The 72,089-nt window shown below is 37.4% G+C and overlaps 2 protein-coding genes across 2 annotated transcripts; one reads left to right on the top strand and one right to left on the bottom strand.

The window, feature by feature from the left end:
- The first annotated feature begins 3,787 nt into the window (after positions 1-3,787).
- On the top strand, positions 3,788-4,702 carry LOC149837183 (protein VAPYRIN-LIKE-like). The gene has a single exon (XM_090007984.1). The coding sequence runs from the start codon at positions 3,788-3,790 to the stop codon at positions 4,700-4,702; it is 915 nt and encodes a 304-aa protein (XP_089864110.1).
- A 19,330-nt stretch (positions 4,703-24,032) lies between these two features.
- On the bottom strand, positions 24,033-62,512 carry LOC149837182 (squamosa promoter-binding-like protein 7). Its single transcript, XM_090005874.1, has 10 exons — positions 61,860-62,512; positions 60,045-60,235; positions 58,530-58,801; positions 57,539-57,613; positions 57,337-57,444; positions 53,555-53,672; positions 53,305-53,440; positions 26,197-26,377; positions 24,911-25,501; positions 24,033-24,573 (listed from the first exon to the last, which is right to left on the bottom strand). Exons 1-10 carry the CDS (start codon positions 62,351-62,353, stop codon positions 24,226-24,228), a joined length of 2,514 nt encoding a protein of 837 aa, XP_089862000.1. The 5' UTR covers positions 62,354-62,512; the 3' UTR covers positions 24,033-24,225.
- Positions 62,513-72,089: the final 9,577 nt, after the last annotated feature.

Below are 72,089 nucleotides of genomic sequence, written 5' to 3'. Positions count from 1 at the left end.
AGGGGGTCGGGTGCCCTTGTGGGCCACACCCTATTCAGACTATCCCTTGGGTCTTGCACCCAAGGAAGTTGGATTCGAAACAGGACTGGTTCGGGTGTGGTTTCCACCCAAATCGCATTAAACCAAAAACAACAAAATAAAACATTTAAAACCCAACATTAAATAAATATTAATTTAGTTTAGAAACACTAAAAAGACTTAAATTAAATATTTTTAATCTAAAGAAAACATTTATAATTATTAAATTGGGTCCAAACCCACGTGGAAAACAAGTTCTCATTAAAAAATTAATTTACTTTTTTTTTAAACTTTGAAATGTGTTTAGAACTTATAAAATCCTTGTTAAATATATATTTTATTAAGTATTATATTAAATAAAATAGCCATTCAATTAATATGTGACCAAAATGCCCCTATGATTACAAGCAAAGATATGACATCTAAATACGTCCAGTTAATTTCAAAACTCTATGAAATCACTCCAATAATTCCTAAACACCATAATATATATGTATGACTATAAATTAAATTAAATAAATGGTTAAATGCCAATTCTACCCTTATCGAGCATAAATGAGCAAATGAATATGCAATACATCAAATGAATGAAGTTTAAAAGCGAGAACAAATACGAGAAACCTTTCTGGAGATGTAGATCACTTAATAAGCCTACCTCCCTATGAAGTACACCCCGGGTAATCCACAAACCCCATGCCTTACTGGGACTGACCAGCAACAATACATAATGTCAAGCTGATTGATCTTGAAACAGATTGTTTTAGCTTCTGGTAGGAGCAGCTATGTGTTGGGACTAGAGGTGGCAATCGGGTCGGGTCGGCGGGTTGGCGGGTCAGAATACCTCAACACAAACATGACCCATTTATTAAACGGGTCGGATGTGGCAAACACGAACATGACCCATTTATTAAACGAGTAACCCGACACGACACGGTTAACTCGTTTAATAAACGGGTCGGGTCGACACGACACGGCTACCCGTTTATTAAATGGGTCAACCCGATAACATAGACACGATAATCGCACAAGCGCACACCACCACTGGAGAGGAGAGGTCTCGGGCTCTCGGCTGCGGCTGGGTAGGAAGGAGTTAGGTGGGTGACTAAAGTGTAAAGTTAGGAGTTAGGGTTAGATAAGTTTATATATATATATATATATATATATATATATATATATATATATAAATGGGTTGCGGGTTGATGGGTTCGTGTAAACGGGTTGACCCACCCGCCTAACCCATTTATTAAACGAGTCAAACGGGTTGACAGGTTGGCATACTCCTAACACGAACACGACCTGTTTAATAAACGGGTTAGGCGGGTCAACCCGTTTATGACACGAACCTGTTTAAGCCAAACCCTAACCTGGCTAAGAAGCGGATTGGTGGGTCGGGTCAGATTTTGCCACCCCTAGTTGGGACGTTGTAGGTTCAAAACCCAATGGTATAGTTTTATAACTGATAGGGGTCTGCCTTACCCCAGCTTGCCTTAAAAAAAAGAGAGAGATTGTTTCCGCATACACAAGATGATCATCAACAGGGAACTGTAATGCAGAAGTAACTTTGTTTGAGAGCTGGTGTTGGAGATGGATGATGAGAGTGGAGAAGAAAATTGGGAGATGAAGCTCAGTTGTCAATTATATTATGAGAATGTGGTTGAAAATAACTCATCTCTACCCCCCACTCTCCACTGTCAAAACCATCATTCTCACCTCTCAAGAGGGTTTCCAAATACCTGTGAGGGTATGTGGTATTAATTAAGCTCTATTTGTTTTTTTAAACAGAGAAAGTTGGGGTTAGGCAGACCCTACCAGTTATACAACCATAAACCATTGGGATTTGAACTTGCAACGTCCCAAGAAGGTGAAGTGCACTAACTGCTCCTGCCAGATAACTCTCATTAAATACCATCCCCACTCCCACTCCCACTCCCACTCCCAATAAAGCCTAAGTTGCCGAATAAATCAAATACTGACTCTCAACTGGCAACTTTCTCCATTTTCTGCACCATGTTCCCACTTACAACCAGTTAGGCAGGAACGTGTGTAGAACGCATTAATTCAGCAAGACATAAGAACATGAGGAAGACTTTTTTTTTTTAATCAATAAAAAATATTTTTTATTTTTAATAAAAGAAATTGCATTTTACTGAATGATTTTTAAAAACTTTCAAATATTTTAAAATGCTAAAATTACAGTTGTACATGTCAGTGTCTGTGCCATCACGTCCGCTCATGTCACTAAGGACACGCATGACATATGAAGATGATGTGTTAACCACGGGAGAGCTCTTGTTTGGCAGGCACGTCACGTTGTGCTGGGACGTTGCAAGTTCGAACCTCAGAGGCCAGGCGCACGCTCAAGGTACTGCGGTGTTGCTGTGATGCGCAAATTGCCCCTCATCAACCTCTGGAATCCCCTCCTTCATCCCCAAGTCTTCCTCCTCCGCCCGATTCGTCGGTTGTGCCAACCCCAAGTCTTCCTCCTCCCTTCCGTACCAGCTGGGCGTGTGGTCCTTCTCCTACTGCCTCTCCTCCCACCGCTTCACTTCCATACCAGTTGTGATAGGCATACGCCTCAGTACCTGAGGCGTACTGAAGCGCAGGCTCAACCCCTCGCTTTTAACCACCTTGGTTACAAGGACATGTTAAAACAATACCAAGGTGTATAAAAAGCAAAAAGATAAACGCCCAGCCAAGAAATTCACCAAGTTAGTACATATTGGAATGCAGAATGTGTTTTCAGTTTGGTTTGATTATATGGACGGATTCAGATTGGCACTAGGGTCTGCGTTGGGATCCAGATCAAATTCTAACCATTTATACTTTCTATATGTAAAATACATGTTTTCAACCTAGTATTTCAGTCCATTTATCTTTCTGACTGTCTCAACTCTTCTAAAAAACATATTTGCATGTGTTTTCTACTTAATCAATTCATAAATACGATCTTTGTGCTATTTAAAAAAAAAAAACTTGTGTTTTTGTATGACGAGGAACCCTCACCACAGCGAAAGAAAACCCCCAACCAGGTGCCATGACCACCCTGCCTTAAGTGGCCCATCTTTGTAAGCTTAGCACGCATCGGTGTGCCAACTCAACGCCTTCACAACCACCTTGGCACTTAGAAGAAACATGTAGTTTAACCATTCTTCAATAAGTATTTTGCTCAACAAAAAAATCAATTGTTCTTATTACAACAAACATTTGATTAACTAAAAATCAAGAATTTTTGTTAAATTGATTCTATCTAAAGCATGATTCTTATTGAAAGTAATGATAAACACATTTATAGGTTTAGATTATGCAAAAAAAAAAATACATGCAAAGTATTGTTTTTTTAAAGGGATTTAGGTATAAATGGCCTCCAACCTTCACATTACTCAAAATCATTCTTCAATCTTTGTAAAACTCCTTCCTAGATCCCCTCTCAGCTGCCATAGAAAATCGCTCGTCAAGATACTCAACGACCATGATTCTTCCCAAGAGGAAAAATGTGGATAAATGGGAAGAAGGCCTTTGGATCATAAGAAAAGCAAGATTTTTTTTTTGCTTGGAGACTTATTTAGGTTGCTGATGATTTCTTTTGTCTTTTGACCGCTCCACACGTTGAGGCTTCTTCCGGGGGGGGGGGGTGTAGCGTAGAAAATTGTGCTCCATTTTTCTCACCCTCTTTTATTGCCCGTCGACCCACGGATGATCGTCCTCACCATTAAGTGAAGAAAAAGGAACAAAGATCAGTGAGAGAGGTGAGAGGGAGGCGAGGGTGAGGATGGATCGTCTGGTCTGCACGGACGTGAAGGAATTGGAGCTGCGGTTCAAGAGGGGGCAGCAGGGATGCTCCGCGAAATTCAGGGTGGAGAATCTGATGCACACCATGTCGGTAGCCATCAACATATCCACCACCAACCCTCCCGTCTTCACCATCAAGCCCTCCTCCCTCGCCATCATCCCTCCCCTCTCCTCCGCCTACTTCTCCATCTCCACCACCAACCACTCCGACGACAGCCCTCCCCTGAGCTTCCCGCAGGACAAGCTCTCCATAAGGAGCTTCATTCTCCCCACAGGCAAGGCCGAGGAGGAGCAGCTCCACTCCAACTTCTCAGAGCCCGGCACCTGCGTCTACAAAGATGCCACCCTCCCCATCTGCTTCACCGGCGAAGACACCGCCCGTGCCATCATCTCCGGCGGAACCGGAGGCGCCTCCATCCTACTCGCCAAGGCCGTCTCCGTCTGCACCCCTTCTCAGATGTCCGACCTCCTCCGCTCCGCCGCCCGAATCGGGAAGCCGGAATTCGTCTCCGCCCTCGTCGACGCCGGCGCCAACGTCAATTGCAGGGACGCCCGTGGATTCTCCCCTCTCTACGTAGCCGTGAAATCCGGCGACGCCGCGTCCGTCAGGGCTCTGCTCTCCGCCGGCGCGGCCGTCGATCCCGCCGTCGATCGTCTCCTCCACTCAGCGGGCTCGCTCACCCGGCTCGACGTGCTCGCCGCGTTCGTGGATTCCGGCCACGTTCGTGGATTCCGGCCTTATGGACTCCCTTTGCCTCGGGGACAAGCTGCTCATGGCGGCATGGCAGGAGGGGAACGTGCACGGGATGATGGAGTACGTGTTCCAGGGGGCGTCGGTGGACGGGATGGATCAGAACGGGTGGACACCCATGCACAGGGCGGCCTTCAAAGGTAGCGTGGACAACGTCGAGTTCTTGCTGGATCCGGGAGCTCGGATGCGGTTGAGAACAGCTCATCCCCACCCCCCTTCTCCACTGTCAAAACCACTATTCTCATCCCTCAAGACAGGGTTTCCAAATACCTGCTGGGTAGGAGGTATTAATTAAACTCTTTGTTTTTTTTAGACAAGAAAAGTTGGGTACCAGTTATACAACAACAACAAGGGTAAAGGAAGAGCAGCCGCTGTAACTGTAAACTCTATCCTTTTCCCTCAAAAACCAAAAAATAAATATAAAATAAACAATTTAATAAATTACATTCAGCTTAAAGCACTCCCCTTTGTTTGTTTGTCAGTACTAAAATGTCACATTTGAGTCTCTAATGCCCCCTCGTTGCTCTTTTATAAATAGTATAGATTCTCAAAATGTTAAGATGATACTAAGTTTTGGCTCCTTGTTATCAGTAGGATTTGTGGATAGCTGAAAAACAAAAATTGGCATTTACCTTCAAGAGCTCCGGCCTGGACCATCCATTTAAAAGACGGTTCTTACATAAATAGCAGTCAGTTTGCAGGTCCTTTAAATACTTACAGAGGGCCAGGAATATGGTGTTCAGCATGAAGTTAGCATGTTGATGTTGGTATACTCTAATCAATTGTACCACCCTCTTCAATGAATGCTTAAATTTAATGGACTTTTGAAGATTTAACACCCCTGGTGAACATGATCAATCACCCAACTTGACAGAGCGGGCTTTCGTAGCAGTTTCGTTTGATTGTTCCTATCATGTGAAGCTGCAAACGTCTCCATGCCATCGACCGCTTCCTCAAGCTTTAGGTTTGTTTGTCATTCCTGGCAGTGATTTCAACATGAACATGCCTTTGGCTTTTTTATCCTCTTTGCTGCAATCAGTTTGGTTTCTCTCAACGGAACAACCTCCTTTACTTTTCAACGTGAAATGCTGGGGTTGTGTTCCCTTCCTTAATTAAACAAATGTGTACAAAAAAAAATTTGTCCATAACATATTAAAGAGATTTTTGTCCTACTGCTCAATCTTAAGGCGATTGCGGTTATTACTTTATAGAAATTTATTTATATTAATTGTGAAGGCAGAATTTATTTTAAGAGTTAAAAGACATTTGAATAGTTGCATACAAGTTGAGATTTGTAATCATATTACAAAATATTTAAGTCCTTAACAACTAATGATCCATAATAGCAAGGTTTAATGTTTCTCTAAAAGAAATGAGGTTTGGATCCCCTAGGATCGTAATAGGCAAGAATGCTCATTCAAGTGTGCAGCAACCCGTTCTTCGCTTTAATCCTTCAAAATGATATTTATAATGTTGTAGAGCATTAACAACGTACTCGTAAGCAATCGAAAATCAAACTTGAAGAATAGAAATCAAGTTTAAAATAGTACAATCATAAATGATTCTCATCATTTATAAAATGAGGGTTAAAATAATTGAAATTCATAACATTCAATCACATTGCATTCATTTTTAAGACAATTTTTACATTCATTCATTTTCATGACAATCATTCACATAAATGAATAAGTAATCAAGCAATTTCATATTTAATTACATAAGATAAATTTGTCAAATCTCTTTGGTTGTAGCCATCGTGAAACACACATGTTTTTCAAATAAGTCAAGACATATGAGTCTTTCACAAATATAATATATGCATTCACATATTGTATATTATAAATAGGTTAAATCTCATTTTATCATTCCAGCATATAATATACGCGCATATTTTTCAATTCAAATAAGACATACAATTAAAGCATTCACGTTCATTTTTTTAGAGAAAGCATAATCATGTCCATATCATGACTATGATATGCATTATTATATTTTTTATAAGTAACTGGTCAATTCTCATAACCAATATGTATTTTTGTATTTTTATCAAATAAAAATAGATCATTTCTTTCGGCCTTTCTTATGTCTCACAAGTGGATGCACTACACGTGCATTTCAATCATGTCAAACACATGACTCAATACATGTATTTTTTCATTCACATGTACGCTCATATGCAATGATATTTTTAAACATTAGAAGTTCTACTTGTCTACATCTATATGTTTATGCACATAATAAAGGTGATTTTACGAATCTAAAGCATTATTTCTCTTGATTATTTTAAACTCATCTGGTAGAACAATGAATATAGCAGTCCAAAAATAATCATAAGGGTATTTATTATGCTATGTATTTTCAATTTTTCCCATATGGCATAACTGGGTCAATCCTACAATGCAATGACTAAGAGATGGACACAGAGTCCTTGTATCAGCCTATGCTCGCATACGTCAACTGAGCTAAAAACAAAGGGTATGTATTCCTTTACTCTACAAAATTTCTGGCTCTACCATGTAAATCTCTTGGTATACATGTCTCTGTAACCTCAGTGGAGCGAGGATGAGGCACACATAGTCCTCCAACATCATAATATCGCACGAGGTTTGTATCATATTTTTCCCTCCAAACAAAACATGAGATGGGGACGGACTTAGTCATCTCATTGAGATTGAGAAAAACCCAGTCACCTCTAAGGGCTTGGTTTTATCGGCACCTCATTTGGACTTTTAGTCCCAAGGTTATCTTTTATTAAAGTCATATGTCACATTCTAGTGTCATTATCTCACAAGATAACACTCTCATGCCCTTATACATGATTTATTCACACATGTTTTCATGCATAATTTATTTAAAACATACTTTTATACTTTATACATGTCGTGTTTCATTCATGCTCACATGCATGATTTGTTTCGCAATCTTATGCATAATACATTCATAGCATACATAACATGCTTCACATATATTCATGATGCACAAACATTTATTTCAGTAATGTATTTACACCATTCATACATATATTCATTTCAATCATGTGCGTGCAAACATGTACCTATAAAAGTACTGCATATTTTGTATTCTAAAGTCATGTCTACCACAAGAAGAAAAACATTTCTATTCTCATACATTCAAATCATGCTTTGCATGATCTCCAAACTGCATTTCAATATTTACGCGGTGTTTTCAATCATCCATACTCACCATGGGTAGTTTACCTCATTTCATAAGCATTGCATTCGTTTTCTTTTTTAATGTGCATTGGCTCAATAGTTGTTTTGCGGTACGTAGCATTGAGTATTGTATTATTTAAAGTACCTACATGACAATTCAATTTTTGCATGCTACAAGCATTTAAGCATTTAATACATGTCTAAACTGAATTGACATGTGTATTTATGCACCTTTAATTATGAATATTAAAATGCATAAACACTAACACAAAACTATAATTACAATATGTGTGTTAACATAATCAGCTACGCACATTCGTGCTTGCTCGCATGCATTTTTATGACACATTTGATACATAATCGCATATTTGGCATCAAAAAATGAAGAAGCCTATGTATGCATTAGAAAAGTGTCAAAGAAGTTACTTGAAACTGTGCAGTTAATTCTCCATCAGTCTGTTGCAGCTCATGAAGACCAGTCTAAGAAAATGGGAGTGAACAACGAAGGTGAAAATCATACTTCCCCTAACCCGCATGAGAACTTTCGTCGAAGCGTAAACATCATCTTCAACAAGTGAGAACTCAACAGTGTAGATTATGATGAAAAAAATCTCCTAGCAAAGGATATTAAAAGAAAACTTGCATCTGATCGCAATCGTCGGAGGACAAAAAATGCACTAGAATTGGTTGGCAAGAAAAGGTCTAAGAAACAACCAACCCCAAATCAAAAGCAACCAAGCCCTTCGCTTGAATAGGTATATAATACATTATATTGCTTCCCATGTAAATTGCATTACGTGTAGCTTATCAATATCTAACTTATGTAATTTTTAACATACAACAATACCCTACAGACGTACACTACAATGTTAGAACCTTCAATCCTACCGACCGGTTTGAATGAAACGATGACATTAGTTTTACAAGTCTTTTGGTATGTAATCAATGTTGGGAGGATGTTTGCATTTCTTGTTAAACTTAATATAGTGTTTTATATTGTTCTGTTTCATGATAGGCTTAGTTTAATTCAAAAGTGAGCAATGAAACACAGAAATCACGTGTGAATTCTTCAGCTACATAATTCTGTAAATAAATTGTATTAAAAGTAAAAATTGTTGTTTCATCTAGCCTTCACTTATACAAATCAATGTACTTATATTGTATTTGAATCGTTGTGTAAAAAGTTATTTTGTGAATAAACTGTATTAAAAGTAAAAATTGTTGTCTCTTCTAGCCTTCACATATACAAACTGTTATACATGTACTATAGTTGAATCGTTGCTTAAAAAAGTATTCTGTGAATAAACTATATTAAAAGTAAAAATTGTTGTCTCATCTAGCCTTCACATATAAAAATCGTTACACATATATTGTAGTTGAATCGTTACGCAAAAATTTGTTCTGTAAATAAACTGTAGTAAAAGTAAAAATCGTTATTTCATCTAGTCTTCACATATACAAATCGTTATACATATATTGTAGTTGAATTATTGCGCAAAAAGTTATTCTATAAATAAACTGTATTAAAAGTAAAAATTGTCGTCTCATCTAGCCTTCACATATACAAATTGTTATACATATACTGTAGTTGAATCATTGTGCAAAAAGTTGTTCTAAGAATAAACTGTATTAAAAGTAAAAATCATTGTCTTATCTAGCCTTCACATATACAAATCATTGTACATATATTGTATTTGAATCGTTGCGCAAAAAGTTCTATAAAAAAATTGTATTAAAAATAAAAATTGTTCTCTCATCTAGCCTTCACATATAAAAATCATTGTACATATATTGTATTTCTTTATCGCCTTTTATTAATCAGTCATAGTGTAAATCCTGATAGGATATATTGTTCACATAGACAAAGCTCGTAAAAGCAAATCGCGATATGACAAATCGTCTTCGCTTTATGTCTGAGACTGTACAAATCGTGATAGAATACTTCTTCTATAAAAAACAAATCGTGATATGTTATAGAAAAAATTATATAATTATAGAATGTTACGTTGCAACAAAGAATTATAACCGGTTGCAAGCCAATCGGTATCAAGCAAATCATGATATCACGTAGCCTTCATACGTACAAATCGTTTTAGCATTTTATCAATCATTATGTAAATCGTGATAGGAAGACAACTAGTAAAAGCAAATCATAATTTTCATAATACACAACGCTAAACGTTTTTTCGATTTTTATTTACGAAGGCCAAACATTACAACAATTTGTTCAGTGGCAATTGTGTGTTACATTTATTAAAAAAAAATATACACTTATAGAATGTCAAGTTACAAAATAGAATTATAGAATTACAATAAATAATTATCGGGACGTTGATTTATATTTATTAAGTTATCGTGACAACGATATGTCTTTGTTTGTCGTTGTGAATGATATCAATATGTAATATCGTGATTTACTCATATTGATTTGCAACTGTTACTAAAATATTGTGAACACAACTGTGATATCAATTTGTAATTGTTACTTAAGTACATATCAAGTTGTAAATCGATTTGTATTTATGAAGTTACCTCGATTTGTACTTTACTAAGTCAAAATATTGTGTCAATTTATTTGTTGTTTTTCTTTTCCGCCTTTTATGAATCAGTCATTGTATAAATCACTATAGGACATATCGTTCACATAGACAAAGCTCGTAAAGGCAAATCGCGATTGGATAAATTTTTTCTGCTTTATGTTTGTAGTTGTACAAATATTGCGATAGGTCAAACGGATTTGGTGGGATGAGATGTATTCGATTGAGAGGATGGGTTTAGGTGGGGGAGTGATTAGATTGGGTTAGTGGGGAGACCCATTTAGATATTATCAAATCTAAACTCAATCAAAAATATTATATATATAGATACATATTTACATATATATTTTAATTAAATTTATTTGGGTTTCAAATGAACCCAAATTCTATTTATTTAAGTAGGATCTATTTAGAGTTTAGATAGATCCAAAACTTATTATATTCTAGTGAAATTCACAGTACACTAAAAAGATTTATTTAGATCATAAGTGAATCCAAATCTTGTTTTCTTAAGTAGGATATATTTGGGTCTCAAATTGAATCCAGAACCTAACAAATTTATTTTACCTTCATGAGATCCATTTAGGTCTCAAGTAGATCCAAAAGCCTTATTTACTTATTGGAATCCAATTGGACTTAAACCCTAAACCTGGTCTCGTCCAAACCCTGATCAGAGTCGAAACTCTTTCCATATCGATTTGGGTCAACCCAAATACTCTGCAAAGATCACATAATTTTTTCAATTAAACTTTAAATAACTTGAACAAATGTTGAAATATTAGCAATAATGAATTTGCTAATTAGTCAACCGATAAGTTTTCAGAAAAAAAATTTTAATGAATTAACTATAATAATTCACAAAAATATCTTTTTAATTTATTTCGAAATTCTAAAAAATTTGTGGACTTCCTTTTCAAATATCTAAATATGTGAATTTGTATTGTTTAGGTACTTTACTAAGTCTAAACATCATGTCGATTTGTTTATTGTTTTTCTTTTTTGCCTTTTATGAATCAGTCATTATGTAAATCGCGATAGAACATATTGTTCACATAGGCAAAGCTCGTAAAAGCAAATCGCAATAGGACAAATCATTTCCACTTTATGTCCATGGCTAAACAAATCGTGATAGAACACTTGCTCTATAAAAAATAAATTGCCATCGGTTATAAAAAAATTATATATTTATAGAATGTTACATTACAACAAAGAATTATAACTGTTTGCAAGCCAATCGGTATCAAGCAAATCGCGATAGCACGTAGCCTTCATACGTATAAATCATTTCAGCCTTTTATCAATCATTGTGTAAATCACGGCAGGAAGACACCTCGTAAAAGCAAATCATAATTTTCATAGTACACAATGCTAACCGCTTCTTCAAATTTTATTTATGAAGGCCAAACATTACAACAATTTGTTTAGTGGCACTATGTGTTACACTTATTAAAAAAAGAATTATACAATTATAGAATGTCATGTTACAAAAAAGAATTATAGAATTACAATAAAGAATTATAGAATTACAATAAATAATTATTGGGATACAAAAATCATATAATGTTTATTCAGTGGCACTTGACGACTCAGATGGACTATGACCTACAAATCGTCTCTTTTTCCTTGGTGGACTCTCTTTCCTCTGTGGCATCTTGGTTCTCTCGATCTTATTAAAACCACTGGTAATCATCTCTACCAGTGTACCATATTGTGACCGCATTTGTCTCTCCAAATTTTGCACCTACTTCCAAAACTCTTTTTTCTCCCTTTCTAACATCTCTAACCTTGTGCCGGAGACTACCTTCTTCTTTGTGAGTTGTATTGGCTCATCATCATGTACTGCAACTGAGAGAATCATAGTTGTAGCCGAAGGGACACGATGGATGTTATTTCTATGCTGGGAGACGACATGCTGGGGGATATAAGAGACCTTACTTCCAGGTTGCTTCTTCTCAATCTTCAGATTTCGACGCATGGGTTCCCAATATTTTTTGAAATAGTTGGAGTCATATTGTTGTTCTTTGTAATCATATGCTATGGCACGAACACTACCTTTGTTCCAGTTATCCAATTGTTTTCTGAAGTGTTCATGCTAATTCACGTTTCTGGCCCCACCATTATTCATCTTCCTTGTCACTACCACAGGCTGCTTTGGGGTCCACTGTTCCAAGCCAACTTATAGGAGAACTCGACTACCATGCTGCAACTCGGCTTCAGATTTGTTAAATAGCCAAATATCGTAGTCAGAGTTTCGCAGTCTTGGCAACAATCTCTTAGTCCTCGTCCTCGTCCTCCCCATCTTCATACGGTCTCCACACAACCTGTACATTGGAGATTATGGTTTAGGTATAGACATAATTATTCATGCTAATGAATGCTAAATATTAAAACGATTTATAATAACGAGTGTTAAATCTATTACAATGATTGTTACTAATTAGTGATTTGTATTAAAATGATTTACACTAACGAATGCTAAATATTATAATAATGAATACTAAATGCTAAAGCGATAACGCTTTGTACTAATGAAGACAAAATCCTACAATGAACATTACTTAAGAATGCTAAACATTACAAAAATTTACACTAATAAAAGTTAAATGCTAAAGCGTTAACAATTTGTACTAAGGAATACAAAATCCTGCAACCATCATTACTTAAGAATGTTTAACATTAGAATGATTTATACTAATGAATGTTAAATGCTAATGCGATAACGATTTGTACTAACGAAGGCAAAATTTTGCAGCGATGGTTACTTAAGAATGCTAAACATTACAACGATTTACACTAATAAAAGTTAAAAGCTAAAGCAATTACGATTTGTACTAAGGAATACAAAATCCTGCAACAATCATTACTTAAGAATGTTAAACATTAGAACGATTTATACTAATGAATGCTAAATGCTAATGCGATAACGATTTGTACTAACGAAGACAAAATCCTGCAACGATGATTACTTAAGAATGCTAAATATTATAATGATTTACACTAATGAAAGTTAAATGCTAAAGCGATAACGATTTGTACTATGTAATACAAAATCCTACAACGATCATTACTTAAGAATGTTAAACATTAGAATAATTTATACTAATGAATGCTAAATACTAATGCAATTACGATTTGTACTAACGAAGACAAAATCCTACAACGATGATTACTTAAGAATGTTAAACATTTCAATGATTTATACTAATGAATGATAAATGCTAAAACGATTTTAAATCATTTACCTCATTTAATTGCAGACCATCTAAAATGAACTTAGCATTATCCTCCTTGACATTTATTGTTGCCCACCGGTCGATCTTAGGAAAACCACAAATCGCAGGGTCACACTGAGGTGCAAGGTGACAATATGCCCCCACATTCAGGCCTACAAAAATGATATATTAGTAAGATTATAACCTTCAACGATCTTAGTCTACAACTAGTAAATATATAATAAATAATTACCTGGACAAATGGCCAAAATGGTCCGACGATTTTTGTACTTTTACTCGCACGGTAAAGTTGATTGTACAAGTGTGCGAGCATAGCAACACCTTGTGCATAGTTGTTGACTTCATCTAAGTCTTTCAAGAACTGCAGCCACTGGTAACTTAACCTTAAACCAGACAAATTCAAAAATTAAGTAAGTCCAAAAAAATAAAGAAGGAATCCACGTAACTCTTGGTCAGTTGTTTCATATGCACATGTAGCGGATCGGCCTTCTCATTTATTATGAAAAGAAGAAACTTTCATCAATGTGGAATTGCTTCCACCAGAAATACATTGACCTCAGTCCTCCATCGACATTCCTAGAAGGGTCGTGCACTTTTTCCTTGCGTTATAGTTTGAATCATGTGGTAGCACAATACTTTTATGGCACTTAAGACCGTAATCCGCACCATATCTTCTAGGGTCATGGTGATCTCGAAACCATCAAACTGGAATGTGTTTGGCTTATAATTCCACTTATTGACCAGGTGGGTTATGGTGTTCCAGCATGTTTCAAAATAATGATGGCTCAGAAGGCCACTGAAGTGCATATTTCACAATCGATCTTTCTGATATTCACTCAATTGTTCATACCACAACAGAACTACAAGCCAATGACACCGCCCTCTAAGCTTTTTACCTGGTGCTCTACTTCTCTTGTGACCTCCCTGTAACACAAAATAGCATATTATTTATATCAAATCAAAATTAGTCTCATTTGTACTTATACATGTCGTTGTACACAGTAATCGCTATAAATAATAATTGTTGCACACTCGCTGTCACTGTAATAGTATACACAATAATCAATATCAAAGTAATCGTTATACATACTAATCGTTATTATGATAATCGCTATACATAGGTCACAGTAATTGTTATACATAATAATCGTTATCACAGTAATCGATATACATAATAATCGCTATCACAGTAATCGCTATACATAGTAATCGCTATCACAGTAATCGCTATACATAATAATACCTATCACACTAAATCATTATGTAATTGCTATATGTATTAATCGCTATTACGGTAATTGTTATACATAGGTCACAGTAATCGCTATACATAGTAATTGCTATCACATTATTCAATATACATAGCAATCGCTATCATAGTAATCGTTATACATAATAATACCTATCATAGTAAATCATGATAGACAGGAGTGATTTATGTACCTTGGTCAAACTTTTGTGATCTTCATTCCCTCCCTCCCTCCTCTGCCTTTCTTGTTGTTCCATCATTCGCTCCTCCTATGCCTTTCTTGTTCCTCATTCATTCTCTCCTCCTCCTCTCCTCCCCTGCCTTTCTTGTTGCTCCTTCTCTCTGCCGCCTCCTTTTTCTGCTTTTCTACTTCTTCCTTCATTCGATTCTTTGCTTCCTTCCTCTGCTTTTCTACTTCTTCCTTCCTTTCCCTTTTCTTCTCTTTTTCCTCCTGCTTCTTCCTTTTCTTATCTTCCTCATCCTCCTTCTCATTCTCCTTCATTTGCCTTGCCTTCTCTTCCACATCCTCTTTCTCTTTCCTTTGCCTTTCATTCTCTTCCTCATCCGCCTTCTCCTTCCTTTGCCTTTTCTTCTCTTCATAGTCCTCCTTTTCCTTCATTTGTCTTTCCTTCTCTTCCTCATCTGAATGCTTCTTCCATTGCTTTTCCTCTTCCATCTTTATCATTTGTTTTTCCTTCTTTTCCTCCTCCTTCTTCTTATTCTTCCTTTGTCTTTCCTTCTCCTACACCATCCTCCTCTTCTTCTTCTTCAATTGCCTTTCATTCTCTTTCTCCTCCTTATTTTTCCTTTGCCTTTCCCTCTCCTCCTCCTCCTTCTTCCTTTGCTTTTCCTTCTCTTCGTCATCCTTCATCATCTTTAGTTCTTCCTCATCCTTCTTCTTTTGCTCTTCATCTTCAATATCAGGCTCCGCATCATAAAATTTCAACGCTTTGTCCCTGTCATTATTATTCTCAATCTTTATTATATTTTGGTACATTTCATAATGCTCATATATATCGGACTGACAGATAATTTCTCCAATAGTCATCCCCTCGAATGGTAGAGGCTTTCTTGTCTTACGAATTTTAGTCATTGCTAACCTGCACAACACATAAATTTAACTGCATCATTACATGTTACAACCACCTCCCCAAGTATATATTATTATGAATTATCACATTCGTTACATAATCACCAACATTACAAATCGTCACAATATTTGGCTTTATAAGTAAACATCGTTGTAATATTTAGCAAACTTAAGTACATTTTGTGGTAACTTCATAAATACACATCGCTACTGCATCAAATGTATAAATTGTTGTTGCTTCAAACGTACAAATTGCTACTAATTTAAATATATAAACCATTCATACTTTAAACGTACAAATCGTTGTAGAAATGGCACCCTTCATAAGTACATATCGTTGTAACGTTTGGGCTTCATAAGTAAACCTCATTGTACGATTTAGCAAACTTAAGTACAAATCGTGGTAACTTCATAAATCATAAATACACATCGTTACTGCTTCAAACGTATAATCGTTGCTGCATCAAACATACAAATCGCTACTGCATTAAATATATAAATCATTACTACATTCAAACGTATAAATTGTTGTAGAAATTTAGCATTCATAAGTACATATCGTTGTAATGTTTGGCCTTCATAAGAACAAATCGTGCTAACTGTTTTTTTTATGCCAAGAAGGTGGATAGGTATAAATCGATTTGTTTCAGTATGAAAATAGGTGTTATTTAGCATGAATAGTACAACCAATTGTAAGATTTAGCATTCAGATTTATAAATCGATTTGTTTACATAACGAAACCTTACACGAAACTCACCGAAAAGACAAGAGTTTTGGTAATCCGACAATAGAGGAGAAACACCCATAAGGTAGATGCAGACGATGGTGGCAACAGTGCTCTCACTACGCAGACAATGGCAAAGGGTGCTCCGACGGTAGTAGATGATGGCAAAGGTTGCTCCGGTGGCAACAAACGACGGGTAAGGTTGCTCCGGTGGCAACAAACGACGGGTAAGGGTGCTCCGGTGGAAACAAACGACGGATAAGGGTGCTCCGGTTGCAGCAGACGACGACAAAGGGTGTGTCGTCAAAGGGAGTTGTTGTTACAGTAGATGGTGTGTCGTCAAAGGGTGATCCGGCGGCAGCATAGGAGTTTACTGCTTAGGGCAAAAACGGAATGTTTAGACTTTGAAGAGTTTAGATCATCCTCCCTTTTTTGGATGGAGGACATTTATATCATTTTCTTGAATCGTCGTTTCATGGCGGGAATGGCGAGAAAGGGTACTTAAGTCTTTGTAACCGCACCAGGCTCTGACGCTAAGTGATGCTGACACACACGGAGATACGAGACCCACGTGCTTATATATGTGGTGCTCATTCGGACCCCGAAACACGCATCTACGTGTTCAGGGGAGGAACATATAACCTGCTTCGCCCATGCACAGGGTGGCCTTCAAAGTAGCGTGGACAATGTTGAGTTCTTGCTGGATCGGGGAGCTCGGATGTGGTTGAGAATAGCTCATATCCACCCCCCTTCTCCACTATCAAAACCATTATTCTCATCTCTCAAGAGAGGGTTTCCAAATACCTTTACGGTAGGAGGTATTAATTAAACTTTTTTTTTTGACAGAGGAAGTTGGGTACCAGTTATACAACAACAACAACAACAACAACAAGGGTCTGAAACGTGTCGTTTGGTTTCTCTTGCTCCTTGGATCATGCCCCTTCTGTTTCCTTGTTAAGAGAAAAGGAAGAGTAGCAGTTGTAACTGTAAGCTCTATCCTTTTCCCTAAAAAACCAAAAATAAATATAAAATAAACAATTTAATAAATTACATTCAACTTAAAGCACTCCCCTTTGTTTGTCAGTACTAAAATGTCACAATACAACTAACTTTTGACTCCCTAATGCCCCCTTGTTGCTCCTTTATAAATAGTATAGATTCTCAAAATTGTTAAGATGATACTAAGTTTTGGCTCCTTGTTATCAGTAGTATACATTAGCCATCATCATGTTGTAATAAGGAGTTGTAGATAGCTGAAAAACAAATTTGGCATTTACCTTGAAGAGCTCCTGCCTGGACCATCCATTTAAAAGACAGTTCTTATATAAATAGCAGGCAGTTTGCAGGTCCTTTAAATACTTACAGAGTGCCAGGGATATGGTGTTCAGCAGGATGCAGGTTAGCATGTTGATGTTGGGGTGGCTTACATCGTGGATACTCTTAATCATTGGGGGCGATTCCTCCCATTATACCATCACTCGTCCTTTCAAAACGATAAAATCAATTGTTCCACCCTCCTCAATGAATGTGTAAATTTAACGGACTTGAAGATTTAACACCCTTGGTGATCATGATCAATCACCCAACTTGACAGAGCGGGCTTTCTTTGCAGTTTCGTTTGATTGTTCCTAAACGTCTCCATGTCATCGATTGCTTCCTCAAGCTTTACATTTTTTTGTCATTACTCGCAGTGATTTCAACAGGAACATGCATTTGGCTTTTTTATCCTCTTTGCTGCAATGAGTTTGTATCTCTCAACAGAACACAGTCTCCTGTTCTTTTCCATGAATAATGTTGGGTTGTGTCCCCTTCCATAATTAAACAAATCTCTACGCAAAAAAAAAGTTGGTCCAAAACATATTTAAGGAATTCTTGTCTCACTGCCCAATCTTAAGGTGATTGAGGTTATTACTTTATAAAAATTTATACGGTGAAATTTATTTAAGAGTTTGAGACATTTGAGGAGTTACATAAAATTAGATTTGTAATCACATTACAAAATATTTAAGTCCTTGAATGAGTAATGATAAAGAATAGCAAGGTTTAATGTTTTACAAGTATGCAAAAGAAATAAAGTTTGGATCCCTTAAGGATCGTAATAAGTAAAAGTGTTCAATCAAGTGCGCATCAACTTGTTCTTCGCTTTAATCCTTCAGGATGATATCTGTAATGTTGTAGAGCATTAACAACGTGATCATAGAAAACCCAAAATCAAACCTGAAGAATACAAATCAAGTTTAGAATGGTATAATCATAGCATAATTCTTATCGTTTATATAATGAGGGTTAAGATAATTCAGATTCATAACATTCAATCACATTGCATTCATTTTTATAGCATTCATACATTCATTTTTTTGACAATCATTCACATAAATAAATAAGTAATCAAGCTATTTTACATTTAATTTCATAAAGTAAATAGGTCAAATCTCGTTGATTGTATTAATCATGAAACACATGCACATGTTTTTCAAACAAGTCACGACATACGAGTCTCTCACAAACATAATATATGCGTTCACATATTGTATATTATAAACAGGTTAAATCTTATTTTACCATTCCAGCGTATAGTATACGCGTATGCTTTTTATGTCAAATATGACATACAATTAAAGCATTCACATTCTTTTTCTCAGATAAAGCATAAGCATGTTCATATCATGACTATAATATGCATTATTATATTTTTTGTAAGTAATAGGTTAATTCTCATAATCAATAAGTATTTTTGTATTTTTATCATATAGTCATTTCTTTCGACCTTTTATGTTTCTCACACGTACATGCATCACACGTGCATTTCAATCAAGTTAATCACATGACTCAATACATGTCTTTTTTATTCACATGCATGCTCATATGCAATGACATTTGTAAACATTAGAAGTTTTACATGTCTATTTTTATATATTTATGCACATAATAAAAGTATTTTTATGAATCTAATGCATTATTTCTCTTGATTATTTTAAACTCATCTGGTAAAATAAAAAGTATAGTGGCCCATAAACAACCATAGGGGTATTTATTGCGCTATATATTCTCAATTTCTCTTCTATAGCCTAACTAGGTCTACCCTAGGTGGTCAATCCTGCAATTCAACGACTCTGAGATGAACACAGAGTTCTTGTATGGCCTATGTCCGCGTACATCAACCGAGCTAAAAATAAAAGGCATGTATTCCCTTGCTCTATAGTGTTTCTGGCCCTACTCTATAAATCTCTTGGTAGGCATGTCTCTATAATCTCCGTGGAGCGGGGATGAGGCACATATAGTCCTCCAACATCATAATACCCTATGAGATTTGTATCACATTTTTCTCTCCAAGGAAGACATGAGATCGGGATAGACTCAGCCATCTCATTGAGAATGGAATGAACTCAGCCACCTCTAAAGGCTTAGTTTTACCAGCACCTCATTTCGACTTGTAGTCCTAGGGTTATCTTTTATTAAAGTCATAGGTCACATTCCAGTATCATTATCTCATAGGATAACCCTCTCATGGCCTTATGCATGATTCATTCACACATGCTTTCAGGCATGATTTGTTTAAGACATTTTTTTATATATTATACATGTCATATTTCATTCATGCTCACATGCATGATTCGTTTCACAATCTTATGCATAATACATTCATAGCATACATGACATGCTTCACATATATTCATGATACACAAACATTTATTTCAGTAATGTATTTACACCATTTATACATACATTCATTTCAATCATGTATGTGCAAACATGTACCTGTAAAAGCACTGTATATTTCGTATTCTAAAATCATGTCTACCACAAGAAGAAAAATACTTCTATTCCCATACATTCAAATCATACTCTGCATGATCTCTAAACTACATTTCATTATTTACGCGGTGTTTTGCATCATCCATACTCATCATGGGTAGTTTATCCAATTTCATAAGTATTGCATTCATTTTCTTTTTTAATGTGCATTGGCTCAATAGTTGCTTTACAGTACTTAGCATTAAGTATTGTATTATTTGTGATACCTGCATGACAATTCAATATTCGCATGGTACAAGCATTTAATCATTTAATACATGTCTAAACTGAATTAACATGTGCATTTATGCACCTTCAATTACAACATAAAAATGTATAAGCAGTAACACAAAACAGTAATTATGATATGTGTGTTAACATAGTCAACTACGCATATTCATGCTTGCTCGCATGCATTTTTATGACGCATTTGATACATAATCATAATTTTTACGCAAATGTGTATAACACTACTCCCAAAGTGAGTTTTAAATATAAATAATTCATATTTAAAAAATTGATTTAAATCTAGAATTTTCTTTCTTAGGCATTTTACCAAACACTTAGCATGCAATACAATTCCCAAAGCATAAACTGAATTTTTTATTTAATTTATAACATATAATACATAATTAATTATGCTAATTAAATAACTCTAAATACATGGTCATTACACTAATTAATTCTAATCTAACATAATCTTCTAATTACGCATCTCAAAACATATTTGTGTTAACATGATATTACGCTACATGCGTAAACTAACTTAACGCTAAAACACACAAGATTGCGACAAAACAACCTAGATAAGCATTTTAAAAATTCAGTTAAGGGTTCCTACCCTCTTAGATTCAGTAAATAAATATGGCAAAATACGAAATTCCTCGAAGCTTCTCAATCTGCAATAAACTGCAATAAGGGTTAATACTTAAACACTTGGCGTGCAATTGCAACACCAAGAAACTAAACAAAGAAGTGCAACAAGATGTTCAACTGGAGTGTTTGAATGCTGATTGAGGCTCTATTGGTCTGCATGCACTTCGATGTAGATGTCAGAATTGTCCTTCACAAAATCGACCAAGGATAAGGGATATCGGTTTGGCAATTTTCCAAGAAAATCGATGAATGCTCCAAATCGAAAAGAGCTGGGCTGGTCGATTATGCTGGGCATCTCCCATGGACTGCAAGCATTTCTATGCAGCCGTACGCTATTGCATGCTTCCCAATGTGCATAGTTTTCAAGAGGAAATTGATTTCTTTGAAAAAATGATTAAAAAGAGAAGCAAATGGGAGAAGAAGATTATGGCAATAATGAAGATGTTTCTGCAGTTAATGGATGAGGCGTAAATTTGTTGGGCACAATTCTCAATGCTAGGAATGTGCACACAACCCAAGAAATCCTCAATTAGGGGAAATCGGCTATGAGAATTTCTTCAAAAAAATATAATAGATAAAGAAGAAAATGAAGAAAAAGATAGAGAACTCACCTATGGTGTGAATCCCATGGAGATGTTGCAATAGCAGGCATAAATCCCAATGAATCTAACTAGAGTTGTGCACAAATCCCAAGACAAAACAATGAGGGGTTGGCTATGAAGAAAAACCCCAAAAAATGAAGGAAAATGAGATTGAGGCAATGAAGAAGATGAACTCATCAATAAGAGGTGTGAATCCCTATGTTGTTGCGGCAAGTGGCATGAATCCCAAGGAGTGGTTGGCACAAATCCCAAGGCAATAGGGAGAAGGGGTAGAAGAGAAAAAGGGGTTCACGATTTTGGGAAATAGGAAGCAAAGAGAGAGAGAGAAAGAGAGAGATTTTGGCTGGGTGAAGAGGAATAAAAGAGAGAATAAGGGGTCGGGTGCTCTAGTGGGCCCCACCCTATTCGACTATTCTTTGGGCCTTGCACCCAAAGAAGTTGGATTCGAATCGGGACTGGTTTGGGTTTGGTTTCCACCCAAATCGCATTAAACCAAAAACAAAAAAATAAAACATTTAAAACCCAACATTAAATAAAATTTAATTTAGTTTTAAAACACTAAAAACACTTAAATTAAATATTTTAATCTAAAGAAAACATTTATAACTATTAAATTGGGTCCAAACCCACTTGGAAAACAAGTTTCATTAAAAATCCAATTTACATTTTTTTTAACTTTGAAATGTGTTTAGAACTTATAAAATCCCTGTTAAATATATATTTTGATAATTTTTTATTAAGTATTATATTAAAATAAAATAGTCATTTAATTAATATGTGACCAAAATGCCTGTATGATTACAAGCAAAGATATAACATCTAAATACATTAGTTGACTTCAAAACTCTGTGAAATCACTCTAATAATTCACAAGCACCATATATATATATATATAATAAATGGTTAAATGCTCAAAATAATTCTATAAATGTCAATTCTGCCCTTATTGAGCAGAAATGAGCAAATGAACATGCAATACATCAAAAAATTGAAATTTAAAAGCTAGAACAAATTTCCAACTCAAACATAAAAATGTTTACTTTATTTGTTGATAACTCTCAAAATTTACAGGTTTTACGTAGCTGTGTAACCTACCTCAGTTATGTGGAAGGTTGTAATTTAGCACATGAACATCCGCTTTCTCCTTACCCTGAACTATAAAGAAGTGAAGTCTTTCACCTTAACAAGGTGAAAACTACACGGCACATGATCATGTGCACACAGGCAACCGAATGTGGTGAAGATGCTGAAACTGCTTCGATCACGTTGGTTTCCCTCAAGTACTTATTTTTCGTATGGATTTTCAGCTCAAGAACAAGCACCTGAGGCTGCTGCTGAACCAGCCTTTCGATGAAGCACAGCTTCTGCCCCCCATTCGTCATTTGAGGACATCAAAGGATGATAAACTTCTGCTCTTTGATGTACCATAACAGACTTGCAATCACCAACGGGGCTCCACTTGTTTGGTAGGAGCTGTTAGTGTACGTCACCATGTGTTGGGACGTCACAAGTTCAAAACCCAATGGTATGATGTGTAACTGATGGGGGTCTGCCTAACCCCAGCTTGCCTATCAAAAACAAAAATAACAGACCTGCAATCTTCTAACAAGCAAAATCTTTTGGATTAGAACCCAAGCTGCTTTGAAGTCATCTTAGCAAAGAGATGCAAGTTCATGATAGCCGTTAGTACCATCCAACGACTTTAATTGACCTCCTCCTAATTAACCAAACGATTACTCTACAATACATCTGTCCCGTGATGGATGTTTCGACTAAACTTTGCAAGTCGAATTTTCTGTCAATGCTTGAATATAAGTAGCTTTGGTTCTTCCTTTTTTCGTTTTTTTAAAGTTATTGTGCCTAGATAAAACGGTTTGTGCCCCAAGAGTGGCGCCCATGAATTCGTTTTCCTTTTACACATCAACCATCTCATCAGCATCAAGACCAAATTACCACCACCAAATGACAGTATTTCAACCCACAAGGTTGTGGAGCATAAGAGGGACTCGGGGTTTTTACACCAATGAGTTCGAGTGAGTGAGGTGGTTTTCACGATTATCTGAAAAAACAGACCTATTTGGTGTGGAATTCAAAGGCTCTTTTGGAGTTTGCTGGAAAGCAAATTCCATACATGAGTCGTGACAATTCGGGATTTCTGAATAGGGGCTTGGAATTCAATTCATAAACAGTGCACTTTTAGAAATATCAAGCTAAGAAATGCTTGACGAATAGCCATTAACTACAGATAGGCAGTGAAAGATAACACCATAACGTGAAAAGTTACCTACACCAGCATTGCTTCCCATGGGCACAGAACAAAAGTGCACCTAAGGCAAGGCACGCTAGTGCTACAACGGCCCTGAACAGGCTATATGTGCCGACTGTCATCAGGTATCTTGTCGATGCCTTCCGTGTCCATGGATGCCTAACAAACACTTCCGTACTGAATGAGAAAACTCCCAAGCCTTATGTGGATGCTTTAAGAGGATGCACAGCCCACAGCAGAAAGCAATTGCACCAACCGCAATAACAAAAAGACGCCTGCTCATAAAACCACCTGTAAAGAGCCCATCCCGTGCATGTCTAGGCCATCCAATTCCTCTTGTTTCATGTTCATAACCGTTAACCTTTATGACACAATCCTTCACAAGCAGTGGAGATTTTTCGTCTCCTGTTTGTACCAATGAGGATGCTGTATTTGGTCTCATGTAGCCGATATCACGCATCTGCATTTTCTGCAATGTACACTGATTTCAGTATCTATTTTTACCCAAACTTTAATGTGAATATTTGTCATAACAATATCACTTATACCCTTAGTCTCCACATATGGAAAGAGATACAAACTAGTCAGTATCCCTTCCTAAATCATATGAAAAAGATTTAAGTGCCAGAAACATTAATTGGCCTTTCAGAGTTCAAACTACAAAAGTGCAAAGCATGTCTGATGAGGACATGATTGCAACACTTAATTATAATATGCTAAAATGGCTACGGGAACTCAAACTCACATTATCGAGTCGCAATGTTACAATTGGGTATACTAAATACTGCTTGAAATTTATAACTTACTTGGTTGATATTCGGCCCTGTACGGTATATACCATTCTCAAAACCATACTGTGGAAGGGCAAACCCTTGTGTTGCAACGTTTTTATTGTGCAAATCCAGTGGAAGACTGCCCTCGTGAGCATGCCCAGCTCCTTCAGCAATGATTTGCCTTGCCTTTCTAATACAGTCTTGAAACATAATCAAGTCGACATTGAATTCCCCATCTGGCAAGGTATGCAATTCCTCTACAACCATCACAAACTTTGGCAACTGCAGTGTCTTCTTCAAAATATTGACAAAGTTATTTTTTATTAGGAAGCTAAGAAAGCAATTCAGCCTCTGAACATGAATTGACCTTATACACATTTCATCTTTAGTTGGCTCCTTAATCAACCAAGCTATATCTAGAAGAAGCTCAGAGATCATCTTCCGTTTTTCTTCAGAAAATGTATATGAATCAGAAAAGACACCAGCATGTGCAAAATGGGATCCACAACCCCAACTGGAAGCAGACCCACCAAGCACCTGCTCAGCTATCTTAAATTCAGAACATATCTGCTGATCCCCAAAGAGAACAGGAATGAAGTTGGACAGCCCAGACTCGTTTTCAACCTACAAAGGAAGCAGTGATCAGAATACACCACCAAAACCTACATGACCATGAAATGAAAGGTTATTCACAAACATGAAAATTAAAATGGCTGCTGCATAAGATACATACTACAGATGCCACAAAAACAGACAAAAAGTGCCAGTCCCTCTTTCATTGCATGGATATCCTTAAGATGATTGCTTGCATGCATGAACACAGCCACAAAATGTAAATGGTTCCACCGGCATGGACATTAATAATATGAATGTCAGATGATATCTGTCAGTGAAACAATTAAGCAACTGATGATAACCAGAAAGAAACAACCAGCAAATTTCAGTAAAGTAGGACCAAGGAAGGTGACAACCCCAAATAACAACAGCCACGTAAGTCCATATGAAGGAAATTTTCTGAAGCAAGAAAATTCACTCGAGGAAATACCATGTGTTGAGGAACCAACAATATTCAGAAACAGAAAAAACAAAGTCACTGGAAGCCAACAAAATAGAAAGCATAAATATGATATATCTTTATTCTGCACAAAAGTTATAGAGGACACAAATAATGCCCTAAGATATCAACTAGTATGTCGATAAATAGAAGAATTTGAGTTGCAAATTTTCTTTCATTTTCTCAATAGAAAACTAGAAACTGGTCAAAATGTATATGAGAGAGGGAGAGTCATGCAGGAGTATGTATCCCCATAAATTCCTACCTCAATGAATGCAGGCCCATATAGCTCTGAATCAGTGTGTGGGATATATATTTTAAATTTCTCACAGTTGAGTTCTTGACCATGATCCCCATTGATTTCAGATTGACATGCACCTTTTACAACTGAAACAGCATGACAATATTCATTTTTAAGGTACCTTCCACCGAAAGACACAAGAAGCCTGCAAAGAGAGCAAATAGAACACTGCATAAACGTACGGCATTTACATGGCTTTAGTTGCACATCTATGCAGCAACCTTGCTTATCTATAATTTATATGCACTTTGGAAGATCAAACCATATGCAGATAGACATTGCAGAGCATCACATCAACAAAGTTATACATCAATATAGGGACCTTTGCATTTGTAAACACAGAATACTTTAGCAACAGAGAATAACCATAAAGATGTAAAGGATAATCAGGCAGGAACCTGTAAATAGGTAAGTGCAGAAAGCAAAAACTTGGCATGGAATATAAACAGGAAAGGATAACAAAGTAAAGTTACAGCACATTGAACTCAATCAACTAGGATTCAGACGTCCAGCTTGGACAGTTAGAAAATGACTTCATTTGAAATCAGGATCCGTTCATAACATTCTCATACTTCTATAAATAGCTTGGAAATCTTATAGTAGTCTGTAGCCAGAATATCACAAGGAGAATCCCTTCATCAATGAGAATCCTATCTTTACCATGATAAGGAATCAACTTCAAAAACTTACCCTCATCACTCGTGATGTGATTAGCAGCCCCATAATCAACATACCACACCCCTTTCTCATTCGGTTGCATATTGAGGCCAGCAAGGGCAGCAAGTAATAATTGTTTATCTATAGGCATTGTCCTTGTCCACTAGTCTGACCTCCAAATTGTCTTTTGCCTTAATTCTTGTATTGTGCCGTCTCCTAATTATACTTGGGATCATACTTAAACCAACAACTTGTTTTAACATGACCTGGTTTCTTGCATATGAAACAAGCAAGAATGGGGCGACATCCTTGTGCAACAGTGTTAGAAAAATATTCGGTGTGAGAAGTATACCTTAGTCTCCCTAATTACCTCCACGACTACACTCATGTCTCCTCTAAAATATCCAACCTCATGACATATTAGTGACTAGAACTTCTTAAGTATCATTAGAGGCATCAACAATAAGATTCATTTTATAATGTAACAATTTGACCCTTAGATTCTCAAACATAGGAAGAAACTCTAAATACTGCAAGGTATAATCAGAGCCATGACCGTTGAGAGCTTGCTGGACCATATCTTTATTAGATACTTCGTAACCATCCATGGCAAGTTGATCAATCATATTTTTTATCTTATTAAGATATTCTATGATGGGCATGAAACCTTTCTTCAAATTTTGAAATTCTTTCTTTAAAAAAATGGACCCTAGATTTTGAAATATGAGAATATGACTAGACTAATTTAGTCCAAAGTTGCAGAGGCGTGCAATCATTAGGCACTCCAATAAGAACCTCCTGCAACAATGTGGAAATGATGTACGCAACCAATGCCTAATCTCTTTTCATCCATAAAATAAATTCTGGATTTCTGACAGGAACATATGAAATCACAACCCCTTTGTCATCCTTATCCTCTTTGATATCATACTTTGGTGAAAGGATGATGGACCCATCAAGGTGCCTACAAAGATCTAATAAAAGGAGTTATGTGCCTCTTTCAAGTTCAAAAATTGTAGTTTAATTTTTCAGAAACCAATTGGGGCAGAAAGATAGAAGACAAGAATAGTTCATTAAAATTCATGAATAAGAAGAGCAAGATAAACAAGGATAACATAGAACATAAAACAGAACAAAAGTGCTCGACTAATCAAAATAACCCAAAATTTGACTAACTTTTTGTTGGTCGGTATATCACTGTAGACCAGCACTGTTAAAAATGTATGTATATATATATATATATATAAGATTGTAACTAGCGTTAATTTAGTTAGGGTGCTTTTCTCTTTTTGGTTGGGATGGGACTAGTCAACAAAGGTTGACTAGTTAACACAGAGTCGTTGGGAGTCCAATGGCTCTATTTAGAGCCTTGGACACCAACTACTCTCTCTTTTTGAGCCCCATCTATGTGTATAAATAGGGGGCGAAACCCCCACAATATGTATGCTTCTTGCATGTGCTAAGATTAATAAAATATTATTTTTTATCTCGTGTTCTTGTCTCTTGAGTGGGTGTTTGTGTGTGAACCTATTTATGGTTCCTTGTGTGTTAATTTTGGTGCTTTAGTGAAACTCTTTGAGTGTCCACGTTATTTTGGTAAACATCCTTGGGAAACCTTGTTTCCTTTCATGGTATCAGAGCTTGGAGATCTATTTTTTGGTGCATTGGAAAGCGTGTCACTCAAGATTTGAAAGAATTGAAGCCTCTTTTGAAATCCATTTGAGTGCTTGTGAGATTGTGGTGCTCACTTTGTGGAGGAGTGTTTGTGCTCTTCATTGGAGGTGCTCTCTTAGTGATGGAGTGTTCATGTGTTCGTGCTTTTCATTGGAGGAGCTCTCTTGGTGGTGGAGTGCTCATTTTTTGTCTACTTTTTTTCTCCCTCTCTATCTTCTTTTTAGCCCTTATAAACATAGATGACAATAATAATGTCACCATAAAACCCATCAAGCTGAATGACACAAACTATGTAAGATGGGCTTCAATCATGAAGCACCTCATATAGGGGAAAGGGTTGTGTGGATTAGTGGATGAGTCTGATTCGGAACCCAGAAGTACCTCTTACGGATGCAAAAGACCAAAGCTATAGTCACTTATGAGAAAAAATAGAAAGAACGGAGAATAGGGCACCTCAAGATTATGTATTGGCTCGTTAGTAGAATTGACAATAAAAATGCTCGAGTCTAGCTAAATTTGAGTGTGGAAATAAAGCATGGGACTGCCTTAAGAGAATGTATTATCTTAAGGACATTGCCCACATATGCAATTTGCAAGACAAAAATGTACTGACTTAAGGAGAAAAAAGTATTAGGGAATACTTTAATGAGTTGTTCGACCTTTGGAACGAGTTGGCTCTTCTTGAGCCAAGATGGTATTATCCATAAGACATAGAACTCTGTCAAACACAAATTGATGTTGAGCACTTCTATCAATTAATCAATGGAATAAGACCGGAGTTTGAGTCTACCAAATTGGCTCTTCTTTGTACAGGCTATGTCACACGGACTCGGCTCCAAGGTCGACGCACCCGCGTCGACACACACCGACACGGGTGCGGCTCGCACTCGGTCCCAGGGTCATTTTGGTCCATTTTTTGGGAAAAAATTTCTGGGCTATAGAATTTAAAAAAAAATCTTGGGGGGGGGGGGGGGGGGGGGGGGGGGCTGCCCCCCTAACCCCCCCCCCCCCCCCTCATGTAAGGAAAAAAATCCTGAATCAGGCTTCACAACTCATCACATGTCCCCTAATGGGCACAACTTTGACTGAGTCTTTTATATATATATAGCCGAGTCCCCGTGTCCAAAATTTTTGAAATTGTGCCGCACCCGTGTCGCACCCATGTGACATAGCATAGAGGGAAAGTCCCTTCTATTGAAGATATCATTGAAGAGCTAAGTATGAAGGAAAATAGACTCAGAAAAAAGACATCTAAAGATAATGATGACTCGATCTTAGCCGTGTCTAGACCAAAAAACCATGTTCATGCTTACAAGCTACCACATTATGAGAGATCAAACAACGATCACTACGAAAAAGAAGGCAATAAGTTTGAGAAGAAAAAAATGTATTTGTTATCATTGTCATGAACCAGGACATGTCAAGACATTGTCCTAAATTAAAGAGGCCCTATGAAAAAAAGGTAGCATCGGTTATACAAGAGTCAAGTGAGCTCAAAGATACACAAGAATCAAACTTTGAAAGTATGTCCTTGACCTAACTTGTAGAAGCACTTCAACCTCTACTTAGAGGAGCTTCATCAACCAGAGTTTTGGTCTTTTCTATTGGCATCTTTGACCCCTATAAGACTCTCTGGCTTCTTGACTCAGATACCTCATTTCATATGACACCAAATGGTGATATCTTATTCGAATGTCATAACTCAAACAGGTCAAATATTTTTACTGTTGATGAGACATCCCTTGAGATAAAGAAAATAAAAAAATTTAAAAGGTTTTTCTATTCCAAAAATTAGATATATTCTCAAGTTAAACCTAAATCTTATCTAACTATGGGTATAGTGTTTTCTTCTCTTCTATTGGTTGTTGAGTGTAGGATCGTCAGTCAGGAAAGCCGATTGGGGAATGCCATAGATAATAAGGTTTATACTACATGAATTTTTGGAAATACCCAAAACACCTTTTGTTATAATGTTTAGAAACTAGATTTGGATTTATAGCATAAAAGACTTGGCCATTCTATATATCCAAAATCCAGTAGTTTCCAAATATGAAAAAAAAAATTGTAATCTTGAAATTTGTATACGTGAAGACAGTATTCTAGGTAAGATGAAAAGATTGGCATTCCAAGAAAGAACTTTTGTCTCTACGCGACTGCTTGAATTAGTGTATTCGGATATTTGGGGCCCAACACCAATTATATCTAAGGGTGGGTTTGCATATTATGTAACCATTGTTGATGATTTTACTAGACACGTGGATTTATTTTCTCAAACATAAATCTGAAGTTTTTTACATTTTCAAATATTTCACAATTTGGACAAAAATAAATTTCAAAAGGATGTCTCTATCCTTCTCACTAATTCAAGGAAAGAATTTTTATCAAAAAATTTTAAAGATTATCCGGAATCAAATGGTATTACACATCAAAAATCTCATTCGTATACTCCACAATAAAATGGCTTGGGCAAAAGAAAACATAGGCAAATCATAGAAACCACAAGAACTTTGCTTATCTCAAATCAAGTACCTAAAGAATTTTGGGTCGAAGCCACTTTGACGACAATCTATCTTATTAACAGAATGCCATCTGTTACCTTGAAAAATATATCACCAGTCGTAAAACCTTTTAAACTTACTCCTGATTATTCTAGATTAAAAGTTTTTAGATGCAAATGTTTTGTATTCAATTCATTGATAAAAATGATAAAATTTCTCCTTGTGCTATTCTTTGTGTCTTTTTGGGATATGCAAATAACCAAAAAGGCTATAGATGCTTTGATTTTAAAAATAAGAAATTATATGTTTCAAGAAATGTGTTTTTTAGAAAAAAAATAATTTGAAAATCCTAAGGACATAACCGAGTATTCTTTCTTGTTGGATCTAATTCCAAAGTTTGGTGATTGTGATGTTAATCTTGATGAAGATCAGGATATCAGAAATGATATGGTGAGTGAAGAAGAATCTTATGATAATGAGATAAGTGAAGAACAATCTCAAAATCAGAATCGTATTCAATATTCCAAGCGTAGTAGTTCTGAATATCCATATGCCCTTTAAAATATACTAATGAAAACCATGTAGAAATACAGACTAGAAGGTCATCGAGAGTATCAAAAACCCCTGAAAATTGTGTTCTACAAGTCATTTTCACTTATGTACCAAGCTTATATTGCATTGATATATTCCCTCAAACTATGTTGAAGTAAAGAAACATTGTGAATGAGTAGAAGTCATGAGGGTAGAATTAGATGCTTTAGAAAATATGAATACTTGGATTGTCCAAGATATTTTCCTAAGAAAGAAACCCATAGGTTGTCGATGGAACTATAAGATAAAAACCAAGAGTGATGGCACCCTTGAAAAGTATAAAGCTAGGTTAGTTGCCAAGAGTTACTCTCAAGAGTATGAAATAAATTATGAAGAAACCTTTGCACTTGTTGCTAGGTTGACCACAGTTAGAACGGTAGTAGCTCTTGCCTCTATGAAAAAATGACTTGTATACCAAATGGATGTTAAGAATGTGTTTTTCAATGGTAAATTGGTTGAAGAAGTCTATATGGCGGTTGTCCTGACAGTGAGACTGCAGGTAAAATATTTTATAAAAATTATATCTAGATATGGAAGAACAGATACTTAAGATCTTAGAGGTTGATTCCTCATGGTTTGGAAACAAAAATTCACAGAAGACAGTCCAGAATCTGTAATATTCTAGAACATGTTCTATCCTATGTCACATGGGTGCGGGTGTGAGTGCGGGTACGAGTGCGGGGATGCGGCACTTTAAAAAACCTTGGGTGCGAGGGTGCGGCAGGGCAAAAATGTAAAAAATTATATATATATATATATATATATATATATATATATATATATATATATATATATATATATAATTTTGAAGTTTTATCAGTTAGCATGAAATAGTCAAAATCCATTCATTTGATCAAGCTCCACAAAACCCATTTTAATTTTTTAGCATAGAATCAAGATCCCCAAAAAATAAATACAAATTTCATTAACTATATACCTCTATAGCATCATCAATTCATCAAGAAATTTTGGAATGCCCAAAAACCCCAAATAACATTAATGAAAAAAAAATTGAAATGTCCAAAAAACTTATTAATAAAAACCCTAGATCATGCTAATAGCACACGTATAATACAAATCAGAGAGAAGAGAGACTGTGAGAGTGAGAGAGAGAGCGACTGAGAGTAAGAGAAGAGAGACTGTGAGAGTGACAGAGAGCTCGTGAGAGTGAGAGAGAGTGAGTGAGTGAGAGTGAGAGAGACAGTGAGAGTGACGGAGAGAAGAGAGACTGTGAGAGTGATGGAGAGCGAGTGAGAGTGAGAGAGAGCGAGTAAGAAGTTGACGTAGCTGACAACTGAGGAGGAGCGGCTGGAAGGAGTTGGAGACCATTGACGTCGGCGAAGGCATCAAAGATGATGTCGACGTCGGCGTCGACTTCAGGAGGGAGGCTCGGGAGGATTAGGGCAAAAGTATTTTGCCCTAATCCTCCTCTCAACCAATAAAACATCGAGCGATTTTTTTGCTCAATCCTAAATTTGGACACAAATGACCCTAGGTGCGTTGACCACACCCATGGTCCGGTTGACCGCACCCGCGTCGCGTTGCGTTGACGTGGGTGCGGCACCCGGTTAGGTTCTATCAAATAACAAAAGAAATGTGTTTCGGGTTTTTTAGCTCTCAACTAGAATCAAAATAAATTCTGGATTTTTGTGAATTCTATCCAGAAGAAAAATAAATTCATCCAGATGTTTGTCAAAAATTACTAAAAAATATGATTACCATGCATAAATAATAAAAAGGATAGCATTTATAAACAAAAATAAAAAATTAGTGTTGGCATTTAGATGACAATATGTTTCAATTTAGTTTTGAGTACAAATATGTTCGATAGTGCTTTCATAGAACAAAAGGACCAGCGAAAAGGAGAGTATCACCAGTCAGGATTGCAATACATGCTATCCTTGGTTCATGCATGTTCCCATAAATAAATATTTAAGCTTGTTGCCATCATCTTTTCTTCCTATAACTCCAAAAGAATGAAATTCTTATTCCTTTTTTTATCAGAACTACAACATCTTTATCGTCAATTTTAAAAGACATGAACCAATCTTTCAATCATCATCAACTTCATGAACATCAAACCTATTTGATCGGGTATAGGAACCTCCTCATCATGAACTTTGACCTCCAGCTAGAGAGAGCATGGCTGCTCAAGTACCAGGAGAAGATTCATGAGGCCACGACTACAAGCTATTCTACTCTTCCTAAGCCAAGTGAGCCCAATCCACAATACACTCTTGTATCCTCCAAGCTTGCGGTGGGGTCTAAACCCACACCTTCTTCATTACCTACTGTAATATCTCATAATTTTTTCATGATTTTAAAGTCTAAAAATTTTAATTTTTGAATTAAATACTTATATTTAAATTTGATAAAATTGTGGAAAATAACTAGATATGGGGTGACGTCAGCTGGGTCTGGGCATGGCTCAGAGCCCATTGACAAGAGCTAATTATGTTAATTAAAATCTGAGAAATTTATTATTTCTAACTTTTAAATTCAAGCAAAATTTGAACAAAATTCAGGTTAAATTCAGGCGAAATTCGGAAGCAAAATTTAGCTAAGACCACCATTAGATCCGCCTCGGAACGTAGATCTTTTTTTTCTCGAAATCGGATTACGGTTGGCCCGAAAAATGCATTTTTCAAAAATAACCGGCCTCTGTTTTTTAGCTTTTTCTTGTTTGGATCAGACTGGACTCACTCCTTTGGACCCAAGTTAATATGGATCTAGATCCAATCTAAGACTCATATTGACTGAGATCTGGTCCAAGTTGGGATCCAAATGGATTGGATATGAACTTGGATCATGGATCTAATTTGAATCCATAATCCATCCATGGCAATTTTAAAACTAACTTGAATTTAAAGTTTTAAAAACAACTTTTAAATTCAGACTAAGGATGGGTAGAACTCTACCACATAAGGGCGTTCCCTCCTTGGAATATTCTTTAAGAATAAAAATTAAATAAAATATATAAAAATCCTAAAAATCTAGAAGAGATAAAGAAGGTAGAACTCTACTCTTACGGAGAGAGCATCTAAAAGGGGATGTCACCCCCTCTCTAGAAGGATTAAGGAAAAAAATATATAAAAAAGGCTAAAGAGAGCTCCTCTCACTAAAACTCGTGTTCTAGAGAGAAAGAGAGAGAGAATTGAGAAAAAAGAGAGAAATTTGTGAGGTTTAGGGAGAGAGAAAAGAAAAGAAAGAAAAGAGAGAAAAAGAAGAGGAAGAAGAAGCCATCCATTTATTTTTCTCTAATTTTCATACTTCAAATCAAGGTACGAGTTTCTGTCTTAATTCGCACGGGAAAAGAATATGTATAAATTGATTCGAGCATGGGTTTAGAGAGAAAAAAGGAAAATCTGATTCCAAAGACACATATGTATATATATTATTGTTGATTCTATATATACATATATTTATTTTGTAATATCGTGTATTTTTTTATTTTAAGATGTAATATCGTGTATTTTTTCATGATTTTTAAAATCCAAAAATATAATTTTTAAAATTATATATTCTTTTAAAATTGATAAAATCGTGAGAAAAATACGTAAAACATAGGTAACATCAACAGGGTCACAGAGCTCTGACATGAACTATTTGAGTTTTTTATTATTTCAAAAAATGTTAGTTTTTAACCTTTAAATTTGAGCGAAAATCGAGAAAATTCACATTAAATTCAGGCAAAATTCAGAGGCAAAAATAAGGTATGACCACTGTTAGATCCGCCTCGAAATACTGATCGTGTTGGTGACCTGTTTTTCCGAAATCGGATTATGGTTGACCCAAAAAATGCATTTTCCAAAAATGACTGGACTCTATTTTTTACTTTTTTGGGACTGGATCCACTTTGTTTGATCCAAGTTAGTATGGAACTGGACCTAGTCCAAGATCCATATTGACTAAGATTTGGTCTAGGTAGGATCCATGTAGATTTGGATATGGATCTTGAATCCAAATTTAGATCAGAAATCCATCAATGGCTATTTTAAAACTTTAAAATCAACCTTTAAATTTAAAATAGGATGAGGTAGAGTTCTACTGGGGGTAGAACTCTACCCCATAAGGCTTTCCAGAGAGGGCCGACACCCTTTGGAATATTAATAAAATAATCAATAATCAATAAAATATTTAAAATAAATTTTTAATTAAAATATCTAGAAGATAGAGTAGAGTTCTACATGAAGTTGAACTCAACCCAACTAGGAATTCTAGAGGGGACATCACCCTATCTAAAAACAATAAAATAAAAATAAAATAAAATAAAATATTAAAAACAATATAAAAAGGGGTTGTCTCTCCCTCTCTCTAGAATTCATATTCTAGAGAGAGAGAGAGAGGTAGAGAGAGTTAAGAGAAAAAACATCAAGAAGCAAAACTCATGTGAGGAGAGAGGGAAAAAAGAAAGAAAAAAAAGAAGAAAAGATTTGTTTTTCATACATCCATCGATTTTTTTGAGTTTTTTCGATCTTTGATCAAGGTACAAGTTTCTCTCTAATTTCTCACAAAAAGGGAATTGTATAAAGCGATTTAAGCATGAGTGTAGCGGGGAAACGGGGAAATCTGATTTCAAAACAATATATATGTATATGTATTGTCGATTTTATATAAATATATACATATGTATATTTGTTCTCGTGTATGTCGATTTCCCTAGTCCATGCATCTGAAAACATATATATATATATTCAGATTCATTGATTTTATTTGATTTTGCATATGCATATTAACGAGTTCATTGTTCATGCATTCTAAAATATATTTATGCTTTAGATTCAATCGATCTTATTGCTGATGTATCTGAAAATATGCATATAACCTATATGTGTCGATCTTATACTCATGCGTGTGTGCTTCAATAGTTGCCAATTTTATTGGAGTACATGGTTGTCAATGTTATGGGCTTGACGAGTATGTTTTGTTGATTTCCCATACTCGTACATACCGAATATATGTATATGTATAAATATTCAGATTTGATGAGTTTTCAGACTCTTGTAATCTGAATATATATATATATAGACACACACACATGTAAGGTTCATTGATTGTGCATCTAAATATGTTTTTGATTTAGATATTGTCGAGTTTTCAATTACGTGCATCTAAATAGATTTTGTTTCATTCAGATTTGCCAAGTTTATACTCATGCATATGAACATATTGTGTTCCAGTTTTGTCGAATTGGTATTTATGCATCTGAAATAAATTATGTGTTCTTCAGACAGGTCGATTTAAGGGCTCATGTATCTGGTATATACATGTGTTTCAGATTTGTTATCTTTATTGATTAACAAAAAAATAATTATGTTTATGTTCTCATCCTGTTGTTTATCAATGGATTTAGTAGATCATGCATGCAGCCCAACATATTTTACCCAGATTCATTGGGTTTTGAATGCATGAAGCTAAATATATATTTGTATCCAGATCTGCCGAGTACATACTCTTGTTCTAGTTCAGATCTGCCGAGTATAAGTTCATGCAGATCTGTCGAGCATATGTTCATGCCGATTAGGTTCAGGTCTGCCAAGTTTGGTGCATGTACTTGGTTCGGATTTGCCGAGTTACAGGTGTATACTATACACCTGATTTGATTCAAATCTGTTCTTGTTACATGTTCATGCAACTTTATATTTTGTTTTGATTTACATGCCCATGCACCTGAAAATATATCTGCATATTTCAGCTTTCATCGAGCTTTACACTCATATATGTGCAGCGAGTATGTTGTACATGTACACATGGCTCTTTTTGGTTTGGCCGACCCATGGACATGATTATAATCATGTACATGGATCAGCCAGCATGCTGCCTACATGGTACAGGTCTAGCTGACCGATGTACATGTTCGTGAACATGTACATAGATTAGCCGGCAGGTTGGTATATGTTTGATTGTGGCCTGACCGTCTCATGTACATGATTATGATCATGTACATGGATCAGCCAGCATGCTGAAAACGTATATTTTTCAGTATTGGCCGACCCATGTACATGAACTTGTTCAGCCCCAGTTATTGGCTTGATTATCGGAGCAACTGAGGTAAAATTTTCTGCGTAGTTGATTTGAGTACATGAAATTGGTTATGTACATGTTTAAGGTTGATATATATATTCTTTTTTAAATAATACATAAACCTGATCTTGATTTGATCAGTTTGCAATTATGCATATCATACGCATGAATCTGAAATATTATTTGATGTTTGCATGGCAGTGAAAATATGCATGTTTGGGTTGATTATACATGGAATTGATCATGAATTGTGTGTTATGCAAGTATTGTATTCACATGCTTATGTGCTTGGCTTAACGTGCATTCATATTTTGTATGTTTTGAATGTGCATTGTGAACATGTTTGGAAAGCGTGTGTGTGTTGCATATTTAATGAAATTTTGCAAAGATGTATAAATTACTTTTAAGATGTATTGGTGGTCAGATGTGAACCACTGTAGCCGTGTAGGCCACGAGCATGTGTTGCCCCAATTGTTGCTCATTTTATTTATACATTGTAAAATTTATTTCTAGAAATTATTGGTTTTTCAAAATTAATTACATTGTTAAATTGTAAGGGTTAAGGCCCGAAATTAGTTTTGCATGTTGATTTGTAAAACAGTTCTTGTGTAAAGAACTTTAGATTTATTTAAAAGGTAAAAGAGACCAAACAGTATAATTAATTTTTTCTTTGATGTTCCTTTCATAGTGTGGGAATCTTGGATGGCAGTCTTAAGGGACTGTGATGATACTAAAACTCCATGTGTGATTATGCCCCCGAACCCAATATGTTGGTTCACCTCTCGGTCACAGTTTTAGGGAGATTCAACCCTGGAGGTAGTGTTGTTGACTCAACTATAGTTATTAGTATACCAAGAAAATGGCGTCCGTAGATATTGATTTTCCTGATGCCCCGGCATTAGATGTTGATTTCGAATGTTTTGATAAATGGTGTTGATTTCTTATATCGGTCGAGGAACAAGTGTGTAACTCGGTAATAAAATATAAATTGTGTGTTCAACTATAACTAGAAACCTAACTTGGACTTCAAAAATTTGTGCCCATTTTGAGTATCTGCAGGTTTAAGGAAAAGTGAATTAAATTTGTGTCCATTTAATAGGGACATACATGCAAAAGTAACTCTAATAAATAACTTAAAAAATTATTCATGCATGTGCATTGAATCATGCGTATTTTATTGTTCAGTATTAGTTCATGCATTCATGTTTATCTGGTTTTGCATGATATTTGGTTGAATGCTTGAATAGTAGAATAATTGTGGTAAGTTATTGTTTATGATATCCCTCTTAAATTTATGCACAAATTTGTTTATGTTATTTCTTTTACTGTTTGAATTTTTAGATAAATTCGTACAAAGGACTTCGGTTCTTACTCGTTTTCTTAAAACTATTTTATAGGCACGAATGTTTACTAGCTGGCTAGAGACTATGAGTTGTGTGACTATTTTCTGGTTTCTGACAAGATGGTTTAGTTTGATATAAATGATTTTTGGTCATAAACTATTTGAAAGTTTGATTTATATCTTCAATTGATTCAATACACGGTATGGTTTATGGTTTGGTAAATTAAATCTATAATGCCCTGAATCCTAGGGTTAGTTTTCACAATTGTTTTAAAAAAAAATCCACTATTTTTACGAGGGTCAGTTGGGGTCGTTACATATTTTCATGAATTGCCAATTTCATGAATCTGAATAATATAATATATATTTCAGTTTTGTCGATTTTCCTTATGCATCTAAAATTATACATGCATTTCTGATTTGTCGATTTCATTACTCACGCTTCGAAAATATGTGTGTTTCAGATTTGTCACTTTCAGTACTCATGCATCTGAAATATATGTGTTGTTGATTTGTTGATGTATATGTGTTTCTAACTTGCCGAGTTCATTGCTCCTGATATATGCATATGCATTTCAGTTCTGCCAATTACATGATCATATATCTAAAATGTGTATTTTCTTTCCAGCTGATCGATTCCATAAGCATGCATTATATACGTATATGCACTTATCAGTTTTCTGCATCACCGATTCATGTACATGAATCCAACCAGCACACTTGTATCTTTGTGTTGGTTGTACATGGATCTAATCATGTGGCATGAATCTGGCCAGCAGCAATTGTATAGTTTTTCTGTTTGGCATATCCATGTACATGAATATGGCCAGCAGTTGTATATTCTTTTGATTTGGCCGATCCATGTATATGAATCTGATCATGTACATAAATTTGGCCAGCAGTTGTTGAACTTATAACTGGACGATCCATGTACATGAATCAAACCAACTGATGTTATTTATGACTGGCCGATCCATGTACATGAATTTGTTTATTTACATGAACTAGACCAGCTGATGATATTTATGACTGGCCGATCAATGTACATAAATTTGATCATATACATGAATTAGACCAGCTATTGTTACTTTATGATTGGTCAATTTATATACATGAATTTGATCATATACATAAATCTGACCAGCAGTGGTTTAATTCTAACCGGTCGATCCATGTACATGAATTTGACCAACACATTATATTTTTTGTATTGCCTATTCGTGTACATAAAGTTGATCATATACACGAATCTGATTTGCACTTGTAATTTTTTGCATAGCCGATTCATGTACATGAATCGGTTAGCACATATACATGAATATGATCAAGAAGTATACTGCTTAGTTGATTCATGGTACATGAAGCAGATCGTGTGCATGTTTGCAATCAGTTGGTCATGTACATGAATCTGATCGAAAAATGTATTTTTCTGGCTTGATACATAAATCTGATCCCAAACTGATCAGTCTGTAAATTGTATATCATACCCATAAAATCTAAATTTTTAATTAGATGTTTGCATGATTGTAATCATATGCATGTTTGGATGATCATATGCATAAAATTGATCATGAATGGTATGGTATGCAAGCTTTCTATTTGCATGTGTATGTGCTTGTCTAAATGTGCATTTTTTTTGTGTTTTGAATGTGCATTGTGAACATAAATTGTGGAATTGTTTCACTGTAATTTTGCATTTGGCATAAATCACTTTTTGAGATATGTTATTAGTTATGTGTGAAACTGTGGGCTTATATAGGCAAGAAGCATGTGTTCCAATATTATTGAATTGTTTATGCATTGCAAAATGAATTATGAATTTTTTTTGTTTGTTATAGAATATGGATTTGCAAAACGATTTTTGTGTAAAGAACTTGAAATTTGACTTGAATAGGTAAAAGAGACCAAAATAGTATAATTACACTCTTGATGTCACTTTCACAGTGTAGGAATCTTTGATGACAGTCATGGAAGACCGCGAGGATACTAAAACTCTGTGTGCAATTGTGTCCCTAAAACCTGATGTGTGGTTCACTTTTCAACCACGATTTTATGGAGCTTTCTGTCACTTTGCCTGGGAGTGGTGTTGCTGAGTCAGTTGTAGTTATTGGTATATCAAGAAAGTAGCGTCATGTTAAAATGTAAACATAACATATATAATAATAATATTATTATTATATATTTTTGTATTTATACTTTTTAATTTTTTTATAATTTTTCTTTTTGTTTTTGGTATCTAGTTCCATTAGAACTAGATACATCTAGTTTGGTCAAGTTTCGGTTGAAACTTGATCAACTTTCTAGCTGTTGGAACTAGTCCAACAGCTAGAATTACAGTTGTTGGACTAGTTCCAACAGCTAGAAAGGGAGAGCTCCTTGTGGGCTCTCCTTAATACTCTTATATAAATAGGGGTGCATCCCCTTGAGTAAAATTATTCCTCTAAATGCTTTTTAAGCATTTTGCTCTCATAAATAAAGTGTTATTTATTTTTTATGCTTTTTCATTTATACCCTTTTATGGGTCTTGTCTAAAGTATATTTAAAATACTTCCTTTTAAGTAGATTCAAGTGCATTCGTGGAGCCTACCATTTCGTTACATGGTATCAGAGCTACGGAACTCTTAGATCTTGAAAAACTTTTGCCTCGATTTTCGTGCCTCTTGTGTAAAGGTGTGTTATCACCTTGTTCTTACAAAAAGTGTTTCGTCACTTGCAAAGGAGTGTTTCGTCACTTGCCAAAAGAGTGTTTTATCACTCTTCTATCGACTACAAGAGAATCCATTTGGAGAAAAAGACTTGAGCAACAACATTGTATTGTATCTCTTTCTCCTTTTTCTCTATTTTCCTTTCTGTTTCACAAATTTCTAATTATGGATGTAATATATTATTTTCTTCTGATGGTTGCCGAATACAGGATCGCCAGCCAAAGAAGCTGATTGGGGAAGGCCATAGAAAAGGAGGACTATATTACATGGACTTTTGGAACTACCAAAGAATGCATTTTGTTTAAATGTTCAAAAATTAGAAACAGAATTATGGCACAAAAGACTTGGCCATCCTCATATGTCAAAAATCCAATACTTCCCAAGTTTGGGAAAAAAATTAAATCTGAAAATTTTGCTTGTAAAAAGACTGCATTCTTGGTAAAATGAAAAGATTACCTTTTTGTAGTAGAACCATTGTCTCTACAAAACCTCTTGATTTAATACATTCAGACGTTTGGGGACCCGCACCAGTTATCTCTAAAGGGGGTTATGCGTACTATGTCATCTTTATTGATGATTTTTCTAGACACACTTGAATTTATTTTCTTAAACATAAATCTAAAGTTTTTAACTTTTTACTCACTTTCAAATATTTCATAAAATGGTCACAAACAAATTTCTAAAGTAATATTTTCATTTTTCGCACCGATTCAGGGAGAGAATTTATGTCTGGAGAATTTAAAAACTATCTTAATCTATATGGCATTACTCATCAACGATCATGCCCACACACCCCTCAACAAAATGGTCTTGCGGAACACAAGCATTGCCACATTATGGAAACCACTCGGACTTTGCTAATTGCAAGTAAAGTTCCAAAAGGTTTTTGGGCTGAAGTCGCTCTAACTGTCACCTATCTTATCAATAGAATGACATCTTCTTCATTAAAAAATATATCTCCAATTGAAAAACTTTATGATTTAGCTTCATATTACTCTAGATTAAGAGTTTTTTGTTACAAATGTTTTGTATCTACAAAAACAAATGATAAATTCTCTCCTCGTGCAATCTCATGTGCCTTTTTAGGATATGCTGAAAATCAAAAAGGCTACATGTGCTATGATCTTCAAAATGACAAATTATATGTATCAAGAAATGTGTCTTTTCTAGAAAAAGAAAGTTCTTTTGAAAGTGAAAAATCCAAAGATATTACTGAATATTCCTTTTTAATCGATTTAACTTCAAAATTCAATGAAGAGGATTTTGAATATAGCTTTGACAATGATTAAAGTCCTATTATTTTTTAAATGATAGTGAAGACCAAACCAGTAGGGATGTTGGTCTGCAATATTCAAGACGAAGAGTTAGAGAGCAACACCCACTATGTGCATTAGAAAGGTTTTCTGAAGTTCTCCCTCGTAGGACTTCTAGAATTTCTCGACCTCCCAACAAATTTGTCTCTTACGAATCTTTTTCACCCTCGTATAGGGCAGCCATTGCAGTAATCCAATCCTATGTTGAACCTTCTTCCTATTCTAAAGCCAAAAGCCATGAAGAATGGGTTGAAGCTATGAAAACAGAATTGGATGCATTAGAGAAGGCCAACACTTGGTTCATTCAAGACCTTCATCTCGAAAAAAAACCTATAGGTTGTAGATGGGTCTATAAAGTCAAAACTAAAAGTGATGGGACTCTAGAAAGATATAAGGCACAACTCGTAGCCAAAGGTTATGCTCAAGAGTATGACATTGACTACGACGAAACCTTTGCCCCTGTGGCCCGTATGACCACTGTTAGAACTTTAATTGCTTTGGCTTCTATCAAAAATGGTCTATATTTCAAATGGATGTCAAAAATGCTTTCTTAAATGGGAGTCTTGTTGAAACAATCTACATAGAAGCTTCGTCTGGTATTAGTATTCCTAAGAGTAAAACACTTCGTCTTGAGAAGGCCCTTTATGACCTCAAACAGGCACCAAAAGCCTGGTAGGACAAATTTAGTCATGTTATGACTGATATTGAATTTCATTCTTGTTTGACTGACACTGTCTTGTTTATTAAGCAATCTGATGCAGGTATCATCATCCTTCTTCTTTATGTTGATGATATGATCATCACTGGAAGCGACAAACAGGGAGTTATCAATATCAAAACTCTTCTTAAAACTCATTTTGAAATGTCTGATTTAGGATTATTTAGATACTTTTTAGGAATAGAAGTTGTTTATTCCCCTCGTGGGTATTTGATATCTCAATCTAAATTTGCTTTTGATATTGTTTTAAGGTCAGATGATAAGAAGGTGGACACTCCAGAAGTGGTCAATGTTAAAATGAAAATTGATAGTGGAGAGCGTCTTGATGATCCCACTCCGTTCAGACAACTTGTTGGAGCATTTTCCTACCTCTCCATCACTCGGCCAGACATAGCACATGTACACACATCTAGTCAGTTTCAACATGCTCTCACTTCTGTTCACATGGGAGCGGTTTTACGTATTATTAGATATTTAAAGAGTTCTCTCTCACGAGGACTCTTCTTGTCTGCATCGTCACCATTAGATTTAATTGCTTATACTGATGCTGACTAGGGAGGTGATCCTAATAATAGGCACTCAACCACTGGTTTTTGTGTATTTTTAGGAGAATCTCTAATATCATGGAGGTGCAAGAAGCAGCGAAAGGTTTCTCTTTCCTCCACTGAAGCTGAATATAGAGTCATGGCAACCATCACAATGGAAGTTGTTTGGCTCAGGAGACTGCTCACCGATATGGGAATTGAAGCAACACAGGCCTCACGAATGTGTTGTGACAACAAGAGTGCAATCTACATCGCAAGCAATCAGACTTTCCATGAGCGCACCAAACACATTGAGATGGATTGTCACTATTTCAGAAAGGAGTACTTGCATGGAACCATTGATCTGCCATATGTGACGTCAGAATACCAATTAGCAAACTCTTTCACCAAGCCTCTCGCGGCTCCCAGATTTCACTTCCTCTTAGGCAAACTTTCGCTTATTGTACCATAAGTTCGAGGGGGAGTGTTAAAATGTAAACAGAACATATATAATAATATTATTATTATATTATTATTATTATATATTTTTGTATTTATACTTTTTTATTTTTTTATAATTTTTCTTTTTGTTTTTGGTATTTAGTTCTATTAGAACTAGATACATCTAGTTTGGTCAAGTTTCGGTTGGAACTTAGACCAACTTTCTAGCTGTTGGAACTAGTCCAACTGCTAGAATTCTAGTCGGACTAGTTCCAACAGCTAGAAAGGGAGAGCTCCTTATGAGCTCTCCTTAATACTCTTGTATAAATAGGGGTGCATCCCCTTGTGTAAAATTATTCCTCTAAATGCTTTTTAAGCATTTTGCTCTCATAAATAAAGTGTTATTTATTTTTTATGCTTTTCCATTTATACCCTTTTATGGGTCTTGTCTAAAGTATCTTTTAGATACTTCTTTTTTAGTAGATTCAAGTGCATTCATGGAGCCTATCATTTCATTACACGTCAATAGTTGAAAATTTTCATTGATATTCCGACATTAGGTAATAATTCCTAATATCGATCAAAGAAAAAGTGTAGAACCCAGTAAATAAAATATAAAATGTGTGTTAAGTTATGACCGAGAACCTAACTTGAACATTGAGAATTGTACTCGTTTTGAGTATCTGCGGGTTTAAGTATAAGTAAAAATTAAATTTGTATGCATTTAATAGAGACATGCATGTGAAAGCAACTCTGATAAATAACTTAATAAGTTATTCATACATGTGCATTGAATCATGCATATTTTACTGTTCAACATTAGTTCATGCATTTCTGTATATTTGATTTTGCATGATATTTGGTTGAATGATTGAATGATAAGATAATTTTGGTAAGTTATTGCTTGTAATTTTCCTCTAAAATTTTTGCAGGAGTTAATTTATGTTAATTCTTCTATTATTGGATTTTTAGAGGAATTCGTACAAGGACTTCGATTTTTACCCGTTTTCTTAAAACTGTTTTACAGGCACAGATGCTCAGTAATGTCTAGGACTGGCTTGCTGGAGGATGCGAGACTTGTGAATGGGTGTTTGGGTTCTGACCAAAATGTAGGGATTATGATAGAGTCGATTTTATATTTTTGAACTTTTCAACTTATGGATTTAATTAATGAAGTTCTATTTATTACTTCAAGTTGATTCAATGCATGGAATGGCATGTAGTTTGGTTATATTAAATTTGTGATGTACCCCGGATCCTTGAGAGGTACTATTTTTCGAGGGTCAGTTGGGATCGTTACATCTACACCCTAGAAATGGCATCTCATCCACGAGAGCCTCCCTTGCATCGTTGATAACCTGCAGTGTTGGGCCATCCCTCTAGGGGACAAGTAAAGAGACAGAGGGGAATGTGCAATCAGGACCTTGGCATAAAATAATATAAATAAAAAATAAATCACCCAAAAAAATTTATAGTTATTTAAGACCAACATAAAAATAAATTGTAATATCATGTATTTTCATACTTAGTCATTTTCAGGTTTTTCGAAAATTTAGCTAAGTATAGAAGAAAAATTGTTTGATTCTCGATTTTAGGTTGATGCTTTGGAATCTAAGCTTGGCCCAAGTCTCATTGTCAAGGCCTAAACGAGCCAATCAAAATGTGAGAAAAAGTTTTGTTTTTTACTTTTAAATTCAAGCGAAATTCAGGATATTTTCAAGCAAATTTAAGAAACGAAATTCGAGTTATATATCGTTGGATGCGTCTCAAAATTCTGAGCGTAACAATCTTTTATTTTCTTTGATTCGGGTTACGATTGGCCCGAAAATCGCATTTTTTCAAAAATTGAGTAGTTTGTCGGTTCAAATCCGAATTTGAATAGGACCAAATCTGATGAATTTGATCTAAATTAATATGAATTTGGACTCTATCCAAGACCCATATTAATCTGGATTTGATCCAGCTCAAGACCCATTTGAATTTTTGAGATGGATTTTGATCTTGGATCTGGATCTTGGATCTTGATCTTTGGATCTTGGATTCGGATCCCAATCCATGTCCAACGATTTTTTCAACTTTAAATTCATCAAAAACCTTTAAATTGGGGTTTATTAATGTTAAGAAGCCTCCCAAGTTAATTTGGTAATTTTTGAAAGCTTCTGGAAATGTATTTAATATTTAACATTAAATAATTAATTAATTAATTTAATATAATTCCAAATTTTTAATTTGACTATTGTTTAGGACTCTAAGTAGAGCCCTTAAACCCATATAAAATCACTTTAGAAGTGTTCCAGTTCAATAATATGATTTTTGGAAGCTTCTAGGTATTTATTTATTAATAAATAATAATTAATTAATTAATTTTAATTAATTATGAGATTTATTCTTAGAGAGTTTAGGACTCTTAATAGAGCCCTTAAACACACCTAGAAACATCTGAGAAGGTTGGAGAAGCATGGAGTTTCAAATAAAATAAAACTTTGAAAAAATCAAACTTAAGAGTTCCGAACTTTTCGGAAAACTCTAAGAGAGAAGAGAGTTCCAGCTGGGGGCTGCACTCTCTTCTCCAGCCCACCTAGATCCCTATAAACAGATAAAAAAAGAGAGAGAAAGAGAAGGGAAAAAAAAGAAAGAGGAGAGAGAAAGAGAGGAAAAGAAAGGAAGGAGGGAAAAGAGGAGTTTAGACTTCTCCAACCATCTACCCACGTTTTTCAACTTCCACCATCGTTTTTCTTCAAGTTTTTATTCATGGTATGGGTTTTCTCTCTTGAATCAAGTGAGAAATTGATATAGATTGGATTTTCATGCAATAATTTGATGATAATCCATGGAAAAAGTGTTTATGTGGACTTTTTCTCAAAAATACATGGAGAATGATCCATGGATGTATTTTTTATTCTTTTCATTATTTCAAAAATAAAATTTCTGTACATATTTGTTCTATGTTAAAACAAAATTTTTATTATTGTATAAGCGGTCTTTTAAAGCTTACTTTTGATGAAAAACATTTTTCATGGATGGTCCATGTATGGAGTGCTAGATGCATGAAAGCATGCAATAGAACCCATGATGTGCATGTATTCTTAAACATGTTTCTGCATGTTCATGTAAATCTGATCGCAAATCTGCATACTTGATTTCGATCATGATATGAATGCATATTCCATGGATTCGTTTTTTTATGGTATTCACTTTTCAAGAAGAAATTTCTGTGTATGTTTGGTTTAGGGTAAAACAGAATTTATTTCGTGCTAAAATGGACTGTTATGTGTTGGCGTTATGATGTCATCGATTTCCATCATTGATTATCTTATAAATTTAGGTAAATCTGAATATTTTTGGTATTGATAGCATGTTCATGTTTTAACATTTGTTATTGCATATGCATGTTACAAGTATTTGAAGGTTTATGCTTGTGAGAATATAAAAAGGGCATATAGTAGCATGTGCTACTGAAAAAAAAATCGGTATATGTGGGTTATTAATTTTGTGAATAAGCATACACCTGTGCAAGCTGGATATGCATACTCCCATACCAATCTTTATGGGGATGATTGTAGCTTGATTCAATCTAAGCATATTTAAAAAGAAAAGAATTTTTATGTTTATGTGTAAAAACTTTTCTGCAGACTCCTATTGGCATGCTATGTTATTTTCTTTTTATTTGATGTTATTGGGCTCAATGGCAGCCCAGCCAAGGCGTGCTTGGCTGGCCTGTCATAGCCTCACAGGCCTGCACAGGCTCGGCCTGTGCAGGGTGGTCGCTGGCCAACAAATCAGCCGAGCCCTGCTCAGCTGGTTAGCAAGGCCAGACCTGGCCGAGGTGGTGCAGCCCTATCAGACCTGTTTATGACAGGTCTGATCGGGTTTGCAGGGCCCAGCCGAGCAGTCTGTCGTAAAAAATAATAATAATAATAATATATTGTTACTCATGTATGATGGGCTGACTGGCAGCCCAACCGAGTGGCACTCGGCTGGCTGCCAGGCCCAGTAGGTGGGGTCTATTTTTTTCAAAAAAAATACATATATAACAAGCATATGCTGATTTTCGGTGGTTGAATTTGCAACATCTCTTGACCCAAACGTTGAAGTTACATGTGCAGTGAAGCATTCAGGTTTTCACTTATGGTTGTATGCTCAGTTCATGTGTCAACTTAATCCTTTCAGTGATGCTCATGATTATGGGAATCTGAAACCAAGTTCAGTTATGTAACTTAGCCTCCAGATTTGTTATTTGCATTAGTTTTGCATATGATAATAACATTGTTGTTATGCGGGTTAAGCTTGAAGTTTTTACTCATTTAACTTAAGTATGACATGCTTAATTCAAGATGGAATTGCAAAGTTGGTTTCAGCTGCATGTGCCTACATGTGATAGGCATGTTTTGCATGTACATAATTCCATGCATGCTCACATGTTTAATGAAAATGATTCATTAATCAAAGAATGCATGTGACATGAATATGTGCATTGAATGGAAGCATAAAATTAACATGATTATGTGAACTCGTACGCATGCATATGAATAATTTTGTTGTTTCATGTATATCTCTAAATTTTTATACAAGATTATGCATCGAAGGCATGTGATATGAAAAGAATGTATTGACATGTTCCTTAAAATTTTTGCATATGAATGCATAGATGATCAAGATGGATCATCATAGGTTGTGGGAACCTTGAGTCGGTGTGCTCCTTACTTTACTTGTTTATGCATTGCAAAGATCATATTTGATATTGTGGTTTTAATTGCACTATTCTATTGTTGCCACGGGTGGTAGACCGTGAAGAGCCGCGCATGTTGACTTGCGAGTCTATGTTTACATATAAATTTACAAATTTATGGAATTGATTTTAATAACAAGATAAGAAAAAGAACAGTGCAATTAATGACCCATTGATGTTTCTTCTACAGAAAGGTAATCTTGGGCTTAGCGGTTTGGGGACCGTGAGGACACAAAAACTCCGTGTGCATTGTTGTTGTCTCTGAACCTGATATTAAGGTTCTTTCTCTTGGCCACAGTTTTAAAGAGAATTTGTCACTTTGCATAGAAGTGGTGTGTAGACACAGCAGTTGTTTTGGTATACCAAGAAAAGTGGCACTTGTGGATGGGTGGTCTCTGGTGTTCCCGACATTAGATGGGTGGTCTAATGTTCTGAAGGCTGTTTCGGTCGAGGGCTAAGTTTGAAACGCAGTAACAAAATACAACTTGTATGCTAAGTTACCCTGAGAACCTAACTTGACCTCAGGGATTTTACTCGTTTGGTATATCTGCGGGCAACGATAATAATAAAAAGAGGAACTTAAATTGTGTGCATCTAATAGGGACATCCAATAGGGACATGCATATAAAAAGAGTATTCTGGTAAAAGATAATAATTTATTCATTCATATGCATAGAAATTATGCATAATCCTGTTATGCATTAGATCATGCATATTTACTTATTCCCTTAGTTGTGATGTATAGATGAATACATGATACGTGCTCTTTATTCCATGATAACATGTCTTTAATGTATAATTAAGGTTCCCTGTTAATATTAATTGTTCCTTCCTGTTTAGCATTTGTTCTTTGTTACTTACATGATTGTTTAAATTATGAAATTGGCATAAATACATCCCTCTAAATTATTGCATGAATCTTATTTGTATTCTTTATGCTTATTTATTTCATTAGAGAGATTCATACATAGAATTCTTTGGATTCTGAAACCTACTTTTGTGTTTTTTTCAGCCTCAAAGGCACAGTGAGGCGACTTGTTTTTTAGAGGAGTCACGAGGGAACTACACGACTGCTTGGCAGATTATTTTGGACAGTGTGGTTCTTCTTTTGTTCTTTTTGTTTTATTTACATTTTTATTTGCTTATGTCTCAGACTCTGTGCATTTGAATATATAAAGTTTGGTTTGGTTTGATTTGAAAGATGAGTATAAGATCCTTTGTGGTGGCGGTGGTTGTGTTTAACTGTAAAGGCCCCGAGTCTCTGGGAATGTTTCCGCACTTAAAAAAAAATTGTCACTTTTTCATGGGTACGAGTTGGGGTCGTTACATAAATAATTTATATAAATGCATCAAAATGCCACTTTAGTTTTTTATATGACTTGTATTTAAGTTAGATTCAATGGAGTCAAATGGGTCCAAAGAATCTAACATGGGTTCGAAGCTTGAACCATTATGACCCAAGTTGAAACTAGGTGGTATCATGCATTCTCTGGGTTGAGCTCAATTGGATTAGGGCTACATTGGATTCTACTCAACTGCTTCAAAATTTTAACATAGGTCATTTATGTTGTTTTTGCACCTTCCCTCCCTCCATTAATAAATCTAAATGAAAAAGACAAAAATCATCACCATGCTAGATAATTAGAGATTTTCTCACTCCAAAAACTTAAAAAACCAAAGAAAAGAGAGGGAACTTTTCCTTCAAAGGCTTTAAAAATAGATAAAAGTAGTAAAGCTCACCTTCCTTCACCTCAAGGGTTGAAAATGAACCCCTTCTCGCACAAAATTACTCTCTGGTATGAAAAGCACCCGAAAAAGAAACCCAAATTCCTTATTCTTGGAACACCCAAATCTTATACCTAAAGCCTTTGAAACATATTAGGATGCCTTTGGGGGTCAAAACGACCTTATTTGTTTAAAAGGCCTGACAAAAAGTGGTTGAACCTCTTAAAAATTTGCCAAAAAAAAAGGTGTTAGAAAGAAAAATTGACACATTGATATCATATGATACATTCCATATCGAACAGTATGGTAAGATACAATATTCATTGTATGCTAAGTCACACGGACTCAACTAAAAGGTCGACGCACCCGTGTCACCCGTACCCGACACGAGTGAGGCTTCGGACACGGTCAACCAAGTATCGGACTCGGTCAACGCACCAGAGTTGAGTCCGTCCACATTTTGGACTCGGTCAACTTTGACCGAGTCTATTTTTGTCCATTTTTTAGGGCAAAAGACGTGTAAAAACTTTAAAAAAATCAATTTATATATATATATATATATATATATATATATATATATTTTAAATATATATATATATATATATATATATATATTTATTTAAATATATATATATTTTTTTTATTTATTTATTTATTTATATTTATATTTATATATATTTATATATTTATATATTTATATATTTATATAGCCGTGTCCCCTAATGGGCACAACTTTGACCGAGTCTTATTATTGTTATATATATATTTTTTAAATATATATACATATATATATAGGCGTGTCCCCGTGTCCAAAATTTTTGAAATTGCTCCGCACCAGTGTCGCACCCGTACCCGCACCCATGTGACATAGATTGTATAGCATGATACTGTTGATACAAGACATACACCCCTGAAACAGGTTTCAAAGGTGTATCATGTCAGTTTTGGACTGATCAAGTCCTGTACAGTAACTTACCATATGACACATTATGATACAAGTACAACACTCATTTTCTTAGTCACACCAGCCACCAGAACACTCAATACTCTTAGAGTTGTTCCCTTGCCAATATGTTTTTGTGGTCAATCAGAGCTTCAAGATGTATTCAAAGTGCTAACTGATGGGTACCTGTACACGTGTTAAAAATATATATACATAATATATATATATATATACATATTTTTTTTCTGTTTATTCCAAAATACCCAATAGCGGTATTTTGGTCTTTTCACATGCAAAAATAAGTTGTTTATTAAAACAACTTATTCTAGGTTTTATTTTCCTTTTTATTTTTAATTTCTTTTTTCATCCTTTTTTTGGGAACCATTGGGACCCCACATATGGAGTCGTTGGGGTCCCCACCAGTCATAAATACGACCGTTGGGGCTCCCCACTCTCTCATTTTGTTGTGTATATAAAGGGGTGTCCCCCTCTCATTTGTATGAAGTTCTCTCACTCTCTCAATAATATTTCTTCTTTTTCTGCCTTTTGGCATTTCCCCTTTGTGGGCTTATGTGTTTGCACTTAAAGTGCTTGTGTAATCTTTTTCGTTCTTGTCCATTGTTGGACCTATAAGTGTTTTTCACTTGTTATTTGTATTTTCACTTATTTCATTACAGCGCGAATATCCACATCATAGAAAGCTCAGTAATTTGTTGTAACCTTGTGAGTAGGCAACCAATGATCTTAATATGTGGAGCAGCATATCTTTGAAAAGATGCAGTTCTTTTTCTACAAATGCCTTGCTTTATGGTTTGATCGTCAAAGTTCATATTTTTTATTGTGGTTTCAAGAAGAAATATAGCAAAAATGATTGAAAAAGGAAAGATCAAGGACTCAAACATTAGTTAACAACCCAATCTGCACAATCAGAGAAGCATATATCAAGAAACATGAAGAGAAAACCTAAAAACCATTACATGTGAAATAAACAATATGTAATAATAACTTAATTAATCAAAAGACTAAATTACGCATGGCATAGATATGACAATAACAGGAAATCATCGCAAAACATATCTAAATACAAGCCCATTAAAGTTCCAAAAATTATTAATTTTTGGAAATCGAAAAGTTAGGAAAAACTGAGAAAAAGAAACAGGAGTGAGAGGTATATGATAAGACGTGTACCTGAACCTAGGTTGGACAAGATTCTCCCCACAAGCAATAAACTCCATTGGCTTTCCAGCCTCAAAACAAACAGGGTGAACATAATGGAGCCTTGGAGCTTGTACCTGGGTCTTAATGTTGATGAACGAAGCTCCATCTAGAATCAAATCAACAATTTAGGGCATGAGAAAAGTCTTGCAAAGTTTTGGGATGAGATAATATATTCTGATCATTAGAATTGATCAGGCATGATTATATCAAATCAACAAACCTTTCAGTAAGTGAAAAATCGAATCATTCAAATAAATAAGCATGCTTCCTCTTCCTGATAACAAACTTTCAGGTGGATTGACTAGGTCATTCACGAAGGCAGAAGCATCTTCAGATAACTGCTTGACCAAGGAACAAAGATAAAAGGATCAAAATGTGCAAAATGAAAATCATGGAAAAAAATTAACTCAAAGAAAGTTATAGAGCTATTACAGGTCACAAACTTTATTCAATTTGCAAGTCATTCCCACAAATTTACAATGCTCGGCTGGAATAATCCATATTCTCAGACACTTGCATTATCACCAAGTGTAGATAACTAGGATATCAAAAAGCAAAAGCAAAAAATTATACACATGATGGCAGAGAAAAAGAGGACAAAACCTAAGAAATATTCAGAACTTTAATCAGTGTATCATATTTATGTTATTAGAGACTTCACATGGAATGAAGGAGCTGGTAGATTGTAAAGCTCCCTCTATAACAGGTATAATTGATTTCAATCAAGTGCCTCCTTTGTTCAGCTAGCAAGATTTATTTGTGAAAAGCCTCTGATTTCTCCTTGAATCAACTCATTGTTATTCTTACCTCTTAGGCTGAATGAAAGAGATCAAAGGAAATGAGTACTTTCACAACATTGTTAAGTGGATTTGGCAAAATGGCCTCGAAACCAAAATTCTGTTTAGATGTGTTGAGATCAATTCTGTAAGATCACCACTGAAGACTCATGCTTTCTCTCACAGGGTAATACTAACTGATGTTCTGTGGACATTTTTACTTTATGTAAAATTGGAGGGCTTAGATTACTTATCAGGTCCTTGTTGCAGAAGGCTCCATAACTCATTGAGTTGGTTCTATGAGGTGTTGTATCTGGATTCAGTTTACTCAAGTTCCACATAACTTGTAATTTGCAGACCTTCAGATCCATCAAATGCCAGAAGGCAGAAAAGAGGTCATGCTCAAGTTGTTTTGTGCAAACAGATGCTCACAACCCATACAAGACAGAATTTAGTTCCACCAGATATATCAAATCACAGATAATCTTGAAGGGACCTACTACATGTAAGTTGTTTCTGCCTAACTTCAACATAGCTAGAAGACCAAAGATGAGTAAGTTGATAACAGTCTAGAATGTAGACGACGATACAGTACATAAATATATGCACAATATCTCAGCCTTAAAACAACATGAAAGAAGCATGGCATGATAATGATGCCAGCCATTTGTACATGATGCACAAACAACAACAAATTAATAATACCAGAAATATGAAATCAACTATACTGTCCCAGTGACCACTTGCCCACAGCGTGGGGCACATAAATGACTAGATGCCATCATGGCTATGAAAACAGGAATTGGGATTTGTAGAAAGTGGAACATGACTAAACTAGATAATGTTAAGTTGTATATATCAGAGTTACCGGAAACGCCAAAGGCACTGAGGAAGCACGTTTCGGAAGCGCGAAACGCCGCGCTTCAGAAATGCACTGGGAAGAGCAAAAAAAATTTGGGAAGTGTGTTTCCCATTTTTGGGAAGCACGCTTCCCCCTTTTTCAATTTTTTTTCTTTTTTCGCTTCCCCTCGCTTCCTAGGTCGCTTCTGAGACGATTCTTGATTCGCTTCTAACTCTAAGACATCCCATGCTTCCCACTTCCTAAAATTTTGAAAGTAACTCGCTTCCCGCTGCCGCTTCCTGTATCGCCTTCTACTCCCGCTTCCTCGACTAGCAACTCTAGTGTATATATATATGTGTATATATATATATATATATATATATATATATATATATATATATATATATATATGTTCCTATATTGATGTAATATGTTATACCCATTAGAGGTATTTTGGTCTTTTCCATTTATGTAATAGGATGTGTCATTTAGGGGCACTTTAGTCTTTTTGTACATTTATTTTTTATTTTCTTTTTTTATGCCTTTTATTTTTGTTTTATGGGCATAATGGTAAATATCCATTAGAGTAGTTGGGAGCATCCCAATGGCTCTTCGTTGGCCATTATGCCTATATAAAGAGATTTACACCCCTTGTTGTATCATGCTTTGACTCAAGCACTTTTTCTATAAGATTTATATTTTTTATGTTACGTTCTAGCCCCTAAGCGGCTCTTATTTTATTGACTCATAAGTGGTCCTTGGTTGTGCACATTCTTGTATGATTACAAGCCCATAAAAGGCATCTACTTGTGCATTTTTTATTTGTATCAGAGCCTTGGAGCTCTTGAAAAGGAGGAGCACAGTGAAGATTGTGTGAAGGTGGTTTGAGTGATCAAGAACTCTCTTGCTTCAGAAAGCTCGCCATCAACATCATTTTTCACCTATCTTCTTCTCTATTCTTCTTTTTCTTCACTATGGCGGATAAAGAAATTGTAACGGTTGTTCCAAACAAGTTCGATGGGACCGTGGGTGATAAAAAGAATTTCTGTTGGTAAGGATTCGTGGAAATGTTGATGGTTCCATACCGGAACCTGAACCTATTTTCACTAAATCTATTTTAGGTGAAAATGGGGTGACTACAAAAAAATCTCTTAAAGGTAGTGAGAGAGAGACAAGACTTTCTTGGAATATAAGAAAGCCTTCAAAGAGTGGGAAGTTAGTTAGGACAAAGTTCTTTCGCTTTTTATGGGAAGCATGTGTGAAGAGTCATGTGAGAATATTCTTGAGTTTGAAAGAGCCAATGAAGCACATCAAACAAACATACAATCAAAAAGATGCAGATCACAAATGAGATTTATGTGACCGGATTCATAATTGTAGACAAAGAGATCAAACTGTTAGAGAGTATTATAGCACTCTCAAAAGATTGTGGGATCAAATGGCCAAATTGAAACCTATATAGGATACTCCTAATGATGCTCTTCAAAGGAAAAACCAAATCCTTGAAGAACAAATTTTTCAATTTATAAAGGGTCTTAGACTCAAGTTTGAACAAGTTCGGGTCACCATTATCCACCAAAAGAATATTTCACTATTGCATGAAGTTCTAGCTGAAGTATGAAAGAAACTAAATTGAAAACCATGTCTAAAACTATGGAGACCAAAGATAACGTGTTACCAAAGATAACGTGTTGGTCATATCTAGACCTGGTGCCAATACAAATGGATACAAGCTTCCTCATTTCACCAAAAATAACTTTGGGAGGCCATGAAGTGATGATGGGAGAAAGAAAATTATGTCACAATTGTGGGGAACCGGAACACATCAAGCCATATTGCCCTAAATTCAAATGAAAGGATGAGAAAAGGGTGGCCACGTTAGATGTTTCTCAAGTGGACAAGAATGCAACCAATGGCATAGTTGGCAAACACAGCAAGTTGACTCAAGAATCGCCTGAGTAGACCCGAATCGAACCCCAACTGGGTCACCGATTCAGGACCATCAATCCACATGCCACTTATGTGTCTTTTGTCATGCATTTCGTGGTTTTAATGCATAATGCTTATAATTCCAACAAAGAAAGATCCCAGAAACATGTAGCCTATTAAAGTTGAAAGTTCAGGTCCTTCAGGATCCTTTTAGGTCATCACATCAGGCAGAAGAAGAAAAGCTATATTTTAAATCATGTTCTTTCCTTGTACTTGAAGCTTCAAATATGTTTGGCTTGAGTTCAGTGAAGTGTAGATTAGGATCTACTTGAACAAAAATCAGGAGCAAGATCAAACGCAAAAAGCTGGTCTGAAATTTCAAATATATGGAAGGAAATACTCAATCACTAAATGTTTTTTGACACTTATATAAGAGAATAAAAATAACAATCTTACTCTGTTCCACATCAGCTGAGGCATTGCAATGAATGCAGTCAATATGGTACAACCAGGGCGAATATAACCTTCCAACTCGACCGGCATGCTGGCCAACCACTGGAATATCTGAGATATGCAAGAGATTCAATAAAACTACCATTGATCTATTTATTTGAATAAATTAAGGCTTTTCTTAATCAGAAATACGAGGTAGAAGTACTTGATGTCGAAGCCGCCTTGGAAATTCTGCTGGGTTCCAATCATAGAGCTTAAATGAGATTCGACCTGTTGGACACTACAATCAAACAATGATCGCCAATGTTTCAAGATAGCTTGAAAGATCAATATGGGTGCACTAGAATGCAAGATACCAAAATAATAACAACAAAAGGCACCAGAACAAGAAAGGCAAGAGCAGAACAGTTATTATTGCTTTGAAAATAGCAGTTTGAGGATTATGGTTTACCCTTCAAATTCAGTCTTAAGCTTGACACGAGGCCACCCCTCACTAAATCTCAAATCTTTATTGCTAAAAATTGGCTCACACTTCTTTTTACGTTTTTATGAAAAACTGTGGTGATTGGCGTGTAACTTCACCCATTGTCACTGCTCTATTCTAATTGCTAATTCTTCTTTATTTACAATATATATTGTTTCAGAGGTATATCTATTTTTATTATTCTCTCAAATATCTAGTTATCTATGCATGAGCATAGTCACAATTATCGCAGTGGGCTATATCTCAGTGAGGAAAAATCTCGGGATATTATTGTTTTTCTCGATAAATATTGGGAAAATCTCAGAAAATAAAAAGTTAAAAAAATAAAAAATACATGTTAAGCAAAGAACCAATAAAACATGAATATAAATACAAAAAGAAAAAATTATTTGTTAACAAACAAGCAATAAAACATAAATATAAATTCCTAAGATTTTCCTGATATTATCACGATAAATTGAAATTCCTGGTATTTTCAAAATATTGCAAGATTTTGCCTGTAAAATTGTTTTTTTTTTATTTTACAACAATAATATTGTGATATTTTGATAATAATGTCGATATATGTAAACTATGTTCATAAGGCTTATGCCTAAATGCATATCCCTTCATGGAAACCAAATGCCTCAATTACCTTAACTCTTTTCACAACATTGTGTATGATGAATAAGAAAGCAACAAAAAACATGAAGCATGAACAGTGAGCACCTACCATAGATGAGTATGTGGTTTTATTGTCACAAAATGATGAAGAAATAGCAGACCTAGAGTGATCTTTTCCAACTTCCTTCTGAACACCACCAGAAGTTGTACAAGAAGGCATGCTCTCACTCAGTACATTCTGAAAACTAGGATTAACCTGTCCAGCAACAGAGCTTAATGGAGAACCAAGTACATCTTCAGATTCAAGCATGTGGCCTTTATCCATTGGCCTCTCATTAGTGTGAAAGCTATCCGCCCCACATGAATCTCCAGGAACCTTTCCTGCAGCCATATTCTAGCACTAGTGGATAAGTAGAACATGCAGAGTTCATCATTCCCTATAGACTGCAGCTCTTAAGAACTAAAATTTATTTCCATATTCTTTTTCCTTCATTATTTAATGAAAGGTGAAAAAACATTAATTGGAAAGAAAGTTCAAGAAATGGTACTCAAAGTGAAAGTCAAAATGAGAATCGAGAAAGCGTACAAGCGAACCAATGAAAAAACACCAACGAAGAACTAAGTGTGATACATTATATTTTCATATCAGACTTAAATCAATCAGCACCGTCAGTGACCGTCAAGAACAAATGCCACAGCCTCCATCTTTTTCATGCTTGTGCGGAAATTTCTGTTGCTTCAAAGGAATCTATTCAGTTAACTCATTCTGAGACGTGTGGAACAGGCTCTAACAAGAATAGTGTGTGTGTGTGTGTGTGTGTGTGTGTGTGTGAAACCCCGTTCATAAACTGAAAAAAAGCTTCGGGACATGGGCCACCCAACCATCACCGGAGGACACCCAAACCAAAGAACATCTAAGGTTGTTTTGTTTCCTAGAGTGTCCTATAAATTTTTTACACAGAGGAAGATTGGAAGCACACATCCAGTGCACATGTTCCGCTTAGCTTGCAGCATCTGAAAGCCAAGCTGGAGCAATTACATATCTATTACCTAAAAATTTTCCTTTTCTAAGATATTCAAATCCAAGAATCACCACCATATATGGAATCAGCAACCATTACTTCAGCACACGAATGTATTATTGCCTGACATTGATAAATGGAAATGCACCTAGCCAACCTTAACATTATGCAGATGGAGTATCTGCCTTTAAATCACAACCTGAAATCCTTGAACTCTTCCCAATCAAGTGCATCCTTTTCCATTTGTTCATTAATTTCCACCATTTGTTTGCAAAGAAAACCCATGACAGATGACATGATTTTTTATTTTTTATTTTTTTTTTTTGGAGGGGGGGGTTAGCAGAAAACATCATATCGCAATCACCATTCTTCTGTTAACCTGCTTGCCAGGTCAAATCAGGTCTAGCTAGATCAACGGCAACTATGAGTAGAGCTAAAAAAATAATGGTATCTAGGGTCGATATCCTTATAATTTATCAAGCACATCTGATATGAGAACAGCACAATTGTTTTATATGTCGAGATGCAGCAAAGAAAGTAATATAGTGAAATATACAGGTCATTGTCAGATGAAACCAAATGACTTGAAATTAAAGAGTTACCTTTCTCTGTTTCATCATCACAAGCATTATCATCCGCTAAACTGTTCCCTGTAGTTCCCTTTTCCAAAAGTTGGGAAACTTCAGGTCCACTTCTACAATCAGATGATTTTCTTCTCCTCCTATGATTGTGACGTTCTAGTTTTCTTCTACAACTACGTTTACCTTCATCAAAATCTGACAATATGTGAAACCTGTAATGAAAAAGTGCATAACAAAATTGCACTCGATTAATAAAATAATGGAAGTACAAATTTGTGTATATGAATACTTGTCCCATTAAACTTTTCTAAGAGCATGATTGGTTTTGATTCTAAAAACTTCCATGCATTCTAAAAGTTGTAGGTATGAGACAATGCATCTGCAACAAAGTGACCTCATCACAGAAGATAAACATGCCAAAACAGCTTCTAATGAGCTTTAACATTTAAGCCAATAAGTATTTCATATACTCACTCTTCTTAAATGCATGTTTTTGGCTTGACTATTTCTTCTACTTGTAGATACTAATGGTGCTTTATGAATTTCATTGTTGTAGGCTAGCACATTATGGTAATGCTTCCTTTCATTAATAACGAATGTTCATGTTTCTCACTAGAATTTTGGCATACAGCTCAGCAAATCCTTGAAGACAGTGTTTTATGCCCATAATTCAATCACTGTTGAATTACACATTTAAGATCTCATCAACATTTACCATGGCCAGTTCTTGATACTGTATGGAATACAGTTGTTTCTTAATCATTAGCAATGAATCAAATGAATTTGAGGCTTTTTAGGGATTTGTTATGAATTTTATATTAGGTGTTAGTTACTAGGGACTACGCAGTTTTGCTTAGTCAAACAGATATCACTTCTAAGTTCTAACAAATAAAACATATTCGCATCCATTGGAGTCTTTATCAAGACAATGTTTGTAACGGATACACGTTGTGGCTGTACATATTAGTTCAAAGGCATTAAACCAGTTCGGAACCTAAAGTGGTGCAACTCTAGTCAAAGTTTTGCTCATAAGAGTCATGTATTGACTCACTGGCTCACAATGACTTTCGATAATGAGTCTACATAGAACGAGATTCAACCACCATAGAAGAGCTGGCCGACTCAACCAACTCCTGAGCATGTCAATACAGAGCTAACCAGGAGATTCAGATGCCATGGTAAGGTTCGAGATCTTTCTATACTTCCAATTCAGCCCAATTCGCATGGGGTTGGTTACCATAGGGGAGGGAATCACAATCAAGACCATCTGTCATACCAAATTTGAATAAGCTGAAAAAAGGGAAACGCGAAAATATAACTAGAGACAAGTTTTTCAGTTTTGTTGCCTTTCCTCAGCAGGTTACATTCATAAGACTTACGAATGAGGGGATTCACTTTAACTCAGGCAGGGCCGATGTCGAAGCTAACTTGAAAGGTCTCTTAAACAGAAACTTCTTCCCATTGTAGGGTTTGCTTGAAATCGAAGAATTGGGTAATTGGTGAGATTTCTTTTTTCCCTCCTTTATCCTCCTACGAATTTCGATGTTGATGTTCCACTGCGATTCTCCTTCACCTATATCACTACTATTCTAGTATGGTTATCATTGCTGCTGCTGTTCGGTAGAATGATGGAGAAAAAGGGAAGGAAATATCTACTGCCACTTAATTCCTAAAAGTTTCTAGTAGGATTAAGTACCAGCCTTCTAATTAATAGAATAAAACTGTGGTATCTATAGCAATAGACTCCATGAATGTGCACAGATTACCGTTCTTATACGCGAAATTTGGAAAAAGAAACAGGAGGAGGAGGAAAGACAGGGATGAGGGAGGGCGTACTTGCCGCACTGCTGACAGTAGCGATTGATCTGGCCGTCGAGCACGACGGTGGGCGCGTAGGCGCACCTCAAGCAAACCCTATGGCGCCGGTGGTACCCTTTGAGCTCGGTGATGTCGGCCTCGCAACCGGGAACCTGACACCTGACGGCCGTCTTGGGCCGCTTCTTGACCATGGCCTGCTCCTCCCTGTCGTCGATCTCGGGGCAGGCGCAAGGCACCCGCCCCGCCATAAAATTCGCGCAGGCCACCCGCGGATCCCTCTTCCGGATTCGATTGAACGAAGAAGACTCGGCGGCCGCCGCCGGAGGAAGATTCCCCAGATCGGAAGACGAGAGGGAGAGCTCGTTGGCAGAGGGCTGCTGCTGCTGCTCCTGCTGAGAGTCCCATGAGAGGAGGGTGGAATCGTCGTCGATGGAGAAATCCAACAGGCTGCCCCATTCCCACCCACCGGCGTTGCCCGCCAGCCCACCGGCTTCTTCCTGAGCTCCCTCCATGAGAACCAGAACTCAAACAAGAAGAAGAATAACAAACCTCCCTTAGTTTCTTTGTACGGGCTTTCAGCCCACGACGGCAGAAGGAGCTCCGGCTCCTGGTGCCATTTTCTCTGCCTGCCTCTCTTCTCTCTCTGCTTTGTCTTCCAACATGTACGCAATAATTATGACAAGTAGAGAGGAAAAAATAAGGTGTGGGTTGAAAACTTGGAGTCACGGTGGGACCCTGGTCAGTGGGCCGGAGGAGGGTGAGGAAACAATGCATTTTGTATTCTTCCCCTGCTTTGCTCGTTGGCCGAGAGCCTCTCCCAAAATGTGTAATTTGTGGAGAGGATCTCCCCCACCGCACTGCATGTGGGTGGGCACAAGTAATGTGCAAAAAAAAATATTTGCATCTCAAAGTGGGTGCTTCTGACTTCTACCAACTACTACCCTCAGCTTTTTGCTAAATTACCAGTAGAAACAATCAGACCTGCTTGGTTTTTATTCGGTTGCGAGGGGTAGTTGTTGACGCGGGGAGGGGGTCTCGGGCTCATCTTGCGAGGTGAGTGGAGGATCATTTGTGTCCCTATAATGCAGGAATCGTACGGTTAAGTTGACTTTTAATTGAGCGCTGCGCCGAGGCTTTATCACTCCGGAAATATAAATAAATAAATAAATAAAACTATACTACAAAGGAATATTAAAAAATATAAGGAAAAAGGTCGGGAAACGGGGAAAAGAGGATGGGGCCCACGAGGCGTTGGTGGGGAGACTGGGAAAAAAAGATTCCTTGCAAACTACGAGTCTTGAGCCGATCACATCCACACGTTAACCGCTTCGCTTAACCCGCGGACAAACTTTTGGAAGAAAAAAGCTCAAGGAAGGTGAGTGAGTAGGTGCAGGTTCAGTGGGTTATTTCGGGTCGTGTTGGGTGGAGAGGAAAATGATGGCAACTGGTTAAACCGTTGGGTGACTCCATCTAACCATTTATCCGTCCGTTGATACTCCAAGGAATCAACGGTGGAGGTGTGGAACGTGGCGTGGTGGTGGTGATGGCACCAAGGATCGTGGTCCGATATTTCAGATCGGAGCCCCGCCCCGCCCCGCCCCCCCCGGCATCATCTTCCACGCCCGCTATTTTCCCAATCATCAACCTCAAAATGATGAGGCGAAAAACAAAAGTATGTTTCTAGAGGTGTGGGGGCCCGCCCGACTGCAATGGATGACCACATAGTGTCGACATGTTTCCCCAAACACATTGGGCACCTTGTAGGCTTGTACTGTAAGCCCCCCTCTTGTAAGTTTAAACATCAATTCCTTCCACAAGCACTTCAAGGCACCTTGTACCTCCGATCCCTATTGCAAGTTTAAATATCAATTTCTTTCCCAAAGTATTGCATCTCTCTCTCTCTCTCTCTCTCTCTCTCTCTCTCTCTCTCTCTCTCTCTCTCTCTCTCTCTCTCTCTCTCCTTCCCCACGCCGCCGCCTGAGATGTCAAGCACCTCCACGCCGCCTGTTCTTCCCCTGAGACGTCGAGCACCACCACCACGCCGTCGATCCTCCAGATCCCCTCCCACTCCCGCCGTCCACCAGTCCCACCAGGGCTCTTTTGAATCTCTCTCTCTCGTCTCGCTCTCCGGCGACCCTGACTCCTCCGCCATTCGCTTCCTTGGGCTATTGAAGCAACCCGACCCTGTCTTCTCCGCCATTCGCTTCCTCGGCTATTGAAGCAACTCGACCCTGACTCCTCTGCCCTCTAGCTCGAGGAGAGCGACGTCTTTTGGTCCGACCAGTTCTCTAATGCCTTCTGTCATGCCAGTCGCCTGAATCCTCCCTGGCCTTCAACAACCCCCACCTAACTGATTGCAAGAGCCACTACCCGAGCCTCACCGTCGGCCACTGTAACCCCCTCCCCCCTTTTTCCCACAATCGCAACAACTGCCACTGTCGCACCCCCATTGTTGTCGTCGGCCTTCCCCTCCCATCGGCTCTCTCTCTCTCTCTCTCTGAGCTGAGCTCCATAGCTCTAGAAGCCTCCTCTTTGCCTCTGCCCTCTGCGTTCTCAACCCTTCGCCCATCCGACGGCCGGACGACGCTCCTGAGTTTCCTGCCTCTCCTCCGCCAGCGTTTTCCATGACATGCTCCTCTCTCCCACAGGCGTCCTCCGTGACCTGCCCCTCTCTCCGACCGGCGCCTCTCACCAACGCTCTCTCCCTCGGAAAAATCTAGTCGTTGAACCATCGTCGGCCATCTGAGGTCTGCCATTTTCGGGGTCTTGGCTTCTCTCAACATTCCATCCCAAACCCCTGTTTCCATTGTCGGACATGAGGCAGCCTTCTGCGGCCACCACTGTCAGTGCCCATCTATAGCCTCTTTCGACCGTCGTCGGCCCCAGTGGCAGCCATCTGCGGCTCTTGATCTTCTGTCAATACTCCCAAACCCCAAACCCTCATCCTCATCGGTTGTTTCTCCTTTCCCTCAACACTCCCAAACCCCTATCTCTCTTTCTCGGCCATCAGGCAGCCATCGGCGCCCCCGCCGCCAGCGTCCATTTATAGCCTCATCGACCTACGTCGGCCCCTAGCAGCAGCCATTTGCGTCCACCAATGTCAGCATTCATATTTAGCCATCATCGACCACCGTCCATCTCTTGTCGTCGGCCACTCCCAAGCCACCATCTCCAACGTTGGCCCCCCAGCGGTATTCAGCTGCGGCAGCCCCTACTCACTGTGGCAGAGCTCAGCCAACTGAGCCCCTCCCGCGTTCTGCATAGTCTGCACTCCCCAAACTTAACGGATTGTCGCTGAGATCAGAGATAGCCCACGCATCCTGGCCGAACTCCCTGTTCCAGTCCTGGAGGAGCAGTATCGCGTCTCCAGCCTTCAGATTGGCCTTTCACCTTCCCTGCAAAGGTCCCATTGAAGGAGACGGTAAGTCTCTCTCTCTCTCTCTCTCTCTCTCTCTCTCTCTCTCTCTCTCTCTCTCTCTCTCTCTCTCTCTCTCTCTCTCTCTCTCTCTCTTTGCTGAGGATGAGAGACAAGTCATGGGGGCACGATCGTTTTTGGAGTATCTCGTGTCGTCGTTCGGTTGCTCGCAATAGAGAGGCTCTCCGAGAGTTGGCGGATGGGATTAATGCTTGGGCCTTGGTTGTGTCGCTCTGTAAGTGGGGGGATCCCGTTAGGGTCCCTTTCAGGTTGTCTCAGGGATTCTTCACATCGTTAGTCGGGTTTCTGGTCTGCGATGTGCGTCGACGAGCGCTTGATTTAGCTGACGTTCGGGGGTTTGTTAAGTGCCTTCGCAGAGAAGCTCTTGAAGACAATGGGATTCAGGGGTCGCTCAGTGCTCCTTTTTTCGGTCGTGCTCTAACAAGGATGTACTAGAGGGGTGGAAGTTGGTTAGGCCGACGCGGCAACCATCTTGTTGTAACCTTAGGCGATGGGCCGATGTGGGTCGGGCAAAGTCGGGGGACTGGTGGTGTAATGTGTGTTCCAATCGCAATTTTCGTTCGAGAGTTTTTTGTCATAGGTGTGGCTCAGATAGTTCGAGAATTTGACGTATTGTTTGTCTAGTCGGTGAGTCTCGTATGTCAAAAACTTCACCACAGGCAAGGCAACGGGTACCTGCTACTTGTAAACCTGGTGTATCTTTCTGTGATGTGGCGCAAGTGTGTGCTTTGGAGGCAGGCACCTCTCCATTTTCGGCGGTTAAGATCGGATCGCTCTGGGTACCGTTGAAGATTTCTGATGCTGTATGTTCGTTCCGCAAGGCCGATCGTTCACCGCAGTTCTTTCGCTCGTATATCGGAGCAACCATCGAGAAGCATCCTTATCAGTCGGCTAGCAGTCACATTCGCCCTAACGAGTTAATGAGAACGATTGTTCTCAGGATGGAGTGTGGGTCAACTTGCATGGAGAAATTTTTGGGCTCTGTTCGTACATCCATTGTGCGTTCATCTGGTTTGCCTCCTCGATTATTGAGTCGCCAGCACAATCTTGCTTCCGAGAGGTGTGTTGCATCTATCGACCATGATGGATCCGGGGATCGTTCTTTTTTTGAGGATCGTGGAATCTTTTGTTCTACCGATTCTACCCGTCGTATCTTGTCGAGATTCCTACCCCATAAAGGCATCATGGTTTGCATGGGGTCTGCCCCGATGTATTTTTTTGGTTTTACCTGCATGGTCTCGATTTCTCCTTGCATGTCACAACAAACTCAATTTCTGTGTTCAACGAACTGCCTGCCCGATCAAGACGGGGGTTGTCCCGTGGAGGTTCTCGGAGCACCTGTTCAGGGGGTCTCAGAGGTCTCTTGCTCGCAACCTGTGCATCCACAACCTTACCTAGATTTGTTACGTTCGGAGTGTGGGGCACAGGGGGTCGAGGACAGGTTCGTCATTTGGAGCATGTCCTTCGCCGAGGTTGCGCGGGCATTAGGAGTGCAGATTTCACCCGGGCAGCTTTCTTCGATCCAGCAGCAGATTGTTCCTCGAGTACAATCTGCGGACAGGGTTGCAAATAGCCTTCGTAGAGTGAAATCATTGGCCCGTTCGCAAGCCCAGTTCCAAGAAGATGGATCAAGCTCAGTGCGACGCTCAGTTAGGCAAAGGTGCACTAGGGTGCTCCCTGATTTCTTATCATGAAGATGTGTATTTGGAATATTAGGGGCATGAATTGCTCTCGTAAGCGATTATTTTTAGCAAACTGGATTAGATATGAAAGTCTGGACATCGTTGCAATTTGTGAAACCAAAATGGAAGATATTTCGTTATCAGTGGCATCTTACTTATGGAGAGGTGCAGCATATGCTTTTAAATCGGCCGTTGGGTTTGCTGGAGGCATCTTGCTTCTTTGGAAAGCTTCTCTTAAGGCGACAATAGTGGATATTGGTCTCTATTCCATCTCTCTTTGTGCAAACTTGTTGCCGTCGCTACAAGATGTCGTCTTCACCTTTGTGTATGGTCCTGTTGTGTCGTCCTCGCGACCAACTTTCTGGGCTGATTTAGACCGAGTTTTGGTTACCTTTGCAGCTCTTCAGTGCTTAGGAGGAGATTTCAATTGCATGTTGTCTACGCAGGATTCTAGTCTACCGGTTCTTCTCAACTCTTCTATTAGGGGGTTTCAGGAGTTTGTTCAGCGGAACCAGCTGTACTCGGTACTTCATGTGGGGGAGCAATTCTCATGGTCAAATATGAGGTCTTGCCCTTGCTTACGGATACTAGACCGTGTTTTTCTCTCGCCAGATCTATTTCACGCAGTACCGGATGTCACTGCCTGCCTGATGCCGCAAATCATGTCTGATCATGGAAAACTAATTGTTTCTTGGGGCGCAGGCTTTAAAGCGTGTCGCAGGTTCTTCTTTGAGGAATGGTGGGTTCGTGTGCCAGACTTTCAGCAGTTGGTTGGTCAATCGTGGGCTCAACCGGTTTCAGGATCTTGGGTGGCCATCCGCATCCATGCAAAGCTTCTTCATCTTTGGCATCGTATTAAGGAATGACTCAGCGTTAACAACCTGAACAAGTTTAGGTTCATCGGTCAGTAGGAAGCTGAGCTCTCCTCCTTGGCCCAACATCAGGTCGATCTTGTTGGTGTGCCGGAGGGTCAAGTGCTTCAATTGCAGAAGCGTATCGTTGCCCTCTCTGCCCTCGTTGCAGAATGGATAGCGCGAGATGAGCTTAGATGGAAATTGAGGGCCAGAGTTGCATGATTGGCAAATGGTGATGATAATACACGATTTTTTCATATGAATGCATCAAATAAGTACAGAAAGAACAGGTTCCTCTCGATCGAGATCGATGGATGCCAATTTGATCAACATAATTGCCTGCCAGCAATTACTTCTTATTTCTTTAGTCTGTATTCGACTGACGTAGGCGTTGGGGGGTCATCGACGATATGGGTTATAAGCGGTTGGCGGCAAACCAATCTGTTCCTCTGCAATCTAGATTCACCAAAGCTGAGATTTCAGATGCTATTAGCAGCCTCTCAGGATGGAAGGCCCCAGGCCTTGATGGTTTTCACGTAGACTTCTTCAAAGCTTTTTGGCCAATTGTTAAAGTTGACCTGGTCTAGTTGTTCGATGAATTTTATCGTAATGCCAGGCTGCCTAAACCATACCATGTGGCAGTCATTTCTTTGATTCCTAAAAGGCAAAGGGTGTCAGACATATCCAACTTCAGGTCGATTTCGGTGATGGGCGCTCTGTATTGCATTATATCTAAGGTGTTGGCTAATCGGTTGTGCGCTGTCATTGATCAACTTGTCTCTCTGAATCAGGGGGCTTTTATTCCAGGTCGAAGTGTGCAAGGGTCATTTATTTGTGCAACTGAGCTTTTTAACTCTTTACAGTCGACTGGAGCACCGTACTTCTTGTTAAAATTGGATTTTCACAAGGCTTATGATAGTCTGGCATGAGATTTTTTGTTTGAATCTCTAACAAATATGGGGTTCAGCAACTGGTTTATTGCCTGGGTTAAGGAGCTGGTCACGAAATCAGTGTCGTCGGTATGCATCAACGGAATGAGAGGGGAAAAATTCAAGTTGGCTAGAGGCGTGCGACAGGGTTGTCCCCTAGCCCCCATCCTCTTTAATATCGCGGCAGAGGGTTTACCTATTCTCATGAAAAGGGCAGAACAAACAGGCTTCTTGAATCCGTTGGGCATTCCTGATTTTGTTGGTCACACAATTCAATATGCAGATGATACTTTAATATTTGGTCATGCGAATGTTAATCAAATGTCTAGGTTGTGCTTCATTATTAAAATATTTGATGCAATTTCTGGCCTTCGCCTGAACGAGAGCAACTGCGTTCTGGTCTTACTCAATGCTGACCCTCTCCTCCAATCGGCTGCTGCAAGGATCTTCAATTGCCCGATATCTGACCTTCTTGTTAATTTTTTGGGTCTATCAATGCACTCATTGCAGCCGTCGAGAACTTCGTCTTGGACGTCTACTATAGAGCGGGTGCAAGGGAGATTGCAGTCTTGGAAGGCCCGATATTTATCTTTTGCGGGACGATTGACGCTCATTCGCCATGTTTTGGCCAGATTACCAGATTTTTGTATGAGCATGTCCATTATACCGACGATAGTAGAACGAACGATTAACCGTTTGCTTTCGCACTTTCTTTGGTCTGGGAATGCGTCTCAAAAAAAGTACCCGCTTGTTTCTTGGCAGCAGATCGTTCTCCCGAAGCAGCAGGCGGCTTGGAGATTCCGGCTCTGAGAAAGAGGAACATCGTTTTAGTCTTGAAGTGGGCTTGGGTCGTTTCCACATCTCCATCTTCTTGGGCTACGTTTGTTAGGAAAAAATATGGTAGTTTACCTGACTCCCTTCTTTCGACGCCGAGTTCAGTGTGCCATTCGTCCCTCTGGTTGGAGTGGCGGAAAACACTTCGCTCCTTTAGTGACAGGGATCTTAGGCCTGGCCATGGCCGCCCGTGGCTTCATTGGGCCATGGCGAGCGGAGATAGGTTCTTCATTAAGCAAGTTTACTATTCCTTGTTGCCATCCGGGATGGATTGGTTTTTCATTGATTGTATATGGGGTAAGGGGCCCGCTCCAAGGGCAAAGGCATTGGCGTGGTTAGTGGCTCTGGATCGTGTTCAAACCCAGATTAATGTCAGAAAACGGGGGCTTCAGTTTCCAAGCATGTGTGTTCTTTGCGAGAAGGCGGTAGAGGACACGACTCACCTATTTTGGTTTTGCCCGGTAGTTTTAGACCTATTCTTTCAAACTTGGGGTGCACCGCCGGTTCAAACACGTTCGAGTTCTGTTATTCGGGACATCTTGTTTGGTCCCATGAGTTTACGAAACAAAAAAAAGAGAGATTATTGTGGCGGGTATGGTTGTTTTCAGCATGGTGGGTGATATGGACCAAAAGAAACAATATCTTTTTCAGGGGCATCAAATTCAATTTTGGAAGGCTACGTCAGCGGGTTATGTTTGATGTGTATCTGACTCTTAAATTACATAGTAGAGACGGGGGTTTGGATCTACTTGTACTCTCAACTGTGCACAGTCACCATCTAGATGATGGTTGTCTTACTCTTATGTTCCTCTCTCATCCAATATTCGGTTGGATGTATTTTGGTAATGTTGAATGATAAATGTTCTTCTCTCTCTCTCTCTCATTTGGTAAATGCCACTGGATTTCAATGGCATGGATTGTTTTGATCCAATCCAACCTTATGGATTGATTCAGAATTTTCAAAATAGTGGGAACGGAGTAATGTTTTTTTTGATGAAAAAATTACGATTTTATGACCCAAAAAAGTATCACATGTTACATGTCATTGATTTTTTAAAACCATACAAAACATGCCTGCTGACATTCAAAGAGCTAATTCTCATTTACAAAAACATGTAGATCACGTGCAAGGTTAGCTTCATAAAATATATAAAAATACAAATAAAATAGTTGTTTTTAACTTATGTTCCTATTACCAAATGCTATATATATATATATATATATATATATATATATATATATATATATTATGTTCCTCCTCCTTCGTCATCTTCCTTTCGTCGGCGACCATCGCCAGCCGCCGGCCATCGCATGTAACCTCCCCACCTCCCTCTCTCTTGCTTTTCTAGTCGATCGGCAAGGGCTAAAGCCCCTGCCTGTCACTCCATTTTTCGACAGGGCGCGGCCTGCTAGCAAGTGTGGTCGACAGGGGCTTTGGGGGGGCCTAGCTCTTTATGTTGTTTGGCAAGGGGCTTCGCTCCCCCCTTCCTTGTGTTGTTTCTCAGCGAGGGCGAGGCCCCTCCTTCCCTCTTATGTTTTATGGCAGGGGGCAAAGCCCCCTACCTCCTTGATGTTTTTTCAACAGGGGGCGAAGCCTCCCCTGCCCTCTTCCTGGTTCTCGGCAGGAGGTGACCCCCCCCCCCCCCCCCCCTCTTATGTTGTTTCCCGGCAGGGGGCGGCCTCCCTACCTTTGTTGGTGTTTCCGGCAAGGGGCTTCACCTCCCTTGCCTCTGTGAGCCCTTCCCGACAGGGAGCTTTGCCCCCCTTGTCCCTCGATTGTCGGCAAGGGCTCTGCTTCTATTGCCTTCTCTGATTGCCGGCAGGGGGCTTTGCCCCCCCCCCCCCCTGTTTTGTTCTTGTTCATGTTGCCCACGACAGGGGTGGAGCCCCTGCCTTTCTCCTTTTCAGTGGGGGGGGGGGGCTATACCCCCTGTTCTGTTGTCCCTGAGACCTAAAATCTACCCACTCAACCACAAACTTCTAGTTTCGCCACTGCATCAAACACATAAAGTTTTTTATGATGGTCAAATGACTATATGCTGCTAATTTGATTAAATCATTCAGTTCAAAGTATGAGGCTGTGAGAGAAATGACTCGTTGAATTAGAATAAAGATAGATTTCCATTCTACCCTTCAATGGTTTTGCCCATCATTAAAGACTAAAAAATAAATAAAAAATGCAGAATCGAGTGTGCAACACGTGTCTAACCTTGCGTATGAGGATTGGGTGTTCGATGATACCTGTTTTAGGGTGGTGAGTTGTGACTTCTCTCTCTTATTGTAGGTTTGGTAGGACCTGAGTCTCGATCCAATACCAACATCTTAAATCAAGTTTGGGTTTGGTTCTACTTGGGTCCACCTGGCCGTTGACACCCCTAGTGGGCTTGATTGACTTGCTACAATTTAGACTTAATTATATATATGTCTTTTAAGCCTTGCTAATAATAAACTATATGGTGTAGGGGTTATTTTCTTGTTTTTTGTTCCCGATGTCAAGAGTTCAAGTATCATTG

The sequence above is a fragment of the Nuphar pumila genome, chromosome 5, assembly GCF_984573655.1.
Source record: "Nuphar pumila chromosome 5, dmNupPumi1.hap1.1, whole genome shotgun sequence".
Classification (NCBI taxonomy): domain Eukaryota; kingdom Viridiplantae; phylum Streptophyta; class Magnoliopsida; order Nymphaeales; family Nymphaeaceae; genus Nuphar; species Nuphar pumila.
Note: the sequence above shows the minus strand (reverse complement) of the source record. Positions and strands in the feature narration are given on the sequence as shown.

Bases quoted from the DNA above. Each gene is read 5' to 3' on its own strand.
- LOC149837183 (XM_090007984.1), top strand. From the start codon at position 3,788: ATGGATCGTCTGGTCTGCACGGACGTGAAGGAATTGGAGCTGCGGTTC.
- LOC149837182 (XM_090005874.1), bottom strand. From the start codon at position 62,353: ATGGAGGGAGCTCAGGAAGAAGCCGGTGGGCTGGCGGGCAACGCCGGT. The intron at 57,445-57,538 runs GTACTTCTACCT...TGCATATCTCAG, and splicing joins CAAGGCGGCTTCGACATCAA to ATATTCCAGTGGTTGGCCAG. The intron at 26,378-53,304 runs GTACACGTCTTA...CTCTCTTTGCAG, and splicing joins CTTGTCCAACCTAGGTTCAG to GCTTCTTGTGTCTTTCGGTG.